General features: G+C 43.2%; 1 protein-coding gene across 1 annotated transcript; it reads left to right on the top strand.

The window, feature by feature from the left end:
• The first annotated feature begins 23456 nt into the window (after window positions 1-23456).
• dnah3 (dynein axonemal heavy chain 3) lies at window positions 23457-71515 on the top strand. The gene is made up of 61 exons (XM_042305212.1): window positions 23457-23666; window positions 24034-24135; window positions 24282-24608; window positions 24665-24690; window positions 24797-24965; window positions 25253-25445; window positions 25732-25927; window positions 26504-26629; window positions 29020-29215; window positions 30440-30619; window positions 31291-31427; window positions 31578-31683; window positions 34142-34320; window positions 34545-34729; window positions 35045-35168; window positions 35498-35651; window positions 35900-36044; window positions 36273-36484; window positions 36819-36910; window positions 37429-37543; window positions 41421-41537; window positions 41797-41976; window positions 42081-42217; window positions 42618-42819; window positions 42904-42996; window positions 43116-43226; window positions 44542-44656; window positions 44778-44976; window positions 45164-45272; window positions 46187-46477; window positions 46641-46732; window positions 46844-47063; window positions 48330-48464; window positions 48609-48720; window positions 48919-49160; window positions 49954-50054; window positions 50394-50499; window positions 50711-50840; window positions 51033-51269; window positions 51742-51845; window positions 52029-52323; window positions 52984-53163; window positions 53404-53527; window positions 55165-55321; window positions 55453-55596; window positions 55819-56178; window positions 58496-58802; window positions 58977-59142; window positions 59437-59653; window positions 60326-60508; window positions 60731-60929; window positions 61619-63760; window positions 64021-64246; window positions 64423-64667; window positions 64963-65079; window positions 65475-65632; window positions 66300-66467; window positions 67622-67764; window positions 68821-69025; window positions 69209-69346; window positions 69419-71515. The coding sequence occupies exons 1-61, from the start codon at window positions 23601-23603 to the stop codon at window positions 69770-69772; spliced, it is 12291 nt and encodes a 4096-aa protein (XP_042161146.1). The 5' UTR covers window positions 23457-23600; the 3' UTR covers window positions 69773-71515.
• Window positions 71516-72089: the final 574 nt, after the last annotated feature.

The following is a 72089-nucleotide window of genomic DNA, read 5'->3' as shown; positions in this document are numbered from 1 at the left end:
TTTTTAGTAGTAGATATGGCTAGCTACTAAACAGCAAGCTACAACTGTCACGACTTCCCCCAAAGTCGGTTCCTCTCCTTGTTCGGGCGGCGGTCGGCGTCACCGGTCTTCTAGCCATCGTCGATCCACTTTTCATTTTCCATTTGTTTTGTCTTGTGTTATGTTAGCACATGACTGGAGTTGGTAACCTAGTTAGCCTGGCACCTGATAACTTATGCGCCACGACTCACATTTGTAACTTCTTAGCAAACATCAGCAACTGTAAATCATTTTACTAGCTAGCTATGTAACATAATTGATGAGGGTTGAAATTGGTTGATTGACTATGGATGCATTTTAATCTCACAAAATAATAGGCATGACGCAATATAGGATTCCAAACAGATGTAAATAACAACTATTGCATATCCAGAAAGTTAGCTATCTAAGTTTACGAGCAAACAGTGAATAGAAACAATAATACACAAAGTACTGTTGTAATTCTCTAAAACTGAAGCTGACGAGCAAAACCGAGTCAAGACAGGGAGGAGGGAGGAAAAGAGGTCCAAGACCGAGTCAAGACCGAGACTAGAAGAATACCAGTCCAATTCAAGACCATGATTTGTATTTTCGGCAAATCCCCATATTTCAGAACAACATATACAGTTGAAGTCGGAAGTTTACATACACTTAGGTTGGAGTCATTAAAACTCGTTTTTCAACCACTCCACAAATTTCTTGATAACAAACGATACTTTTGGCAAGTCTGTTAGTACAAGTCGGGCATGACACAAGTAATTTTTCCAACCATTGTTTACAGAGAGATTATTTCATTTATAATTCACTGTATCACAATTCCAGTGGGTCAGAAGTTTACATACACTAAGTTGACTGTGCCTTTAAACAGCTGGCTTGGAAAATTCCAGAAAATAATGTCATGGCTTTAGAAGCTTCTGATAGGCTAATTGACATCATTTGAGTCAATTGGAGGGGTACCTGTGGATGTATTTCAAGGCCTACCTTCAAACTCAGTGCCTCTTTACTTGAAATCATGGGAAAATCAGCCAAGACCTCAGAAAGTGCAAATCAATCCCAGAACAGCAAAGGACCTTGTAAAGTTGCTGGAGGAAACAGGTACAAAGGCATCTATATCCACAGTAAAATGAGTTCTATATCGTCATAACCTGAAAGGCCGCTCAGCAAGGAAGAAGCCACTGCTCCACAACTGCGATAAAAAAGCCAGACTACAGTTTGCAACTGCGCATGGGACAAAGATCATACTTTTTGGAGAAATGTCCTCTGGTCTGATGAAACAAAAATGGAACTGTTTGGCCATAATGACCATCGTTATGTTTGGAGGAAAAAGGGGGATGCTTGCAAGCCGAAGAACACCATCCCAACCATGAAGCAAGGGGGTGGCAGCATCATGTTGTAGGGGTACTTTGCTGCAGGAGGGACTGGTGCGCTTCACAAAATAGATGGCATCATAAGGATGGAAAATTATGTGGATATATTGAAGTAACATCTGAAGACATCAGTCAGGAAGTTAAAGCTTGGTCGCAAATTAGTCTTCCAAATGTACAATGACCCTAAAACAGGGAATTTTTACTGGGATTAAATGTCAGGAATTGTGAAAAACTGAGTTTACATGTATTTGGCTAAGGTGTATGTAAACTTCCGACATCAACTTTGGATTCTTTAGACATTCTGAATAGTGACAAAATGCATGCTGGGGGAACTTAGAGCCATGATTATAATAATGATGAAAATTATATTGTTATTTTCAATGATGTTCTGATTTAAATCCCTTCATTTTGTGCTGTAAAGGAAAGTGTTAACACTAAAGAGAAAAAAAGATCCAATCAGGATTTTTCTTTGCTGGTCTCTGGGGAGATAGATCTAGCTAGCTAAAGGCATGCCATAGCAGAGCTAGTGTATGAGGGCAAATCTTTGGCGTGACTGTGGAATCAACCAATGACATTTTGACTTAATGAATGGGAACGTTTTGAAAAAAACGTATGGAAACTTCTGCCTTCTTGAAGGCCAACAGGTCACTGCGCAATTTTTTATTTAATGTTTTTATTTAACTAGAAATAATGAGCAGTCGTTTTCCCACGGTCTCGCAAGCTAGCTTTTGTTGTTGTCAAGTTTTCAGCGGCTGCAGCAGGTGTTATCAAAGAGGATGTTGTTGCTAATTTGTTAGCTTCTCCCTTTTCAAGAATAACAAGAAATTAAGTTTCAAATGATCATCTGGTGAGTAGAACTGTGTTTAAATATTTATTTATTGCAGCACGCTTGCTGTTGTTGCCATCTCTCTGAAAATAACTTGTGTATGGAACTGAAAGCATTTTAGCAACATGAGAGCTTATTGAAAACTGTTCATATACAGTGCCTTGCGAAAGTATTCGGCCCCCTTGAACTTTGCGACCTTTTGCCACATTTCAGGCTTCAAACATACAGATATAAAACTGTATTTTTTTGTGAAGAATCAACAACAAGTGGGACACAATCATGAAGTGGAACGACATTTATTGGATATTTCAAACTTTTTTAACAAATCAAAAACTGAAAAATTGGGCATGCAAAATTATTCAGCCCCTTTACTTTCAGTGGAGCAAACTCTCTCCAGAAGTTCAGTGAGGATCTCTGAATGATTCAATGTTGACCTAAATGACTAATGATGATAAATACAATCCACCTGTGTGTAATCAAGTCTCCGTATAAATGCACCTGCACTGTGATAGTCTCAGAGGTCCGTTAAAAGTGCAGAGAGCATCATGAAGAACAAGGAACACACCAGGCAGGTCCGAGATACTGTTGTGAAGAAGTTTAAAGCCGGATTTGGATACAAAAAGATTTCCCAAGCTTTAAACATCCCAAGGAGCACCCTGCAAGCGATAATATTGAAATGGAAGGAGTATCAGACCACTGCAAATCTACCAAGACCTGGCCGTCCCTCTAAACTTTCAGCTCATACAAGGATAAGACTGATCAGAGATGCAGCCAAGAGGCCCATGATCACTCTGGATGAACTGCAGAGATCTACAGCTGAGGTGGGAGACTCTGCCATAGGACAACAATCAGTCGTATATTGCACAAATCTGGCCTTTATGGAAGAGTGGCAAGAAGAAAGCCATTTCTTAAAGATATCCATAAAAAGTGTTGTTTAAAGTTTGCCACAAGCCACCTGGGAGACACACCAAACATGTGGAAGAAGGTGCTCTGGTCAGATGAAACCAAAATTGAACTTTTTGGCAACAATGCAAAACGTTATGTTTGGCGTAAAAGCAACACAGCTCATCACCCTGAACACACCATCCCCACTGTCAAACATGGTGGTGGCAGCATCATGGTTTGGGCCTGCTTTTCTTCAGCAGGGACAGGGAAGATGGTTAAAATTGATGGGAAGATGGATGGAGCCAAATACAGGACCATTCTGGAAGAAAACCTGATGGAGTCTGCAAAAGACCTGAGACTGGGACGGAGATTTGTCTTCCAACAAGACAATGATCCAAAACATAAAGCAAAATCTACAATGGAATGGTTCAAAAATAAACATATCCAGGTGTTAGAATGACCAAGTCAAAGTCCAGACCTGAATCCAATCGAGAATCTGTGGAAAGAACTGAAAACTGCTGTTCACAAATGCTCTCCATCCAACCTCACTGAGCTCGAGCTGTTTTGCAAGGAGAAATGGGAAAAAATTTCAGTCTTTCGATGTGCAAAACTGATAGAGACATACCCCAAGCGACTTACAGCTGTAATCGCAGCAAAAGGTGGCGCTACAAAGTATTAACTTAAGGGGGCTAAATAATTTTGCACGCCCAATTTTTCAGTTTTTGATTTGTTAAAAAAGTTTGAAATATCCAATAAATGTCATTCCACTTCATGATTGTGTCCCACTTGTTGATTCTTCACAAAAAAATACAGTTTTATATCTTTATGTTTGAAGCCTGAAATGTGGCAAAAGGTCGCAAAGTTCAAGGGGGCCGAATACTTTCGCAAGGCACTGTACACCCCCAGACAGAATAGAATCTTTAAAAAAAAAAATCTGACAAGCAACCACTTAGATATGGTCATTTTCATAAATTCTTAGAATGTTTGGGAATTCCGTATACTAAGGCATTTGTGAAAATTCTATAGAGATATAGATTGGGAAAGCGGCCGTGCGTTTGGGCAATTAATAGACACTGCAGTAGATACAAATTAATAAAAACATCTGTCTTGTCCAAAACCGGAGTCTACACAGACCAGTGTGCTATAGCCAATCAGAGCTACAGTAGACCTTTATACAAATAAGCCATTTTCCACACGGGCCTGCCATCATTCACTTTGAACAAGACTGTGTGGTACAGACAGTTGCAACAGTGCGAATTTAGATCATTAGAACGCATTTGCCAGAAGCCACAAAATACACCTGAATGGATTTTTGCAAATATGTAAACAACACGGGAGTCCTCTTATGTTTGGGAACTTTACAGTCCTATTGCTTAAACAACCATGTAAAGGTAGGCTCTCTCTCCCTCAGTTATGCACCTCAACAAGATCAACAACTAATGTTAGCCAGAGCAAGATGAACTACAATCTAAACCCTCTCAAATTTTTTCAGCTAGTTGGCTGTCAAAATTGCAATGATAAACGATGGGGAAATGTTGACTCCTCATCCTTCTGTAGCTTGCCTGCCAATGCATGCTTGTCCCAACCAAGCACCCAAGCTAACTGGCTAAAGTTGGCTAGACTTGCTAGCTAGCTACTTCCAGACACAAATCAGAGAACACCTCACTCTGGCCATTTTACTTGCCGTTCATCAGTTGTGCTGCGTGCGCTCTGGCACACTCAGACAAGAGTGCTCTGAAATCGGAGTAGATAACCAGAGTGAATTTGCGAACGCAAGAGATATGCTAACTGTATAACAGTCGTTCAAGTTCTTGCTAGCTAACCAAATGACACCTGTGTCACTAGCTGTGTATAGCCACCGAAAAACAATATGAGGGGAAAAAGTCAGTCACTCACCCACTTCTCCAATGGCATGACATGACATCCTCCTAGCAGCTAGCTAGCTAGCTATATAACTAACTTTAGGCTCCAAGTTTTTAGGTTGCTATATAAATAGATATGCTAGCCTATTAGCCAATAAAAAGGCATATCACAAAACTGGATAGCAACATTTGTCCAGTGAAGTCCACAAAGTATATTGCATGTACAGTAACAGACAGTTACATGACCTACAGCATGGTCAAGCAAGTTAATGTTTCCGACATTTTCCGACCACTTAACAACTGTTGATTTAGAACCACAGAAAGTTACCTCAAGTCGCAAAGAAAACAGAAGCTGCCTCCACTATTCCAGCACCTTTTCAACTTCAACACCTTCAAATCACCTCTGCTTGGTCTAATGCAGTGACCACTAAAAGATACTAAAAACAATTTCATCCAATCAACGTAAGCTAAATATGATGTGGCTGTCCCTGGTTCTGATTTCTCTTAGCGAGCATGTGTGTGTGTGCACGCATCCATGCAAGTAGAAAAACATGTTAACTCACCCTACTTTTAGAGAAACGCCAATGCCATCCTCCTCTCTTTCATGTTTCATGTTTCTTGTTGCCTTCTACATCTAGCTCCTGCACATATTGAACTTCCATCCTCTCAGGCCAGGAGCACAACAATTTATGAATTAATGGTTGGATCAGAATCACTGCTATAATCGTTGGCCAGTACGGAGAATTAAGTAAAACCACAAGTCCCAATCCCTATCTCCATCCATGGCTATAATTTAGGATGGGGACAATTTTAGTTAGCTAGCTAGCTAGCTAGCTAGCCACTGGATGACAACAACACAACGAGATGCAACAATTCAAATTGTTTCTGTCAATGACGTATGCTCTCAAAGCAATTTGATAGCAGACATGCCAAATCCAAGCTTGCATTCACAGTTGAGCTCGCTCAGTTTAGCTCAATGCCGATTGGCACATTTTTAATACTTTTTTTTGTCAAGGGAGGCCAAATGCTCGCAGGCTTCCTTTGCATTCAATGCTACAGGCGGGAACAATGTCATACTCATTTGGACCAGACAGTATCAGATCAGGCCTACACATAGAAAGACGGAGGAGCGCTGTTTCACACGATCGGATGCTTTCACCTGTGAGATACATTCAGCCTCTTGCGAATTGAAGGAAAATTATGAAACACAGAGAGACTAAATCTTAATTATTTTTGGGGACCTGGCTTCCTTTGGCATCCATGAATACATGCCACTGAAAGACCGAGACACTCACTATATGGTATTGAGTACTACAACACTGATCTATCTATACACAATTCCTGGAAGCTGAAAATGTCCCAGTTCTTCCATGGCCTGCATACTCACCAGACATGTCACCCATTGAGCCCGTTTGGGATGCTCTGGATTGATGTTTTAAGGTATCTGTGACCAACAGATACAGATGTGAAATCCATAGATTAAGGCCTTCTGAATTTATTTGAATTGACAGATTTCCTTAAAAGAACTGTAAGTCAGTAAAATCTTTGAAATTGTTGCATGTTGCGTTTATATTTTTGTTCAGTGTAAATATTCAATATTCATTCAAATGCTCTTGCTGCAGGATTATTTTCCTATTGTGACGAAATTGGTCAAATTAAGATCCGTCATCTGTAACTGAAATACACTGTGGTTAAAGGTAATTTGGATCAAATGGCAGTGATTATGATCATTATTATAATGAAAAAGAACAGCTTTGTCTCTTATGATGGAAATCAACCTCATTTGAATATTACTCATAGGCTTACTGTATACCAATTTGATGTTATCTTTATGATGACTCATTCACACATACATTCTAACTACCTCCATGATAAACAGTGCAAGACTGCTGATCTGTGATTACCTTTGTCAGCCAACTGTCTGTGTGTTAACTACAGAGGAAGGGAGATACTGTAGTTACATTACATGTGAAACACAGGAGGTTGGTGGCACTTTAACTGGGGAGAACAGGCTCGTGGTAATGACTTGAGCGGAGTCAGTAGAACGGTATCAAATACATGGTTTCCATGTGTTTGATGCCATTATATTTGTGCCTTTCCGGACATTCTTATGAGCCATTCTCCCTTCTGCAGCCTCCTGTGATGTGATATATAATATAATGAACAGGCTGTATTAATCTCCAGTCTCTCCTCTCCCTCTCCTCCAGACTCCACTGTCCACTCCTCTCCAATCCCGCTGTGTAATCTAGTTACCTCACTAATTATGCGCCAGAGACATTTTTAGCAACTAGGTCGTCGTTGCCATGCAGTCCCTATGACCCGTATAGGCTGACTGATTGTATGTCCAGCCTATAGCCATTAGTTCAGTTCATTTAAGTTCAACTTACTAGGTAGTGCAAAGTTTCCAGACAGTGTCTATACATTCATGTAATGAGGGTTTCCCTGCAGTTTGGTGGTGCACAGCACACCCATTCTTACATTATTCTACATCTTTCATTCATATAAATCCAACATTCATTCATTTCAAACATTCATATTCATGTACAATAAATCAAACTTTTAAAATAAATTCAAAAAGTTTCAATTTCTTATTCATCTGTGCTGTGTCTGTATTCATTTGTATGGTTCAGAGATGGAAAATTTTCAGGGAGCTAGCATTGGGATGACTATTCATCTAGAGTGTTCATTCTAACCAACTCCTCTTAGGGCTCTGCAATCACAGACACTCCAAACAAATGAATCATCCTCTGCTGGTTGAGTGCCTTGTCCCTGACCAGGGTGCCGAGTCTACCCACAGCAGAGGTCATGGCACCATACCAACCTGAATCCAAGCTAAGCCTCCTCCTCTTCCCCCCTTTCCCTTACCACCCTCCTATCTGACATTTTAAATAGAGTGCTCCACAGGTAGAGAGAAATCGGCTCCTCTTACCTCTTTCACCAATGTGATTTCTAACTTTATTTATTTATAGATAGAATGGTGACTGATGGTGATTGAGTAAAGCAGAATAATCAAAGAGGTTCTGTCTGAAATGCTAAAAAGGCTTGCAATGAAAAGACAGATTAGCATTCCCAATGAGTGGGCCGCAATGGAAAGTGAGGTGTCTTTTGTTAGTTAGAGCTTAGCTACTCATTACGCATTCTATCAAAAGCTTCCTCAACATCAGACCTTGCTGTGAACAACATGTGAGAGATGGGGGGGAGGAGGACATTGTCTATCCATCATATGACATATGACATGAGTGGGAAAGAAAAGCAAGATAACATTTTCACAGGCTCGTCCCGGATCTGTTTGTGCTGTCTTGCCAACTCCAGATCTGGGACCAGGACAGCATTATGATTTCTGAATCCTGACTTTGTCAAAGGAGATATTTAGGTGTGCCTTGGGTCTTTGTTCTGTTCGTCCCCGTTTGTGGTTTGACAAGCTGCTGCTGTGTGACATTCTAGCCCAGTGAAACCAAGGCTCGACAATGATCCTTTGATACAATGACAATGTATGGTGGTAACACACAATGACAATGTGCCAATGCTATTAATCTTTGCCTAAATTACATTTGAGTTTCAGTGAATCGGAAACAGGTATCGCCTTTGTCAACTTACATGTCACTGAGGCCATACAGATGGTGGAGGATGACCAGTCAAGTCTCCATTTTAAGATAGACTCTGCCAGTGTCCTTACTCTCCGAGGGGGACACCAGCTCCAGTTACTTCTCTGACCATGTGAGGCTGGTCGCCTGAGACAGGGCACTCACTGACACCATGCGACCACTCTGTGTCACATGTCACTTTCGCCACCCCGCAAGGTGGAAAGGTTAGGGTACCTTTTGAGATTACAAGTGTCTTATCAAACATTTGAAAGGTATAGCTAGTTTAAAATGACAAGTCTACATGAATTTGCATTACCAAACCCATTTCACCTCTTACTGAATAAGACCTTGGTCAATTGTTTTCATGGAGCATAGTCTTACAACACTGTTTGGAAACAGTCACTGATATCATGATTTATCAACTCTTCAAGTCAGCCATATCTTGTTCTGTACCAAAAAAAATATGATTAACCAGCAGCCTTTATATAAAATTGTATTTTAAGACCTCATCCACGTTCATAATCAGGTATATACAACACCTCTCATGTTGCAGTAAGCACTACTGAGTTTTTCTCTCTCTCAAATACAGAACTACAAAGAGGCTAGGTTGTGTTTCTTCTAATGGCCGCCGGTGGTCATGGTTCCCTTGCAGACCGCATGTTTCGGCTCAGTGTCCCCCTGGCTAGCTGGGTCTTTTTCCATTTTTGCCTGATGAGCCTAGCGCTGGCTTAGCCAATCAGCACGGCCTTCTCCTCACTTTCACCTTGGGTGCTAAGTTGATATGGCCCTCTGCCTACCCGTCTCCCTTCCTCGCTTTGTCACCGGCTGCCCCCTAGCCACCTCCCCACCTCTCTGCCCCCCCATGGGAGACAAAATAGGGCCCGGCCCAGGGAAGATGTAAACCAAGCTACCACAACACCAGCTCGCCCTAATTCATTATTCATTCCCCAACTTTAATGAGTTTTCCATCCACTACACACCACTATCATCTGCAATTAATGGAAAATACTGTACGTTTTGTGTCCAATTGCTTTAATTTAGTTGTGGCCCACACAATATGCTGTGTAACAGTATGAAGTTGAGGAAAGAGGAGGAAGTGTGTAATGGACCAGGAAGTACAACTTGAGGTGACATTTTTCAGCAGAGGGATGGCCATAGAAATGGGAAATGAAGAAACACAAACAGGCAAGGTAAAGGGGTCTTATCACCCCTTTATCACTTTGAGTCATGCATTGTCGTAAAAAAATGGAAGAAACTCAGAAATCATAAAGGCTTATCTTGGTATGGGAAAATATTATACTATTACTGTAACAGTTCACTGTAGTTCACTTAATTACTTAATAGTAATAATAGTTCTATATTGTGTCAAATAAGGGTGCTGTGGCCTGCAAGAATAGCAGAACTCTTTTTGGTGCAGTGTAAAAACAAATATGTTGATTCAACATACAATTGTTAGGACACCAGCAGCGATAGGATTGTTAGTTTGCTCAACACAATAGAATTGAAGTTGATTCAACATACAATTAATTATAAGGCAACCAGCTGCAATAAGTTTGTGAGTTTGCGCAACATTTGGGTATACAGTGCACTTTGAAAGTATTCAGACCCCTTTCCTTTTTCTACATTTTGTTTACGTTCAGCCTTATTCTAAAATTGATTAAATTGTCCCCCCCTCCCTCTAATCAAACACGCAATGCCCATAATGACAAAGCAAAAACTATTTTTTAGAAATGTTAGCAGATTTATAAAAAAAAAAAAACGTAAATATCACATTTAGTATTCAGAATCTATGTTGTAGCACCTTTGGCAGCGATTACAGCCTCGAGTCTTCTTGGGTATGACGCTACAAGCTTGGCACACCTGTATTTGGGGAGTTTCTCCCATTCTTCTCTGCAGATCCTCTCAAGCTCTGTCAGCTTGGATGGGGAGCGGTGCTGCACAGCTGTTTTCATATCTCTCCAGAGATGTTCGATTGCTCTGGAGCAGATTTTCATCAAGGATCTCTCTGTACTTTGAACTGTTTATCTTCCCCTCGATCATGACTAGTCTCCCAGTCCCTGCTGCTGAAAAACATCCCCACAGCATGATGCTGCCACCACCATGCTTCATCTTAGGGATGGTGCCAGGTTTTCTCCAGACGTGACGCTTGGTATTCTGGCCAAAGAGTTCAATCTAGGTTTCATCGGGCCAGAGACAGACCAGAGAAACTCCAAGTCACTGGCCCCTCTACCATAAAGGCCTGATTGGTAGAGTGCTGCAGAGATGGTTGTCCTTCTGGAAGGTTCTCCCATCTCCACAGAGTAACTCTGAAGCTCTGTCAGAGTGACCATCGGATTCTTGGTCACCTCCCTGACCAAGGCCCTTCTCCCCCCGATTGCTCAGTTTGGGTTCTTGGTCACCTCCCTGACCAAGGCCCTTCTCTCCCCGATTGTTCAGTTTTGCCGGCTCTAGGAAGAGTCTTCGTCGTTCCAAACTTCTTCCATTTAAGAATGATGCAGGTCACTGTGTTCTTGGGGACCTTCAATGCTTCAGAAGTTTTTACTAACAATTCTCTACGAACAATTCCTTCGACCTCATGGCTTGGTTTTTGCTCTGACATGCACTGTCAACTGTGGGACCTTATATAGACAGGTGTGTGCCTTTCCACATCATGTCCAATCAATTGAATTTACCACAGGGGGACTCCAATAAAGTTGTGGAAACATCTCAAGGATGATCAATCGAAACAGGATGCACCTGAGCTCAATTTCGAGTCTCATAGGAAAGGGTCTGAATACTTATGTAAATAAGGTAATTCTGTTTTTTTTAATAAAAAATACATTTGCAAAAATTTCTTAACCTGTTTTTGCTTTGTCAGTATGGGGTATAGTGTGTAGATTGATGAGGAACACAATTAATTTTATCAATTTTAGAATAAGGCAGAAACTAACAAAATGTGGAAAAAGTGTCTGAATACTTTCCGTATGCACTGTAGCTGAACCAACCAACATGAATTCTCAAATTGATTTGTATTTTCACTCAACATTGCATTTTGGGTTGAGTGAACAAACAATTCAACTTGAGAATGTTTTATCAGTCATTTGTATATTTTTCAGTGTAAAATGTAACTCTATGACAATAAATGACATATCATAAGGCCTTTCTTTAAGGGCCTAGTTACACAACTAATGCAATGGTCTGAGACTCCTGCTTTACAGGCACATCAAGCCTGCAAGTCACATTATGCTGGTTTGCAAAGTGATGTGGGTATTTCCATGGTTACAGAATTGTTATCACTTTAAAATGTATGCCAAACAAAATCCATTGATTTCAAAGTTTAACAAACCTTATAACTCTGCGCACAATCACTACTTTTAAAACATTTACAAATACACATTTACTTGAACAGTGCAGATTGAAAGAGTTGTATGGTTTTGTTAGTCTGAAAATTCAGAGTTCCTGCATAACTCCGTTCCACACTGAATGGCCCGTGTGTAATTCATGTTGGAATCCAGCCAAATATCCAACAACTGGAACTTTTAATCACTCAATTTGCACTGAGAATAACTGCTAGGATAGATAATTGATTATTTGAGCCAACCAAAATCATATAAACTGGAACAGCCATCTCAGTAACGTGTGTAAAAAGTCAAACTACTAAGAGATTGAATTAGTTTAGAAAAATGTATGTTATGTCTGTGTAGTGTAAGATTAATCAACCAATCAATATACATGCAACACAGATTAAAACGGACAATTCTGATAATCAACCTGCAATAGAGCATGCTGGGAAAAATGGTAATGGGCATGGTTTTGAGGGTTTGAGCAAACATTAATTGGTAATTTTACTCAAACTTTTTCAAATTCAGCTCACTTCGAGCAGTTTGTGAAATAAGCAAACTTTAACACATGAGCTCAAATTCTTGTTCTTTTGAAATCCACTCAACTCACAGAAAAATGCTGATCAAGCAATTGGTGAAGTTGTCTTTTTTACAGTGTTGTTACGGTTCTCTTGTGGTGAAGGAGAGTCGGACCAAAATGCAGCGTGTAGATTGCGATCCATGTTTAATAACGAACGTAAAACACGAATCAATAACAAACACTACAAAAACAATAAACAGCCTATACTTGTGTAACCTAACACATAGACAGGAACAAGGACACTAAGGACAATCACCCACGACAAACTCGAAGAATATGACTGCCTAAATATGGTTCCCAATCAGAGACAACGATAAACACCTGCCTCTGATTGAGAACCACTCCAGACAGCCATAGACTTTGCTAGATAACCCCACTAGCTACAATCCCAATACATACACACCAAAACCCCAAGACAAAACACACCATAATACAAAAACCCCATGCCACACCCTGGCCTGACCCAATACATGAAGAAAAACACAAAATACTTAGACCAGGGCGTGACAAGTGTGCTATATTTAACCCTTTTCAACAGTTCTGTAAAGAACCATAAAACAAGTTTATTTATCATCTATATAGCACCAAAAAAGGATTCTGCCATCGTTTCAACCCGTTTTTGGTACTACAAATAACAGTTTTTTAATGGTTCTTTAGATAACCTTTATGGTGCTATAAAGAACCCTTTTCTTAAGGTTCTATATAGAACCAGTTTCAAACTCAAAGGCTCCCCAAATAACCTTTTGAAGAAACATACAGGGTTCTTTATTCTGGTTAGTCATATTATATTGAGGGTGTTCAAGTTGTAAGTCTACTAAAGGCAACTACAGACGACTACGGACAGAAGTCGACAGGGGCGATGCATCTGCGACAGCTGAAAGTTGCACACTGTAGTAGTTTCCCAACAGCAAAGCTCAGGTCAATATAGCAGTGTGAACGTAGCTGGCCTTGTTTCAAAAATGTTTTCTTTATAATGTCTAAATAAATATGTATCTAATCCCCAAATCACATTCTGTCAATGGCATGCGTACTGGGAGGGGAGTCAGGTGCAGGAGTGCAGAGAGTGAACAGGCGCACACTTTATTTAGGCAGGAGAAACCAACAGACGGACGCCACTGTGTCGAAACCTCCAGCCAATGCAAAAGTGCCAACGCGCAAACAGTCACAATGTCACGCCCTGGCCTTAGTTATCTTTGTTTTCTTTATTATTTTGGTTAGGCCAGGGTGTGATATGGGTGATTTATGTGTTTTGTCTTGTCTAGGGGGTTTTGTAGATTTATGGGGTCGTGTTCAGTTTAGGTGTCTAGGTAAGTCTATGGTTGCCTAGATTGGTTCTCAATCAGAGGCAGGTGTTTATTGTTGTCTCTGATTGGGAACCATATTTAGGCAGCCTTATTCTTTGGGTATTTTGTGGGTGATTGTTTCCTGTCTTTGTGTTTTATGCACCAGTTAGGACTGTTACGGTTATTGTTTTGTAGTTTGTTCATGTTAGAGTTTTCTTATTAAAGATCCATGAACTATAACCACCCTGCGTTTTGGTCCGCCTCTCCTTCCCAGGAAGAAAGCCGTGACACACAATAATACAGTATAAACACAACAACATACCTCGTGAAATAAAACACGGAATAAACGCATACCAGAAAAGAGTGTCAACATAGACACGTAGCACAAAACAATCTCACACAAAGACATGAGGGGGAACAGAGGAATGAATGCATGTAGTGTGATTGGGGAATGAAAACCTGGTGTGCAGGGAACAAGACAAAACAAATGGATAAATGGAGCGGCGATGGCTCGAAAGCCGGTGGGGCCGACTTCGGCGGAAGTTGTGACACATACTCACAAACTAAAGCCATATGTGTGTACATTGTAAAATCAAATTGGTGAGAGAGATGGTCTCAAATATTACATTCATTTGTATATATCTTTTGTATACATGAATCACGTCAAAATTCACATCTTTGGTCAGATCAGAGGAAGAGGTGAAGCAAGAGAGTTCACTCACACCAAAACCTGTCCACGATAAGCAAACCGCCTGCCTTCCTGCCTTTGGGACAATGACTCCCATTGTAGTGTCTCCCACTAGCCAGAAACAACGGCAGCAACTTGAAGCTGACTTCATCAAAACCTGCATGACCTTTGATGACAGGTTTTTTGTCAAGTTCATGCAGTCGACATGTAAGCGCAAGTCAGACAAATTTTATCCCCGTAATGCAACACACTTTGAAAAGCAGTGACCATCTAGACAAAATTGATCCGCTCAAACGAGCCCATTGTTTTATGTTTAGTTGATATTCCATATATGTAATTACCAACTGGGAAAAACTGGTTGAATCTGGTTGAATCTAAATCCAATGACATCTGTGTCCCGTGGTTATTGTGCTAGTTGACAAGTTGAATCAAGTGTGCAACTTCTGGAATAGATCAAATACATGGAAAATCTGGGGGTCCACGAGGAGAGGTTTGAGAACCCATGATTTAGACAACAGTTCTTAATTGACACAAGGACTTACGATCAAGACACCGTTATCAAGACACCGTTACTGGCCGTAATCATGTGCAACAGATTATATAAACAGAAATGACACTCACTCATGGTTGCACAAAAAGAGCTGCTGGCCTTACATTTTCACTAATAAAGGATCAAGAAACCTTGACTGGCTCCTAGGCTTCTTTGAGTCATTATGGTTATTTTTTGTTAGGCAAGTCACTTAACAACAATTTCTTATTTACAATGATGTCCTACCCCAGCCAAACCCTAACAACACTGGGCCCCTATGGGACTCCCAACGACAGTTGGTTGTGATACAGACTGGAATCAAACCAGGGTCTGTAGTTATGCCTCTAGCTCTGAGATGCAGTGCCTTAGACCACAGCGCCACTTGGGAGCCCTACATAGAACCATCACTCTTGCCAAATAACTATTGATGAACCCTCTTTTCTAAGTGCTTAGAGCACCATATTGTCTTTAACCTTGAATTTACTCAAAAGTGGATTTTGCCCATAAATCTTATGACACCATGACAATCTACTCAGCGGTCTTATCATATCTGAAAATACTTCAGTGGATAATGAATGACCCTCTATAGCCCTCTTTTCCTTTTACACTAAGGGGCTGTATAAGCTTTCACTGCCGTGCCAGGCTAATAGATCGTGCGTCAATCACACAGAGAATATGCTTGTTTACATACAATGATCATGAAAAGGAGGCCACCTAAATATTTAATGGCTTCTTCGAGTTACCCATCGAACAGTCACCTTGTGACCCAGGCCTGGATTGTACATCAAGAGAGCCGTGGAGTCATTGTTAAACACCTCAGACTGTTTGTTGGTCTCGGACTCACATCATCAACATATACATATGTCTGTGATTTACACAGACTCCCATAATCTCTGGACACATCACTGTCCACATTCCTTTATCACACAGTTTGGTAGCACACCCTTGGCTCAAAATACAGTATCTATACTGTATGTGAGACTGTAAATGTTATTACATTACATATTATACATACATATACATATTACACAAAAAACTTGAGGCATGCAATGTAGTTGTTCAGGGATAACACTTTTGAACTATAGAAGTTTACTGCTCTGTCATGGACTTGTGCAAAGTCACTGTATGGATGTACACAGTCATGTATAATATCAGCAACTGTTTACTAAGAATGCCGCTCACAGTACGGCAATCTATCTTCTCCGAGTAAGGACCTGAGCCACACTTGACGGTGATAATGTCACAGGTTGCCGTCTCTGACCTGCAGCATCCCCTGCTATAGCACAGCCAAGTTATCGTTTCCTAGAGGAGACTACTACAGACGCTGTCACTCCCAAGGTCTATGCTGTTGCACCCACAGGGGCTACAATGGTCTGGGTCGTGTTCATTACGTACCAAATGGAAGAAAATGGAAGAAAACAAGAAGGGACTATTCAGATGATGACAGTTTAAAATACAAGTAAAACAAAGAAGAGAGTAGGAGGGAGAGGAGAGGTTCATATAAATGCTGGTTCAGAGGGAGGGTAATTAAATGCTTAGTCATAGAACAGTAGCTCTGGGTTTTTGTGTTTCATTTCCTATTGTATCACTCGAAAAAGAAGAAGAGAAGAAGAGAAGAGGAGAGCAGCATAAAAACTGGTCACACTTTATTTGGCTAATCCGGATGTTCGATCTGTAGATGCTCTACAGATGGTCATACTATCAACAAACTATCTTGATAAGCAACTGCTTGCTAAGGTTACGGTTAGGTTTAGGATAAGGGTTAGGGTAAGGGGATGGAAGATCCAAATGAAGTGTTACCTAAAAACATATACATATGATGGCCCATTCTCCTGAGTGGTGCAGCGGCCTAAGGCACTGAATCTCAATGCAAGAGGCGTCACTACAGTCCCTTGTTCGAATCCAGGCTGTATCACATCCAGCTGTGATTGGGAGTCCCATAGGGCGGAGGACAATTCGCCCGGTGTCGTCTGGGTTTGGCCAGGTAGGCCGTCTTTCTAAATAAGAATTAGTTCTTAACTGACTTGCCAAGTTAAATAAAGGTAAAAATATATATATTTTGACAGGACTATTCTTGTTAGCTCAAATTATTAAGTGTCACTATTTGAGAAGGTATGGTCACACACATTTCCAAAGTGGCAAAGGACCGGATGGATATTGTCATTTATCAGCGTAGTAACCTCCCTCCCCAACACACACACACACAAGCTGTCCGTGACACAAACTGCTCACACACCTCTTGTTGGCGGAGAGATCATTTTGCAGTTTTAAAACTAATTTCCTGCAATTCTACACATTTTGCCATGTCTTATGTGTGTTCATATGTTCAGTAGCGACCAGTCATTTAGGGCAGGTGGGGCAGGCATTAAAAACATTGCCTGTTTTGCATGTTATTTTGGCATTAATACGTGTTACATATCAGTTTGTAAACAATGTAAAGAAATATATAAAATCATTGAGTTAATAAAGCCGCAGACCATCTTGGTCTCTTTTTTGCTTCCTTGAGTAAGGCAGCTCCAAAATGCTGGTGTTTCAGCCTAGCTCAGTGCTTTCTGTCGTGGTGGGGCAGTCAGTGGAAAATATGGAGAGTAGGGGTTGGTAATGTTCTCTAGTTGGGCCGAGATTGGATCATTGTTCTGTCACTCATGGGGAGACCACGTCACCGCAAAATCTATGGCTAGAGCTCGAAAATTCAAGCCCCTTGGGTGCTGCCACAGAGTTACATTAGAAGTGCCCATTCAAGAAGGCTCAAGGTCATTGGCCACAGATAAAATTACATCAAATCACGTTATATCCACCGTAGCTTTGATTGGACATCATACTTTCAAAATCTTAGCTAGCAAGCTAGCAGTCATCATCATGAATCAAGTCAACAATCTACTGGCAAATCCTTTTCAATTCTTGTCATATGAAGAGAAATTATGAAGAGAAATTAGAGATAAAACGTATCGGTGTTCATCGGCCATTGGACATAAATATTACATGACAGGTTGGAAATCGCATATTCAACAATGAGTGGTTTGGAAGGAATCAGTGGCTAACTGCAAGCATTGCAAAGCAATCACTAGCCTGCTATTCAGTGGAGTGGGTGTGTGGTCCAAGTCTGGATTTAAGCGTCTCTTTTCCAAGTTTAAAATTATGAACATTCAACATTGGCCATGCTGTCAATCCAGCATGACTATGACCGCACTCAAAACAACTGGAACCTCAGAACTGGGAAATTTCAGACTTCAGTGAGTTCAAGAAAACTGGGAACTCGGAAAAATACGTTTTGAACGGTAATGCAACTCGGAATTGCAAGTCGGGAACTCAGGCCGCTTTCTAGAGCTCCGAACCTGAAGATCACTGACATCATCATAATTCGACTTTGTTTTTTTCAGAGTTCCCAGTTGTCTTGTTAGCACCATAAATCCAGAGAATGCCAGACTTTGATGATAAAGTTTGATGACAAAATTTGCCCACGAAGGACCGCCGCGCCGCCACCTTCCTGTTCAAGTAAGTACAGCATAAGGTGAGTCCAAAAATGTCTTCGATGTTGCTGCATAAATTATGTAATATCTCAGGGAGATATGTATACTCTAGTTAAGAAAGTAATACTAAGTGTATGTTGTGTTGTAAGCTGTTAGTAGCCCATGTTCCTCACCCTAATCATTTTGTCCCTTTTCCCCTCATAACTTAGCCTACTGTTCTGACTTGGTGATGTACATGTAGCCTATAGCCTGTTTTAGAGTAATGTCATCATCGAATATTGTAAGTGCTTTCGTTGTCTACTTATATGCCCCCTTTAATTATCCCATGGTTCTGACTTGGTGCACAGGGAGAATAATGTAAGAATAGCCCATGTTCTGAATTCTGTCGCTGTACATTTCAAAAGTGCTAAACAAATAGTTAATACGTTACGGGTTGCCTCTTATCCGCTCCACCCCCCCTTATGTCATAGTTTGTACATCTCATTTGCCAGTAGAAACCACATTTTTCTAAGCAAAGTCAACCATATTAACTATATATTTTTTTAAAGGCAGTAAATGAGGCTGAATGAACTGTTTCGCTGCCAGACAATGATCTGCTGATAGCCAGGTGGAGCAGTGGTAAGTTGTTAGGACTGTTGTTGGGACAGCTTTATGTAGGCCCTAACAGTTTGTGGGGACCGTTTGTCACCGTTCTAGTGCAATTCATGTATTGTTTAGTGTTGCGATGTCTAAATAAAATAAAAAAATGTTTTTGCCCCACCAAGATTTACATGCTAAAATCGCCACTGCATATGATATCTTTTTAAAATTTTATTTATTTATTTCACCTTTATTTAACCAGGTAGGCTAGTTGAGAACAAGTTCTCATTTGCAACTGCGCCCTGGCCAAGATAAAGCAAAGCAGTGTGACACAGACAACAAGACAGAGTTACACATGGAGTAAACAATAAACAAGCCAATAACACAAACAAATCAATGACACAGTAGAAAAAAGAAAGTCTATATACAGTGTGTGCAAAAGGCATGAGGAGGTAGGCAATAAATAGGCCATAGGAGCGAATAAATACAATTTAGCAGATTAACACTGGAGTGATTAATGAGCAGATGATGATGTGCAAGTAGAGATACTGGTGTGCAAAAGAGCAGAAAAGTAAATAAATAAAAACAGTATGGGGATGGGGTAGATAGATTGGGTGGGCTATTTACAGATGGACTTTGTACAGGTGCAGCGATCAGTTAGCTGCTCAGATAGTTGATGTTTAAAGTTGGTGAGGGAAATAAAAGTCTCCAACTTCAGCGATTTTTTTGCAATTCGTTCCAGTCACTGGCAGCAGAGAACTGAAAGGAAAGGCGCCTAAATGAGGTGTTGGCTTTGGGGATGATCAGTGAGATATACCTGCTGGAACGTGTGCTACGGGTGGGTGTTGTTATCGTGACCAGTGAACTGAGATAAGGCGGAGCTTTACCTAGCATAGACTTATAGATGACCTGGAGCCAGTGGGTCTGGCGATGAATATGTAGCGAGGGCCAGCCGACTAGAGCATACAGGTCGCAGTAGTGGGTGGTATAAGATGATTTGGTAACAAAACGGATGGCACTGTGATAGACTGCATCCAGTTTGCTGAGTAGAGTGTTGGAAGCTATTTTGTAGATGACATCGCCAAAGTCGAGGATCGGTAGGATAGTCAGTTTTACAAGGGTAAGTTTGGCGGCGTGAGTGAAGGAGGCTTTGTTGCAAAATAGAAAGCCGATTCTAGATTTGATTTTTGATTACAGATGTTTAATATTAGTCTGGAAGGATAGTTTACACTCTAGCAAGACACCTAGGTATTTTTAGTTGTCCACATATTCTAGGTCGGAACCGGGTGCGGGCAGCGAACAGTTGAAAAGCATGCATTTGGTTTTAGTAGCGTTTAAGAGCAGTTGGAGGCCACGGAAGGAGTGTTGTATGGCATTGAAGCTCGTTTGGAGGTTAGTTAGCACAGTGTCCAAGGAAGGGCCAGAATGGTATACAGAATGGTGTTGTCTGCGTAGAGATGGATAAGGGAATCGCCCGCAGCAAGAGCGACATCATTGATATATACAGAGAAAAGAGTCGGCCCGAGAATTTAACCCTGTGGTACCCCCACAGAGACTGCCAGAGGTCTGGACAACATGTCCTCCGATTTGACACACTGAACTCTGTCTACAAAGTAGTTAGTGAACCAGGCGAGGCAGTCATTAGAAAAACCAAGGCTATTGAGTGTGCCGATAAGAATACAGTGATTGACAGAGTCGAAAGCCTTGGCCAGGTCGATGAAGACGGCTGCACAGTGCACAGTCTTTTATCGATGGCGGTTATGATATCGTTTAGTACCTTGAGTGTGGCTGAGGTGCACCTGTGACTGGCTCGGAAGCCGGATTGCACAGTGGAGAAGGTATGGTGGGATTCGAAATGGTCAGTGATCTGTTTATTAACTTGGCTTTCGAAGACTTTAGATAGGCAGGGCAGGATGGATATAGGTCTGTAACAGTTTGGGGGATGACTGCGGCAGCTTTCCAATCTTTAGGGATCTCGGACGATACAAAAGAGCGGTTGAACAGGCTGGTAATAGGGGTTGCAACAATGGCGGCGGATAGTTTTAGAAAGAGAGGGTCCAGATTGGGGGGGGGCTGTTGGCCAGGGTTGGAGTAGCCAGGAGGAAGGCATGGCCAGGCGTTGAGAGATGCCAATTGAAATTTTCGATTATCATGGATTTATCAGGGGTGACCGTGTTACCTAGCCTCAGTGCAGTGGGCAGCTGGGAAGAGGTACTCTTGTTCTCCATGGACTTTACAGTGTCCCAAATGCTGAAGCATTACAACAAAGTAAGCATTAATTTAAAAGCCCAACTGAGTTCCTTAACTTGGGTGGGCTTTATTTGAATTTTTTTTTATTTTAAGACCCGCGGTAAGCACCATAGTGAGAGAGAAAAACTACAGCACATTACCAATGGGGTATTGATGGGGTTCTTCTAAGCAAACTGATTTCTGGTCTTAGTCAATCCTGTCTCTCGCGCTCTCTTCAAAAACACTGTTTCCTTATCTTTCATTGACTGCTCCCTCCCTCCCTCCTTTTTTTTTAGTATTCTTCCCCTCATTCATTCCCCCAGGGTTTCTCTGAAATCTCTTAAATAATAGACACCGAGTGAAGGGCTTTGGGGGCGTGTGATGGATCGCCCTCCTTCTCTTTCCAGGCCGCTCATATTCTTGTTGTGCTCCCTACTACTTATCCATCATCCCTGTAATGCCACATTGCTCTCAGGCGAGAGTGTCTAAACACCTATATTTACATCAGGCAAGCATGAAAAGACAGCTTTTTCCTTATGATTCGCTTTATGGTACATCACAATGAAAATGGGTCAGGGGCCTGCTCTGGGACTTTTATTTTGAAAATCTCCAATCCCCTGAGGTCTGTCTCGTCTATCATGTTTGTGCATAAAAGCAATTCCCTGACAGACAGACCTGGACGTGCCCATGTATGGCCAAATACTATAGTTGAACTTGAATGAACTCCCAAGCTATTACCTGTAACCTGTATGGCCTTCAACATAACTTTACATGTAAAAGTCACATTCTCAATGTAAAGCTGAGGTATGCTACACAGCACTTATTGGTCCCATTGGTCAGTCATAATAATGGAAAAATTATGGAGAAATAGTAGTCACTCTTGCTTATATGAATTAAGACTGTGCAAGACTAAAGGAATTATTATCACAATGAGTTTCAAATAAATAACCTGTATTCAACTACCAGTAATTTACACCAGACAAGCCTGAAGGAACACAACAAATCATGTAATGTCCATTTGTTACCAGTCCAGTCCTCTTCTCTTCTTGAATAGAGTGCCACTGGCAGTTATATTAGCTTTGTGTCAGACGAAGCTAATATAAATGTTACTCTATACAAGACAAAGACAGAATGTCAAGTTCACAAAACCTGCTTTAGTAACTTTTATCACAAAAAAAGCAGCAATGTTTTCAAAAGTCTAATCAGCTGTCTATCTCTGAGTGAATCTAATTTTGAACACAGTTGGAATGACCCTGTCTCGACAAGTTCGGGCAGCATTTGACGTAATCTTCTTGCACCATGTTGGGTGTTGAAGGTGATTTTTTGATTTTTATAAGAGATTTAGCCACAGGTATCCAGAATGCACAGCACGGGCTGTACCAGAGAGGGGTCAGGACAGCACAGAAAATAAAGGACTCATATTGCACTCACTATAATTTCATCACTATGGTAATTCATCAAAAGCAGCATAAGAAAACCCAAAACATAAGCAAAAGCAGGCATCATATGCCTACCTGGAATGTAGGATGAGAAGTCATTTTTAGTCTACTCTCTCGTGAATTGAGATGCAGGTCTTCAATGTCACTGTGCAACCATGAAACAACAATATTAATCTTCAAAAATCCCAAAGTTGGTTTTCTTTTAAATCTCAGAGAACAGTTGAATAAGCTTGTCCTCTGTTTGCCACATCAGCGCAACCAAACCCTCACTGACCTCACAACCACGAACTAGCTTGTTGTGACCCCTAGTGGCCATTAGAAACGTTTTGTAAATCGATGTTTTCACATACACTAGCGGTACTGATTGTAGGCGTGGGAATCCCCTTTGTCCATCTCCCTATCAACAAACATCCCATGTTGAAGCATAATATGATTGCGTTTATGGATGACTGCATGCACAAATAAATCTTCAAATCCCATATGTATGACTCAGCAAAGTGTATTCTGTCAAGTTTCTCAGTCAGAACTAAATCTCATGACAGGCAAAAGAACTGTCTTTCTAGTCCAGCTCAAGCACAATATTTGGTACTATTTGCTGGTCATTCTAGTAAAAACATTTGATTGAAACATATGCCCAAAAGTTTTCGTGCCTCACGTTGCTAGGTAACGACAGCTGTTACCATGGGAGAGAAGTCCCCGGATAGAGACATTGTAGCTGATTGTAGTTCTTTAACTACAGAATAGTGTCATCAACATTGATTTTCCCATTCTTATATTAGCCGGGTAGAATGGTGGACTACAGTAGCTACTTCGCCTACAACTCGTCATGACAATGGCTGTATGAGTTGGTGCCAGAGTTGGTATTTCAAGCGGTGTGGCAGTGGCACTTTGAAAACTTTGAGAGAGATGTCACAAACGAAGCTTTGTGATACATTTTAGGAATGGCATTTGCTAAGAAACGACTTTTTGCCCGAATGGAAATTCTGTCGCGAAAGCACCAGCGACAGGTAGGCTAATTATGACATACTGAAATGGAATGTTTCGGGTGTATTGGAATGTTTCAAATCATTCTGTGTGGATACAATTGCATCGCACATTGGTGTGCGCAGGTTTTGCAGTGGGTTCGTGTGTTTTAGACACATATTTCAAAAGGTTTAGTCTTAAAAACATGTTATATCCGCTGTATAACCACTGCCTCTAGCTTGACGTTATTTATTTAATTGACCATTTCCAAAATTAAAAATGGAACGCTTAAAAGAGGTAGGCTATGCTTTGTTTTGATAACTAAATTATGCATACAACATAAGTGTGTTTGTGAATGTAATGGCCAGAGAGCCTTGCTCAGCTGAGTGAGAGTTTCTATTTGAACTGCAGATGGAGGATGATTCTATATATAACATGAGTCATGCAAGAGGACTACCTGGTCTCCCACCTCAGCCCCAGGCCTCTAGTGAAGAACCATCAGAGCTTTACCAAGTAAGACCTTTATGTAAAGAAGCCAGTCCCTAAAGTGCTATTGATTGGTGGGAAATTATTATTAGTGTGTTCCTTTGTGTGCATACCTACTAGGACAATTCCATGTCATTCCTGCAAATTAACGCATTACTTTTAAATTGTTCCAGATTGTTCTCAGGCACAGCCATCACCCACCCATCCTCCAGAACACCTCTTGGACTCTGGCTGTCCCTTATAAGGAACAACGGCACCATCGCACCCCCAGTGAGTCCATTGGGAACAACTACAGCCCACAGGCTCGTCACCTGAAGATCAGAAACCTACAGAGGAGACCTGGAACCGTCAAAGACTCACTTGGGGATGTACCTGCACCTTGTATCCTTTTGACATTTTCATATGTGAATAATTCTTATTCTGATTCATCCCACTGTTGCTACTTTGCTGATCACCTGATCGGTGCTGAATTGAGTAGCATCAAAACAATAATATCCAAAGCAAGATAAAATGTTCTATCTTAATTCTCATTTTAGCATCTAGCCCAGCTGAGAAGAGGAAGAGACTCACCCCCAGGGGATGGTAAAATACCTATCAAATACATCAACATTAAGTGTTGACCACTGAAATCTGGACAAAGGGGTGTCATTGAAGTGGTCTTTGTAATGCTTTGTCATCTCAATCCCAGGGATTCAGCTCCTGACACCTTGATCTCACCTGGACTTAAGTTCAGCCCCAGAGAGCCTCTGCCCCCCATCAGCCGACCCCTGACTCCCAAACAGCAGCTGGACATCATGCGGCGCCAAGAGGAACAGATGTGGCCTTTTGAGACAGAACCTACAGAAAGAGACCTGGAGGTAAGCATCCAGAATAGAATAGATAAGGAAATAGAATAGATAGGGAAATATAATGGAATATGGAAGGAAATAGAATAGAGAAGGAAATATTATATATTATATAGAATTACATAGAATGTAACCGAATAGAATAGTGGGAATAGAATAGAGCAGGCAATTAGAATAGTATAGCCTCCAGTCCATTCAACCAATTTAGTCAGTCAATTGTTCCATTGCTTTCACTCTTTTGGCAGCTTGTTCATTTTGGATGTATACTTGATGTGAAGAAGTTTTGCTGATTTCTACAGAGGTACGCGTACTACATTAGTAACGGCGTCCACAGCCCAATGCTGGCCCACCAGCCCCCCCAGCAGATTAAGAAGATAATGAAGCTCCTGCCCCCTGGCATTCAGGACAGCAGCAGGAACATGGAGATACTGAAGGGGAATCTGCTAGATGAGGTCAACAAAGACTACGGCTTCAGTCTCAAGAAGAGCATAGGTCAGCAATACTACCAGTAGCAGGAGAATTTGTTACATGACTGCAATGTTTCTTACATGTACCGCAATACTACTTTCATTTATTAATACACTACTTGTAATGAGTGTGCTAATAATGTAGATAGTCATTTTAATTTTACTATCCAGCAACAACTGAAAAGAATATAGCCTACACATATTTGCAAACATTCCAATCAAAGCAATGTGGTTGTCTATCAAATCACCCTTCCCCCACTGAAAGTTCCCTTGCCTCCATGTTTTCTGTCTCCCCTCTTGGATCCAACCAGTTGACTACATCCTGAGGGACCCGTCGGAGAGGCAGCGTCTGTTCATCTCCAGCATCCCCAGGCCCTTCCCCAGGAGGGTGATCCGAGGGCCCGTCCCCTGGGCCTGCAATTACAGCCAGGCCCACACCTGGCAGAGCCAGCACCTCTTCACTCTCAACCCCATGATGTTCCACCTGCAGGACCTCTGGGTGAACAGGTAGCCTAGTAGCCTGAGCAAAGACGGACTTAAAATGAGCATCAACTGCAACCGTTTCCATTTTGTGCCAGGGTTTGTAGTTCCAGTAAACTAGGTAACAAAATGGTTTGCGTAGGTTTACATTCCCCAAATCACAGATCACATTTGGTAGTAGGTCTATATGTGGAGAATACACTGTTGCTCTGGCAACCAATCTGTTTACCAATCTGTTTAAAAAACTGTTTACAAAAAAAACCATAAGGAAGCAAAACTAAGCTCAGTACCATAAAACAAGCTAAACAATTGTTTAAATGCTCTAAGATCTAATCTCCTCCCTGTGGATCAGAAGATCGAGTTTCAGATACAGTTTCTTAATGGACTTGCCTGAACCTATGCATGGTGCTCTGTTGATCTCCTGTATTAACCTGCATTAGTTGATCAAACCAAGTGAATCACCATGAACCCCTACTGTTAATAACCATGTCTTAAATGTCTCAAATAAGAGTTGATCGGTGTGCGAAAGTAAAGTGGACACACAGTTCAGATAATACAAGTTAACCCTTATGTCTCTCTGTCTTTCTTTTCTCATCCTTTCAGTTTCTCCTCCTTGAGGTTTGTGAGACTAGGGGACCTTTTCTCTGCCAACTTCCCCCTGCTGCCCACCGAGTTTGAAGACCTGATTCAGAGACAGTGCCAAATCACCAGGGACGACCTGGCTAATAGGTTAGTAACCTACTGTCTTCAGTCAGTCAGTCAGGCAGGCAGTTAATCAAACAATCAGTGAAACAGTCAGTCAGCCAGCCAGACAGACGGCTAGACAGTCAGTCAAGTCAACCAATTGGACAGACAGTCAGAGCTTGTAAAACAGTCATTCACTCAGCCAGCCAGACAGATGGGTAGACAGTCAGTCAAGTCAACCAGATAGACAGACTGTTAGAGCCTGTAAGACAGTCATTCAGCCAGGTAGACAGACAGGCGGGTTGACATACAGGTCGGCAGATAGGCCAAGGTCTGCATGGCTAATCCTGGTGTTGTAGTGAGAGTCTCATGTCTTCTCCTTGTTCACTGTGTCATACCCCTGTCGTGTCTTTCTTCTCACTTAAGGATTCCATTGCAACCTGCTGTGTTTAGAGCAAGGGACCAGTAAACATGATTTGTGGCTGAAATATGAGCCTTTGAAATTTCACAGAAATGTGTTGATTTTTTTTCTGAGTTTGTGCCTGCTTGGATACCATTGTTCTCTGACAGTTCAGTCTCCCTTGCCAACCACAGTAGAGCCAAAGGAGATCATGTTCTGGTGTGGCGCTGTTGAAACGCCTAAACATTGCACCAGTTGCTAGGTTTCGTCCTTTTTCTGGAGGCGGAAACTACGTCATAGAGTAACATACATACAGGGGACACATATATGTGTCACAACAATACTACACACATACAGGGGACCAGCAAGCAAGCACCTACTGTTTCAGACCACTGTATCAGACCACTGTCGGCGGCAGAATGCTGGTGGCAACTTTCCTATCAACCACTGGTGGCAAAATGGTGTCACACCGCTGCCAGCAAGCCTCCTTTCAATCACTGGGGGCATATACAGTGAACAAAAATATAAAATCAAAATGTAAAGTGTTGGTCCTATGTTTCATAAGCTGAAATAAAAGATCCCTGCCATATTCTGTATGCACAGAAAGCAAATTTCTCTCAAATGTTGTGCACAAATTTGTTTACATCCCTGTTATTGAGCACTTCTCCTTTGCCAAGATAATCCAGCCACCTGACAGGTGTGGCATATCAAAAAGCTGATGAAACAGCATGGTCATTACATAGGTGCACCTTGTGCTGGGGATAATAAAAGGCTACTGTAAAATGTGCAGTTTTGTCACACTACACAATGCCACAGATATTTCAAGTTTTGAGGGAGCGTGCAATTGGCATGCTGACTGCAGGAATGTCCACCAGAGCTGTTGCCAGAGAATTTAATGTTAATCTCTCTACCATAAATCGCCTCCGATGTCGTTTTAGAGAATTTGGCAGTACGTCCAACCGGCCTCACAATCGCAGACCATGTGTAACCACACCAAACCAGGACCTCCACATCCGGCTTCTGAGACCACAACCGAAAAAATCACACAAACTGTCAGAAGCCGTCTCAGGGAAGCTCATCTGCGTACTCGTTGTCCTCACCAGGGTCTTGACCTGACTGCAGTTCGGCATCGTAACCCACTTCAGTGGGAAGATGCTCACCTTTGATGGCCACTGGTATTCTGGAGAAGTGCGCTCTTCACAGATGAATCCGGTTTCAACTGTATCGGGCAGATGGCAGACAGTGTGTATGGCAGACAGTGTGTATGGCGTTGTGTGCGCGAGTGGTTTGCTCATGTCAACGTTGTGAACAGAGTGCCACACGGTGGCGGTGGGGTTATGGTATGGGCAGGGATAAGCTGTGGACAATGAACACAACTGCATTTTATTTATTGCATTTTATTGATGGCAATTTGAATGCACAGAGATTCCTTGATAAGATCCAGAGGCCCATTGTCGTGCCATTCACCTCATGTTTCAACATGATTATGCATGGCCCCATGTCCCAAGGATTTGTACACAATTCCTGGAAGCTGAAAATGACCCAGTTCTTCCATGGCCTGCATACTCACCAGACATGTCACCCATTGAGCATGTTTGGGATGCTCTGGATTGACGTGTACGACAGCGTGTTCCAGTTCCAAATATCCAGCAACTTTGCACAGCCATTGAAGAGGAATGGGACAACATTCCACAGGCCACAATCAACAGCCTGATCAACTCTATGCGAAGGACATGTGTTGCGCTGGATGAGGCAAATGGTGGTCACACTAGATACTGATTGGTGTTCTGATCTACGCCCCTACCTTTTTTTTAAAGGTATCTGTGACCAATAGATGCGTATCTGTATTCCCATTCATGTGAAATCCATAGATTGGGGCTTAATACATTTATTTCAATTGACTGATTTCCTTATATGAACTTTAACTCAGTAAAATCTTTGAAATGGTTGCATATTGTGTATATATTATTGTTCGGTGTACATACAACAATCCCTCATGTGGACTATACGAGACCCCGTTGTCTGTGTCTTGCAGGTGGCTGCCGCGCTGTGTGTCCCTATTTGTCACCTACAAGAACCTTTGGCTGCCCCTGGTGCCCCAGAGTGACCACGTGGCCCCAGTCAGTGCCCAGGAGTTCTTCTCCTGCGTGGCCGCCCTCATGTCCCTACAGCTCCGGAGCCTGATCATTGCCTCCCTGCAGGACCTGCTCCAGTTCTTCACCCTGCACCAGGTCTGTCTAACCACTCAACTCTGTCAGGGTTCAACCACGGTTCAACTATCTATACAAGTGGTGTCAAACATATGGCCCCGTAAGCCCATTCAATCCTGCCTGTTGTCCCCAGATTTTTTTTTCTTGTGGGACGATCTCAATCGACATTCAAATTACTTAAAACCAAATCGAAACTGTGTCAAAATAATAATGGACCTACAGTTTAAGTCGGAAGTTTACATACACTTAGGTTGGAGTCATTAAAAGTTGTTTTTCAACCACTCCACAATTTGTTTTGTTAATAAACTATAGTTTTGGCAAGTTGGTTAGGACATCTACTTTGTGTATGACACAAGTCATTTTTCCAACAATAGTTTACAGACAGATTATTTCACTTATAATTCACTGTATCACAATTCCAGTAGGTCAGAAGTTTACATACACTAAGTTGATTGTGCCTTTAAACGGCTTGGAAAATTCCAGAAAATTCCAGTGGGGCAAAAAAGTATTTAGTCAGCCATCAATTGTGCAAGGTCTCCCACTTAAAAAGATGAGAGAGGCCTGTAATTTTCATCATAGGTACACTTCAACTATGACAGACAAAATGAGAGAGAAAAAATCCAGAAAATCATATTGTAGGATTTTTTAATGTATTTATTTGCAAATTATGGTGGAAAATAAGTATTTGGTCACCTACAAAAGTTTATCTCAATACTTTGTTATATCCCCTTTGTTGGCAATGACAGAGGTCAAACGTTTTCTGTAAGTCTTCACAAAGTTTTCACCTACTGTTGCTGGTATTTTGGCCCATTCCTCCATGCAGATCTCCTCTAGAGCAGTGACGTTTTGGCTTGATTACACACAGGTGGATTGTATTTATCATCATTAGTCATTTAGGTCAACATTGGATCATTCAGAGATCCTCACTGAACTTCTGGAGAGAGTTTGCTGCACTGAAAGTAAAGGGGCTGAATAATTTTGCACGCCCAATTTTTCAGTTTTTGATTTGTTAAAAAAGTTTGAAATATCCAGTAAATGTCATTCCACTTCATGATTGTGTCCCACTTGTTGTTGATACTTCACAAAAAAATACAGTTTTATATCTTTATGTTTGAAGCCTGAAATGTGGCAAAAGGTCGCAAAGTTCAAGGGGGCCGAATACTTTCGCAAGGCACTGTATTTCAATTAGTTCATTATAAAGAAGACCAATGTTATTTGTTCTGTTCTCTATGATTTGTTGGACAGGACGGGAATGACTTTGGTGAAGTGTTTGACGAGATGCGCTTCGTGCAGCCGCAGGTGCTGCTGGTCAAGCTGAGGGTGGAGGAGCCTCGCATTGTCTTCCTGCCCAGCCTTCAGGAATGCTGGGAGCTCATCCACCGGGGCTTCATGGAGATCATCAAGAGCGCCCAGAAACTCCCACGGGTATAAAAAAAAAGAACTCTCAGCCTGCTGTCCTTTCAGTTCTTCATGATTAATGTTCAGTTGTTTATCTAATCTGTTCAATCTATTTCTGTAATTAAAACATTTCCAATATTAACAGTTTAAAGTGGCAGTGCCGTCCTGTTTTATGATATTTCCACCCTATGAGGTTGAAATAAAACTCTGAAATTGTGAATAATATGACAATGCCCTTTTAGTGTAAGAGATTTTGAAAATATATCCTGGAATTACAGCCTGTTTAGATGGGATGGAGTTTTTGACCCACATCATGACATCACAATCTGATCAGATTATTCTGACCAATGACCATTCATCTTTTATTTGCATATGTATCCTCATACTTTGAAGTGGTAAGCGGGGTAGGCTCAGAGTCTAAATGATCCTAACCGCACAGACCGATAATTTCAATGGCAAAAGGAGGCTCAGGGAAATAAATGACTAAACAAATATTTTGAGTTATTTTCATGGAAAAAAACTCACAGTGATTCATTAAACATATACAGTGATGATTTAAAAAATGTAATAAAAAAAGCCTGCATGTGGGCTTTAAAATCGTTTACTCACATTTGTACCCATTGAATGTGACTAATTTGTTCTGGTGCTCAGCATGGAAAGGATTGTGACTGACAGTTTATCTTGTCTTCTCTGTACAGGTGGAGTGTAACCTGTTCCCAGAAATCCAGGGAAAGGGCCTTTATCTGCACTCCGTCAGACCTGATGAGCTGCTGGTCACAGACCTGATCAACAGAGCCAAGAACATCTTCCAGAAGAACACTGTGGGACCAAAGAAGTATGGGGACATAACTAAACCTATACTACCTAAATTTGAGTCAACTATCTGATATTCTACTTTCTTCCAATACTTTTATGTTAACCTGTTTGGTGGATGAAGGTTCATTTAAGAAAATTACTCATTGCAATATTTCAATATGATCTCCAGGTACCTGAACGTGTATAAGAAGTACAGCAACCTACTAGACAACACTGCAAAGCAGGACATAGTGGCGTTCCTCAAAGAAAAACATTCCCTGCAAGGTTTTACTAAGGTATATTTGCCTCTCTGCCGTCCTTCCTTCAAACACTACTAGTAGACCTACAGTACCAGTCAAAAGTTTGGACACACCTACTTATTCAAGGGTTTTTCTGAATTTTTTACTGTTTTCTACATTGTACAATAATAGTGAAGACATTAAAACTATGAAATAACACATGTGGAATCATGTAGTAACCATAAAAGTGTTAAACAAATCAAAATACATTTTATATTTGGGATTCTTCAAAGTAGCCACCCTTTGCCTTGATTACAGTTTTGCACACTCTTAGCATTCTCTCAACCAGCTTCACCTGGAATGCTTTTCCAACAGTCTTGAAGGAGTTCCCACATATATATGCTGAGCACCTGTCGGCTGCTTTTCCATCTCAATTGGGTTGAGGTCTGGCCATCTGATGCAGCACTCCATCACTCTCCTTCTTGGTCAAATAACCCTTACACACCCTAGAGGTGTGTTGTGTCTTTGTCCTGTTGGAAAACAAATGATAGTCCCACTAAGCGCAAACCAGATGGGATGGCGTATCGCTGTTGAATGCTGTGGTAGCCATGCTGGTTAAGTGTGCCTTGAATTGTAAATAAATCACAGACAGTGTTACCAGTAAAGCACCCTCACAGCATCACACCTCCTCCATGCTTCACGGTGGGAACCACACACGTGGAAATCATCCGTTCACTTGAACTCTGTGAAACATTTATTTGTGTCACGCCTGCCAAGCTGCCTTCATTACGCACACCTGTCACCATCATTACGCGCTGCAGCGCTCATTGGACTCACCTGGATTCCTTCACTTTGTTGATTGCCCCATCTATATCTGTCTGTTCCTCCGGTGGGTCCCTGTCAGCATTATTGTCATTGATGTCGTTATTTTTCCCCTGTCCAGACACTTTTCCTGTTCTGTTTCATGTCCGTTGTTTATTAATGTTCATTCTCTGTACTTGCTTCTCATCTCCAGCGTCGATCCTCACAGAATGCTGACACCACTAAAGGAAGCATCAGGGAGTTTTTGTTTTTTGTTTTGGTTGGTGACGTCGGGTCCTGGTGCCGTCGCCGATGGAACCGGTAGTGCCTCAGCTAGCTCGTTGGGCTTCAACGCCTTAGCTGGCTCGAGAGGTCTTCTTGCCTCGGTCGGCACGTCATGCTTCAGCCGGCCCATCAGGCTCCCGCGCCTTAGCCGGTTCGTCAGGCTCCCACGCCTCAGCGGAATCGTCAGGCTTTCACGCATCAGCTGGATCGTTGGGTTCCCACGCCTCTGCTGGCTCGTCGGTCTTCTACGCCTCAGCCAGCTAGTCCAGCGCCCATGCCTCGGCCGGCCCGTTAGGCTCACCCAGGTGGGACGCCGCGTGGCACCCCTAGAGGGGGGGTACTCTCATGCCTGCTCCCGCTCATCCTCTCTGGCTCTCGAGGGCGCCAAGCTGCCTTCATTATGCACACCTGTCACCATCATTACGCACAGCAGCGCTCATTGGACTCACCTGGATTCCTTAACTTTGTTGATTGCCCCGTCTATATCTGTCTGTTCCTCCGTTGGGTCCCTGTGTCAGCATTATTGTCATTGATGTCATTATTTTTCCCCTGTCCAGACTCTTTTCCTGTTCTGTTTCATGTCCGTTGTTTATTAAATGTTTACTCCCTGTACTTGCTTTTCGCCTCCAGCGTCGATCCTCACAATTTGGGCTGCAATTTCTGAGGCTGGTGACTAATGAACTTATCCTCTGCAGCAGAGCTAACTCTGGATCTTCCTTTCCTGTATCAGTCCTCATGAGAGCCAGTTTCATCATAGTGCTTGATGGTTTTTTACAACTGCACTTGAAGAAACTTTCAAAGTTCTTCAAATTTTCCAGATTGACTGACCTTCATGTCTTAAAGTAATGATGGTCTGTTTCTCTTTGCTTATTTAAGCTGTTCTTCCCATAATTGTGGACTTGATCTTTTACCAAATAGGGCTATATTCTGTATACCACCCCTACCTTGTCACAACACAAATGATTGGCTCAAACGCATTAAGAATAAAATAAATTCCACAAATTAACTTTTAACAAGGCACACCTGTTAATTGACGTACATTCCAGATGACTGCCTCATGAAGCTGGTTGAGAGAATGCCAAAAGTGTGCAAAGCTGTCATCAAGGCAAAGGGTGGCTACTTTGAAGAGTGTCAAATATAAAATATATTTTGATTTGTTTCACACTTTTTTTGGTTACTACATGATTCCATATGGGTTATTTCATAGTTCTGATGTCATTACTATTATTGTACAATGTAGAAAATAGTAAAAATAAAGAAACCCTGGAATGAGTAGGTGTGTCCAAACTTTTGACTGGTACTGTATAACGTAAAAAATATTCAACCATTTAACATGAATTGCATTGTCAAGCTGAAAATAGAGGCTATTATTCGAATGGCGAACTTGGAGATCGGATGAGAACACTTACTTCTACCCACCCCTTCTCAGAAAATCGAGGGTGTGCAGCAGTTGTGGAAGGAGATTGCCTCAATGCACATCACGGTGCCCCTGTCCATGTTTTGCCTGGACGTGCTGAGCCTGAACAAGGACCTGTGTGACCGCGCTGAGAGGCTGAAGGACAGGCTCATCGTCTTCGAGGTGGACGAGAACCGAGAGCTCAACAAGAGGTGAGAGAGGGAAGAACTCCTTATGTTTTAGATAGAACTGCACTACCCATAAGACCACACTTTACACAAAAATGACTGGATGGTAAATCCACTCAATTATGTAATGCTCCTACTATTGTGTACTAATGTTACTGCTACCTTTGAAGTGTTTGACTTATAACAAAGAGTTACATCTCCCATACTGTTAGAAGAAAATAATCGGAAATCTAATTTTATTTTTCTAGCATCTGTCACCGCTATGACGAGATTGCTGCAACCATCACAGGGGCCCCAGGCAACACGGAGGAGCTGGTGGCCCTGAACCAGTACCTAAAGCACACCAGCGAGGTGACCGTCCACAAGCTGAAAGATGAGATCAACGAGGCCGCCAACCGCCTCAGCTTCCTCTTGGACTACGCCACCCTGCCTCGTGCGTAATGGAGGACCTCTGTCGATAGTTGTTTACGGTTGGGGATTTGGGCATAGAATTGAGATGCACTGAGCAGATATGCTGTTTGGTCATGTAGAGTAGAACACCCGTCGTTCTAGGAAACACATTTCTGCATTGGGATTTAAATGGGGAAATCTTATGGATTGTGAAGGTGTTATCCATAAGATTTCAAGTTCATTTAATTGAAATCTTATGGATAACGCCTTTGAAGTGTTACTGCTTATTGTGTTGGAGGTTTTGCATGTTTAGTTCTATACCTACCATGATATCTCTGTGCTCTCTCTCTCTCTCTAGACGATGATGTGAAGTTGAACAGTAGTGTGTTCCACTGGCCAGAACAGATCCTGGCTGTGTTTGAGATCAGTAAGAGCCGTCTGGCCACCAGGAGAGAACATGCCGAGGACCACCTCCTCAAGAGGTAGCTACACACCAGTACACATTGACAGTCCTGACCCTAATAAGGCTAATCCTCATCCCGAACCATCATGTCAACTTTACAACCGGAACCTCCAATACTAAACCTTGCATGGAGACGACATCTCTTCTATTCTCTTTTCTTTCTTTTCTCTCTCTCTCTCTGTCTCTCTCTCTCTCTCTGCCTTCTTTCTCTTCACACTCTTCAAACTTCACCGTAATGCCCTAATACGCTTCATGAAATACACACTAAACCAAAACAGCAATACTAGACCAAAACCACAGACGTCTTTTGTCTCATGCTGAGTCTCCTCTCCTGCCTCTCCTCCTCAGGACAGCAGAGTTTGACCAGATGTTGCAGTGTGTGGGGAAGGAGGTGGAGGCCTTCAAGAAGAAAGAGCTGATGAGCCTGGAGGAGATGAAAAACAACGTGGAGAAGCTCAACGAGCTCACCTCCTGTCTGGACGCCGCCGTCACCGAACTGGACGTGAGTGAAAGGAGAATCGGAAAATGGTTCAAACTGAATCTGTTTTTTTTTCTGTTTATGAATTGTTTCACTTCATTAACTCAGTTTGGACCTGCCGTCACTGAAACTGCTTGTAATGAGGAGCGATATGCAAAACTAATTTGTCAGCCATCGGATCACCTTGTAAGTTTTGTTGCTGTGCTTGCTGCTTTTGCTACTGAATGACTTTCATGTGGTATTGGTTTGTCGCCTTCTCCTCTCACCTCCAGGACATCAACAAAGAGGAGACTCTGCTGGAGAAGGAGCAGAGCCAGTTCCCCATGCTGCAGACCCTGATGGGCAACAAGCAGCCCTATGACCAGCTGTGGACCAATGCCCTCAACTTCCAGAACAAATCAGAGATCTGGATGAACGGTACAGAACTACACACAGGCCATGTTGTAAAACATTTATCAAGATGTATCATAGTTTTATGATAAATGTCAACTGGTATTATAACTTTAATGGTTCCACGCATAAGATTTTTAATAGAAAGAACTGCCGTAATAACTGTATATTTTGTTTCTACACATTGTGGTCCGAAATGATTGTTTGTTTGCTTACTTGTTTGTGTACTTTCTCATCTTGCGCCTCACTTCCCAGGTCCCTTCCTCCACCTGAATGCTGAGAAGATCTCAGAAGAGCTGGTCACTATGTGGAGGACCATGTACAAGCTGACCAAGTCCTTCTCCGACCTGTCAGGGCCGCGCCGCGTGGCCGACAGCTTCAAGATCAAGATCGACAAATTCAAGCAGCACCTGCCCATCCTCACCACCATCTGTAATCCTGGCATCAAGGACCGTCACTGGGAGAGAGTCAGTACCCTAACCCTCCCTCTCTGGAGCTCTGAAGCAGAGCACCAACACTGAACCAGGAGACAGAATATAATGTGTTTTTAAGGATTTATGTATGATAACACATTACAAAACATTGTCAGCTTGTCCTAAAATTGGAGTTAGTCTGAAAATGGGTCATATTTTGTTATTTAAAAAAACAAAACGTTATTATCATTAACAGTCAGTAGCCAAAGTACAACTCTTATCAGTACCAGACAGTTCAACCTCAGATAAGATGATCAGTGAGTCCTGCATACCTGTGATCCATGAAGCTGAGATGAATAATTGATGCTTCTCTGTGTCCTGTTTTCAGATCAGCACCATCGTGGGCTTCGATGTCAAGCCAGATGTGGACACCTCACTGTTTAACATGGTGGAGCTGGGCCTGTCCAAGTTCTCCGACAAGTAAGAACCCATCATTCCTACACTACACTCTGCCTTAGCATTGCGATAGATAGGAGGGAACTGAAATCCAAATAATTGTTGGTGAGAAACAGGGAATGTATTGGTGATTTATTACCATAATGACATTCAATGTGGTATAGTGTTTTACCAGTAGCACCTTACGCGTTAATACTGTGGCAAGGAAACAAAACACAAAGCGGATTTGACCTCTTTAGGAAACCAGCCCTAATATTGGAAACAAACATCATTTATGTTGTCATCCAGAGTCACCTTTAATTTATTTTCCAAGCTATAGCACACAATATTTTACATAGAGCAGGTTTATGAAGGACCAAAGAGTATGGTCTGCTTCGTGTTTTCATTTTTGCTATGGAAAGAATATTGCGATACTGGTATTGTCCCAGCCCGAGTGATAATACCGTTTTCAGTGGGTTTCTGCTCTTTTCCATAAATGTGTTAGGTTGTGATTTGCTGTACAATGTGAAGCTGTCTCTGACTTTTCCTTCCTCAACTCTCAGGCTTGAGGAGATAGGGGCATCTGCCAGTAAGGAGTACTCTCTGGAGAAGGCCATGGAGAAAATGAAGACTGAATGGGCTGAGCTCTGCTTTGCCTTCACTGCCTACAGAGACACGGTAAGCAGCAGCAGGCACGCAAATGCGCACACACACACACACATACACACACATACAGTATTAACTAATTACAGAATTTGTCATCTGGACTTATAAATTATTAAAAAGTAACCAAGTATGCCAATATTAGATACTATTACACCCTAGACAGGATCAACTTTCTTAAAGGCCCAATGCAGCCATTTTTATCTCAATATCAAATAATTTCTGGGTAACAATTAAGTACATTATTGTGATTGTTTTCACATAGCTTCTTAGCAAGAACAATTTCTCAAGCAAGGACTGTCTGGGACTGGTGTGAGGGGTAAACTGAAAATGAGCTGTTATAGGCAGAGGTTTGGAACACTCTTATTGGTCTATTAAATAATTTACCACCTGGTGATGTCATCAGGTAGGCCAAAATTCCCACCAAAACAAACAGCTCTTACACTAAATGGCCATTATCATAATTTTCACAATTGTTCAGTATTATTCCAACCTCATAGTGTGGAAATATACAGTACCAGTCAAAAGGGGGTTTCTTTATTCATTTTTTGATTTTACATTGTAGAATAATAGTGAAGACATCAAAACTATGAAATAACACATATGGAATCATGTAGTAACCAAAAAAGTGTTAAACAAATCAAAATGTATTCTTCAATGTAGCCACCCTTTGCCTTGATGACAGCTTTGCACACTCTTGGCATTCTCTCAACTAGCTTCATAGTCTTGAAAGAGTTCTCATATATGCTGAGGACGTGTTTGCTACTTTTCCTTCACTCTGCAATCCAACTCATCCCAAACCATCTCAATTGGATTGAGGTTGGGTGATTGTGGAGGCCAGGTCATCTGATGCAGCACTCTATCACTCTCCTTCTTCGTCAAATAGCCCTTACACAGACTGTATGTGTGTTGGGTCATTGTCCTGTTGAAAAAAAAATTATATTACCACTAAGGGCAAGCCAGACGGGATGGCGTATCGCGGCAGAATGCTGTGGTAGCCATGCTGGTTAAGTGTGCCTTGAATTCTAAATAAATCACTGACGGTGTCACCAGCAAATCACCCCCACACCATCACACCTCCTCCTCCATGCTTCACGGTGGGAGCCACACATGCAGAGATCATCCATTCACCTCTGCGTCTCACAGAGACTAATGCTCGTGTTTCTTGGCCCAAGCAAGTCAAATCAATTTGTATTTGTCACACGCTCCGAATACAACAGGTGTAGACTTTACAGTGAAATGCTCACTTACAAGCCCTTAACCAGCAATGCAGTTTTAAGAAGAAAAAAAGTGTTAAACTATTTACTAAAATAAACTGGTGCAGCCGTCTAAGGCACTGCATCACAGTGCTAGAGGCATCACTACAGACCCTGGTTCAATTCCAGGCTGTATCATAACCGGCAGTGATTGGGAGTCCTATAGGGCCCAGCGTCGTCCGGGTTAGGGTTTGGCCAGAGTAGGCCGTCATTTTAAATAAGAATTTGTTCTTAACTGACAAGCCTAGTTAAATAAAGGTTCAATTTAAAAATATATATATATCAAAAAAAATAAATAATAATAATAATAATTAAGGAGCCACAATAAAATAACAGTAACGAGGCTATATTTCCGGGGGTACCGGTACAGAGTCAGTGTGTGGGGGCACCTGTTAATTGAGGTAATATGTAGGTAGAGGTAAAGTGACTATGCATGGATAATAGACAGAGAGTAGCAGCAGCGTAAATATGGGGGTGGGAGGGGGACAATGCAAATAGTCCGGGTAGCCATTTGATTAGCTGTTTGGGAGTCTTATGGCTTGGGGGTAGGAGCTGTTAAGAAGCCTTTTGGACCTAGACTTGGTACCGCTTGTCATGCGGTAGCAGAGAGACCAGTGTATGACTAGGGTGGCTGAAGTATTTGGCAGGTTTTTGGGCCTTCCTCTGACACTGCCTGGTATAGAGGTCCTGGATGGCAGGAAGCTTGGCCCCAGTGATGTACTGGGCCGTGCGCACTGCTTAGTGCCTTGCGGTCAGAGGCCGGGCAGTTGCCATACAGTGATGCAAACAGTCAGGATGCTCTCGATGGTGCAGCTGTAGAACCTTTTGAGGATCTGAGGACCCATGCCAAATATTTTCAGTCTCTGGAGGGGGAATAGGTTTTGTTGTGCCCTCTTCACGATTGTCTTGGTGTGTTTGGACCATGATATAGTAGTAGTTTGTTGGTGATGTGGACACCAAGGAAGTGGTTTCTTTGCAGCAATTCGACCATGAAGGCCTGATTCACGCAGTCTCCTCTGAACAGTTGTCTGTTACTAACAGTGTCTGTTACTTTAACTCTGTGAAGCATTTGTTTGGGCTGCCATTTCTGAGGCTGGTAACTCTAATGAAGTTATCCTCTGCAGCAGAGGTGGTCCTTGCCTTCCTTTCCTGTGGTGGTCCTTGCCAGTTTCATCATAGCTTTTGATAGTTTTTGCGACTGCGCTTGAAGAAAGTTTTGAAAGTTCTTCAAATTTTCCTGGATTGACTGACAATGTCTAAAAGTAATGATGGACTGTTTTTTCTCTTTGCTTATTTGAGCTGTTCTTGCCATAAAATGGACTTGGTATTTTACCAAATAGGGCTATCTTCTCTGTAACACCTCTACCATGTCAAAGTTACGTTGTAGTAGGCTGCTTTGTTCTGGAAGTGCTTGTTAGAATGGATCCTTCAGACGTTCCAATGGTTGCTTGAAGGGATCTTTCTCGTGTCTTTTGTCAAAGTTCTAGACTACATTACATTACCCAGCTGCAGACTGAGACTGTTTGGTATAGTCTTTGCCTTCTTCACTCGTCGAGTTTCAGAGGGTCTTAACCATTTCGTAACATTCACCTCACGCTGTCGGTCACGCAGGTCTGTATTTAAATTGCAACCATTTCAACGTATTCAGCTCGCGCTGCACATATACTGGTCTGTTGTAAATTTCGTTAGCAGTCCTTTTATGCACTCGGCTTGGCGGGCGGTTCCATCACGTTGCCACAATGTCTGTGCTCACATGGGCGTGGTCACTGACTCGGCAAAAGCTTACATGAAAAACAATTCTCATCTAGAAGGCCAAAATCACATTTAATCTTTTCACAACTAGTTTCATATTTAATCATCTACGTTTTACAACATTTAGATGCAAAACTACATTGTGAAAGCTCTTAAAGATAGTTATCTTGCTATACCATCCGTAATGACATCACAAAATGCTAAATTATATGACATGATTATTGTTTCGATCCCCACCAACCATTCCCCACATGGTTTATGTTAGAAATATTGTTTCAATATCCAATCTTTTGATGTTAAAGTACTGCAAAGTCTCTATTCTAACACTCAGACATTCCATTCTCAATACTGCAAAGGCAAGAGAGAGAAAGTTAAAATCATAAAACGCCCCCCCTTCCTCTCTGGTGGGAGAGGGGGTGGGGGGGCTCTCTTTGATCCTCACTCAGAAGGAAAAGTCATGACAAGGTGTTTGAGAGAATACCAAGAGTGTGCAAACCTGTCATCAAGGCAAAGGCTGGCTACTTTGAAGAATCTCAAATATTGAACACTTTTTTGGTTACTACATGATTCCATATATGTTATTTCATAGTTTTGATGTCTTCACTATTATTCTACAATATAGAAAAATTACAAATTAAGAAAAACCCTTGAATGAGTAGCTATGTCCAAACTTTTGACTGATACTGTATATAAAACACAGCGAAATCATGTTTTTTACAGCACTGGGCCTTTAATAGGCCAGAATGGTTCAGTTTGATGTGTGCTGTGTGATGTTGGGTGTGGAAAGAAGCCATCTCTTATTCCGTGTGTGTGTGTGTGTGTGTGTGTGTGTGTGTGTGTGTGTGTGTGTGTGTGTGTGTGTGTGTGTGTGTGTGTGTGTGCAGGGTACGAGTATTGTATCTGCAGTGGACGACATCCAAGTGCTCCTAGACGACCACGTCATCAAGACCCAGACCATGCGAGGGTCACCCTTCATCAAGCCCATAGAGGCTGACTGTAAGGTAGGATCATCACACTGCCACCTGTCATCTCTGGTCTACTGGATTGGGTGACATCCCAGTTGAGATCATTCATGGCCATGAAATTGATACTCGCCAATGTTCTCCTGTAATGTACGTTCGTATTGTACATTCATTCTAAGGGTTTTTAAATCTTTCTGTTTTTCTCACTCTCTCTTTCTTCTTTCTCTTACCTCTCACTTTCTTTATCCTTTTCACTTCAATCTCAAATCTCTATTTTCCCTTCTCCCCCTGTTCTCAGCAATGGGAGGAGAAGTTGCTGATGATGCAGGACATCTTGGACTCCATGTTGAAGTGTCAAGCTACCTGGCTCTACCTGGAGCCCATTTTCAGCTCTGAGGACATCATCGCCCAGATGCCTGAGGAGGGACGCAAGTTTGCCATCGTGGACCGATACTGGAAAGATATCATCGCTGAGGCGGTGAGACACACACACCCCCCCCGAAATGACTGTGTGTGTGTGCGTGCCTATATGTGTGTGGGGATTTCCTTATCTTGACCAATACCCTGTATGTGTGTGTTCAGATGAAGGACACGCGTGTGCTGGTGGCTACAGACCAGGCCAACATGCTTGGCCGTCTCGAGGAGGCCAATGTATTTCTGGAGGATATCCAGAGAGGCCTCAACACCTACCTGGAGAAAAAGAGACTATTCTTCCCCAGGTAACTCTAACAACTATTAACATTCTCTTTGAAATTGCCTGTCACTTTGACATACAGTGGTACTTATACTGTCAAAGTATGTTAATGCTCACATGAAATTTGTGTATTTTAGCATTTACGTCAATCTTGTGGGTATTCATGTCTATGGGAGACTTGTGAGTTAAGATTGTGTAGCCCATTTAGCCCTTGAAGAGTCAGGCCCTTGGAGAACTGTCAGAACTGTCAACTGATTTAGTATTTAACTGGTACATCTCAATTCAATCACAGTGAATGGCTTATGCTCCAATCAAAATGCAATGAGTCGGAGGATGTGTCTGAAAGAGCACCTTATTCCCTTTATAGTGCAATACATAGGGACTAGGCTGCCATCTCGGACTCACTGACTGAATCTAATCCACAGATTCTTCTTCCTGTCCAACGATGAGTTGCTGGAGATCCTGTCAGAGACAAAGGACCCGAGGCGTGTCCAGCCCCACCTGAAGAAGTGCTTCGAGGGCATCGCCAAGCTGGAGTTCACAGAGGACTTGGAGATCACTGGCATGATCAGTTCTGAGAAGGAGTTAGTGCCGTTTAGCACCAAGCTCTACCCCGCCAAAGCTAAGGTACTATTGCAGGACACACACACAAGCATTCAGGCACACACACACACACACACTGATGTGACTGTGTGGTGTGATCCCATACAGGGCATGGTGGAGAAGTGGCTACAGCAGGTGGAAAGCATGATGATGACCAGCGTTAGAGATGTCATCCACAAAGGAGTGGACCAGTATGTCGAGGTACAGTAAAGACATAAATACAATTTAGAAAATAAAAAAAATGTAAATTGAAATGTTTATTGACAATTACACTTCAAATGTATTCATTTTTTATTTTTTTACACATGATTATTTTGCAGGTCCCCAGGAAAAAGTGGGTGTTGCAGTGGCCTGGTCAGGTTGTTATTTGTGCCTCGTCCATTTTCTGGACCAGTGAGGTCTCTGAGGCCATCGAGACCAATACCCTGCACGTGAGTCACTTAATACATAGCATTACCAAAGACAGTACAGTATGAAGATAGGCAGAAACTGCATCTCCTATGGAAACCCCTGATCACTCTTGTAGGCAAGTCAAGGCGACGTTGGCTAGCTAAGCTCATGCACAGAAACACGTCATCGGGTCTAACAGTCGTCTTGCGTCGAACTGCGCATGTGCAGGCTGTCAAATCAAAGGCACACCTTCGATGTAAAGTTTTTTTGTGACAAAAATGAAAAACGTGTCAGTTTGTGACTTTCATGAGGTTGGAGTAATAACATGTTCAACTGCTTAAGACATTGGCTCCAATCTAGGTTGTGCCTTTAGATTTTGAGAAAATTAAGTACATTTTTTACTTTTTAAAATTAGATTTAACCTTTATTTAACACGGCAAGTCAGTTAAGAACAAATTCTTACTTCTCTCATTGACTTCTCTAACCACAAACTCCTGCTTGGACTGCCTTCCTGGAAGTCTTGCGATGTTGCGCCTCTGTGTTTAGAAATTCAGTGCTATTATTCACCTAATGTAGCCCCGCCTACTTGACCCAGTTGCTGATCAAATGCCCTTGTCTTTCAAATTCCCTCTATTTAATTAACAGCTTTCCACACTCTTGGCATTTTCTTAACCAGCTTCATGAGGAATGCTTTTCCAACGGTCTTGAAGGAGTTCCCACAAATGCTGAGCACTTGTTGGCTGCTTTTCCTTCACTCTGCTGTCCAACTCATCCCAAAACATCTCAATTGGGTTGAGTTCGGGGGATTGTGGAGGACAGGTCATCTGATGCAGCACTTGGTCATTGTCCTGTTGAAAAACAAATTATAGTTCCACTAAGCGCAAACCAGATGGGATGGCATATCGCTTCAGAATGCTGTGGTAGCCATGCTGGTTAACTGTACCTTGAAATGTAAATAAATCACTGACAATGTCACCAGCAAAGCACCACCACACCTCATCCATGCTTCACGGTGGGAACCACACATGCGGAGATCATCCGTTCACCTACTCTGCGTCTCACAAAGACACAGCAGTTGGAACCAAAAATCTAACATTTGGACTCATCAGACCAAAGACTGCCAAGAGTGTGCAAAGCTGTCATCAAGGCAAAGGGTGGCTACTTTGAAGAATCTCAAATATATTTGTTTAACACTTTTTTGGTTACTACATGATTCCATATGTGTTTTTTCATAGTTGTGATGTCTTCACTATTATTCTACAATGTAGAAAATAGTAAAAAAATAAAGAATAACCCTTGAATGAGTAGGTGTGTCCAAACTATTCACTGGTACTGTATATGTTGATCCATTCTAAGGCCTATGTGGATAAGAGCAATGCCCAAATAGCTGACATTGTGGAGCTGGTGCGTGGAAAGCTGAATGGAGGGGCCAGAATGACCTTAGGAGCTCTCACAGTCATTGATGTCCACGGTATTTCTCACTTTTTCCTTAATATTAGTTCTTCTTCTGAGTTCACCCCAGAAGAAGTCGGTGCCAGATCTCTCTCACACACACTTCTTCTCACTCACACACTCTCTCCTCTCTCTCCCAGCTCGGGACGTGGTAGCTAAACTGGCTGAGGACCGTATCTCCTCCCTGAATGACTTCTCCTGGATCAGTCAGCTGAGGTACTTCTGGGAGGACGGAGACGTGCGCCTGCGTATGATCACCACCACTGTCAAGTACGGCTACGAGTACCTGGGCAACTCCGGCCGTCTGGTCATCACCCCACTCACTGACCGCTGCTATAGGTCAGTCATCAACTGTAACCTCGACTTGGTTGACTTACCACTAACATAGTAATGACCATGGTTATAATGCAAGGATACATACATGGGTACAGTTGCTGTACATAACTTTATTCCATAAGGATACTGAAAGTTACTGAAAGAGAACAGTCATGTCATATTGGAGGTTGCATGTTACATGTTCCCATAGGACACTGATGGGTGCCCTAAAGCTGAACCTGGGAGGAGCCCCCGAGGGCCCTGCAGGGACAGGCAAGACTGAGACCACCAAGGATCTGGCCAAAGCTCTGGCTAAGCAGGTACATGATCATTTTGTATTTTTTTACCTTTATTCAACTAGGCAAGTCAGTTCAGAACATTATTTTTTTAAATTTGTTTTTATTATAGGAACACAAAGAAAGTAAAGTTTTTAAAAAAGAACAACAAAAAAGATCACTTTTTCCCCAGTATTCCTGACCTCTCTCCTCTTGTGTTCTTAAAGCAAAGGTCATACGCTCCATGTGGTGTATTTCTTCTACAATGTCTATCCATTGTGTCACTGTGGGAGGGTCTTTTTGTAGCCATTTCCTAGTGATAGCCTTTTTACTGGCTGCCAGTAGGACCTTCAAGAGGTACTTTTCTCTATTGTGTAAGTTATCAGGTATTTCACCCAAGTACAAAGAAATGAATGTTTGTTCTATGTCAAATCCCATTATTTTTTCAATGTTAGATCTTATTTCTCCCCAGTAAGTTTAGATTGCGGGGCAAGTCCAAAAGATATGAGAGTGATCCAACCTCAATAGACTGCATTCTCTCCAACAAGGGTGTAGTGAGCCAGTCTGTTTTGATTTCAGTTTCGGTGTTATGAAGAAACATATAACATTCTTCCAACAGAACTCTCTCCATGACCTTGAGTTGGTGGAGCTTTGTTGAGTCTCTAATAGGTTAAGAACATTCTTATATACACCGGCCAAACCTGGATGATGCTGGGCCAATTGTGCGCCACCCAACCACGGCCGGTTGTGATACAGCCTGGATTCATACCAGGGTGTCTGTAGTGACGCCTCAAGCACTGAGATGCAGTGCCTTAAACCACTGCGCCACTAGAGAACCCTACTAATGCATTACTGTCTTAACTTTTCACCCAAAGTTTGTTCAGTCTTCAGGTATCATATTTAATTGCATTCATTCACTACAATTTGATTTGTTATGTCTTGTTCTTTGCTTCTCTCAGTGTGTGGTGTTCAACTGCTCTGACGGCCTGGACTACAAGGCCATGAGTAAGTTTTTCAAAGGACTGGCACAATCCGGGGCTTGGGCCTGCTTCGACGAGTTCAACCGAATCGAAGTGGAGGTGCTGTCTGTGGTGGCCCAGCAGGTGCTGAGTATCCAGCAGGCCATCGCCAGGGACCTGAAGACCTTCATGTTTGAGGGGACCGAGTTGTCCCTCAATCCCACCTGCTCTGTCTTCATCACCATGAACCCTGGCTATGCAGGCAGGGCCGAGCTCCCAGACAACCTCAAGGTACAGTACACCTACCACTGACTATAGGATCAACAGTCGTTATTTGAAACTTAAAAGGGATAGGTCACAATTTACATTGTATAGTTCAACTAGTTTTGCATTAGGTTTATTGCAAGAAAAACAATGAGATTGGGAGTGTGGCGCTGTCAATCTTCTCTTGCAGGTTCTTTTCCGTACGGTGGCTATGATGGTGCCTGACTATGGTCTCATTGGTGAGATCTCACTTTACTCTGTGGGCTTTATCGAGTCTCGCAGGTATGAATCATACCGATATATAACTCATCTGTTGTGGTTGTCTTGTCATACATAGTTCTCTAACTTCTCACGTTGACTCAAAAAAACAAACTTTCTTGGTGTTCCTATCAGTCTTGCCGGGAAGATTGTGGCAACCTACCGCCTGTGTTCAGAGCAGCTGTCCTCGCAGCATCACTACGACTATGGTATGCGCGCCGTGAAATCAGTCCTGACTGCCGCGGGGAACCTAAAACTGAAGTACCCGAAGGAGAACGAGAGTGTTCTGCTGCTCAGAGCACTGATGGACGTCAACATGGCCAAGTTTCTGGCCCAGGATGTGCCTCTGTTTCAAGTAATGTTGCTTATGTTTCGGCATTATTCAGCTTTGTCACACTGATTTGGTAAACACCTGATTTTGTATATCTTATCAGGCTGTTTTTTTTGACATGAGTTCTCTATCTAGGTAACCAATGTCATCATTGTCACACAGCAAATTCTCCAGTGTTAAATCAACACTAAGAGTTCAATTTAAACACAGTTCCAGTGTCCATACGGGTCCACACTTTTCAGTGTTAAATTACCACTTTGCATTTCCTAGTGTGCCTTTCGAGTGATGAGTTACCACCCATGACTGATTTGTTAGTGAGAGAGAAATGGTGGTTACATTCATTCATGTTCAGTCCTGTGGCCTTTACCAGATGAGATCCTAAGCAAATATGTTACCATTAAAATGTAAGTATTACAATACATATTTCATAAGGCCTTATTTTGAGGGCCTAGTTTTACCTTAATACAGTTGCCTCAAACTCATTGTTTACGGGCCACATCAAGTCACATTATGCTGGCTAGCAACGTGATGTGTAATTCCTATTAGAATCCAGCCAGAGTGGGGATCTCAAATATTTGTATTCACCTACAACCTGCATTTAGAATGACTGCCAGATTTGGGAAGAATAAGATATGAGATTACCTAAAGCATCTTAACTGGAACAACCATTTCAGTAACTGGTGCAACAAGTCCAAGTAACAGATTGGATTAGTGTAGAAAAATGTATGTTATTTATATTTGAGTAGCATACGGCAGGTAGCCTAGTGGTTAGAGCGTTGGGCTAGTAACCAAAAGGTTGCTAGATCGAATCCTCAAGCTGACAAGCTAAAAATCTGTCGTTCTGCTCCTGAACAAGGCAGTTAACCCAATGTTCCTAGGCTGTCATTGTAAATAAGAATTTGTTCTTAACTGACTCTAAAAATACACCTGCAATAAGAGCATGCTGGGAAATCTGATAATGATGGGTGTGGTTTTAGTTTAACTCTTGTTATTAAAACCAACACTGGGGTTCATTTACTCCAATAAGTGTTAATTTAACATTTACAGTGCTAATTTCACTCTGGAATTAACAGTATAAATGTTACACTGAAAAACCAACACTAGGTAACACTATGCACCTATGCACCAATGTCATCATTACAAACTGAGTAATTTTATGTTTCTCCAGAGAGGCAAATTCTGTCAAAGCTTTCTGAGCTTTTCCACCTTAGTGCACATTTAAACATTTAAACTGTCCTATCTCTATCTCTGTCTTTCACACATGACTGTATGCTTGAATTGTATCCATAGGGTATCATATCGGATCTCTTCCCTGGGGTGGTCCTTCCCAAACCAGACTACGATCTTCTCATGCAGGCCCTGAATGACAACATCACCAAGCTCCAGCTCCAGCCCGTGCCCTGGTTCATCGGCAAAATCATCCAGGTAATCCAAAAACAAAATGGCAGCATTTCTCTGTCCTTCTCAGTGACACTGATGCCTCAACTTCACCTATTATTCGAAAACATTGTGGTTAAATAAGGGTCAGTGCTGTAAGAATTCCTCCCGTTGGTTCTTTCGCGTTGATAGGTGTATGATATGATGCTGGTGCGTCACGGTTTCATGATCGTGGGAGACCCTCTGGGTGGGAAGACCTCTGCCTATAAAGTCCTGGCTGGGGCCCTGGGTGATCTGTTTGAAGGTCAGTCCTACCAGACAGCAACTTCATGACATCGAAAGTCCACATTATCAAGCCATAAGCAGCATCAGTTTTGGCAACTACAAATAAATTGCACCAACTACATATAAATTACACCAACTACAAAATCTGATACACACTTTATATTCTATTTTTTATGGTCACCATGTTTCCATCCTCTGACATCCTCTTTACCCCCAGCTGGTCTGATGGAGGAGTTTGCGGTCGACTACCGGATCATCAACCCCAAGGCCATCACCATGGGCCAGCTGTACGGTTGCTTCGACCCGGTCAGCCACGAGTGGTCAGACGGGGTGCTGGCCGTCTCCTTCAGGGAGCAGGCCGTCTCCACCTCGGACGACCGCCAGTGGATCCTCTTCGACGGGCCCATCGACGCGGTGTGGATCGAGAACATGAACACCGTGCTGGACGACAACAAGAAGGTAAGGAGTTAGCTTCATTAACTAGGTTTCCATTCAATTGGCAACAGATTTTCATGCAAATATTCTAAAATCTACAAAAAAGATTTTCCCACCAGAGATGTTTTTCCATCAAATTGACTTATTGGGGATAAAAGGCCAAGCATTGATCATCATGTCACCAGAATAAGACCCTCAATATTTATTGGAAAGGAGCATCAAGATCATCGCTGTGCACTTTCACTTGTGAAGTTCATCCTCCTAACTTATTTCATCTGTAGCCTAATAAACTGTATGCTTTCCCGAGTCATAGTGTGATCCCAAGTTTACTTCTGTATGATGGTTATTATATCAATATTTGCGCATAAAAGCGTTTCCACCGCCATTTCTCGCATTATTCATTTTACCGACACAAAAAGATCCCACCTTGTCTAGCGTATTTTGTTTTGTCGACATTTGGAAAGTTTACCGACAAAGTCGCTGTTTCTATATATTCTATATATGTATTTTACTCTCATAAAAAAGTTGGATGGTTGGTTGGATGGATGGAAATCTGGTTATAGAGAGACATAACATATAAGCTTTATAATATGAAGTTATAGAGGCGTACACGCGTATAACAAGTAACTAAGCATTATACCTGTCTGCTTTGAGTAAATTGAGTTTTCTTTTTTTACTTCTTCCAGTGACTACAAGTCACCTTTTACCATGATTTGCCCTATTTGGACAGTAGTACATTGTCCATTGCTTAAATAACTAGTGCCCTGTTTGTCTAGTGCCAAACACTAAGGTAGGTTTTGTACTTTGTTCTCTGTAGCTGTGTCTGATGAGTGGTGAGATCATCCAGATGAGCGCTAAGATGAGTCTGATCTTTGAGACGGCCGACCTGGAGCAGGCCTCCCCAGCTACGGTCAGCAGGTAAGTGGGGGTGTTTTTTTTTTGAGAAGTAGTGTCCTCAAATTCTATATGTTGTGGCTTACTGTATTTTGTGACTGGAGGAAAGGAGCAAACCGTTCTGGTTGGGTGTTGAGTCAACCAGTGGCAGTATAGCAAGTTGGTTGCTGGTTGTTGATACTTTGATGAAGAAATCATTGTTCTGCTTTTAGGGGTGGATCTTAACTTCCACTTAACTTGAATGTTCACTTAGCTTTCCATTGACATTAATGGATGACTAAGTGAAAATTTGACTTAGGTGGAAGTTAGGATTTGCCACTTAATGAATTGTACATGGCTGGCTGACTGTCCTTGTATCTTCAGATGTGGTATGATCTACATGGAGCCTCACCAGTTAGGCTGGGCCCCTCTCAGAGACTCCTACATGGACACCTTGCCCGAGAGCCTGAGCACTGAACATAGAGACCTGGTGAGAACAGACACATAAAAAAAACACTTTTTTTTTTGTTTTACTTAAGGAAGGTCCATTATCCCCATACAGCATAATCAATGATTTGTACCACGCTTTGTCCACTGGGTTATAAGACACATTTCGGTTGAATGCATTCAGTTGTGCAACTGACAAGGTATCCCCTTTCCATTGTATTATGTGTGACACACCATCTCGTGTCTTTCTGCAGATTGTAGACATGTTCAACTGGCTGGTCCAGCCCTGTCTGGACTTCATCTCCAGAGAGTGTCGTTTCCTGGTGTCGACATCCCCCATCCACCTGGCTTACAGCCTGATGAGGCTCTACACCTGTCTCCTAGGTCAGCCAACACACAGCTGTTTCAGGATACAATGTCCAAACTATGAAGTCCAAACATAAACTGTGTTATATCTGTCTGGAGACGGTTTACAAGACCTTTCTTATTGATTGATGACCTTGAATTCATGTACTGTATGTATGCGCGTGAATGCGTTCCTTTGTGTGTGTTGCTGCGCATGTACTGCTTCACCAGACGACATTGCATCATCGGGGGCCGATGGCACGGAGCCCATGTCCAGTCAGCAGGTGACCATGTGGCTGCAGGGCCTGTTCCTATTCGCTGTGGTGTGGAGCGTGGGCGGGACCATCAACGGGGACAGCCGCAATAAGTTTGACGCCTTCTACAGGAACCTGATCATGGGCATGGATGACAACCACCCCCGGCCCAAAAGTGTCAAACTGACCAAGAACAACGTTTTCCCTGAGAGAGGTGACATGACCCTATCAATGAGTTGTGCTGTGACTGACAACCATACCTGACAACATTCCCAAAGCGTTGCAGCTTAAGACATAACCTTTTAGCCGTGCTTTTACCCAGGGTGCTTTTAGTTCTCTTAGGCATATGATCTACTTGATTTAATTCATCCCTTTCTAAGTATCTTATTTTATCGCCTTTTATTTATTGCTGCGTTAGTCTCTCATATCCACGGTTATCTTACTATTGTTTTACTATTTCAATTTATCTCTTCATTTTATCGATGTCTATCTTGATTTTACATTTGCACAGAAACGTTTTTTGTTTTATCTTCTTCACGTTGTATTCTTTTATTTGTTAAGCACCTTGAAATGCATTTGTTGTAAGAAATGTGCTATATAATAAAGTTTGATTTAATTATTGTATTGAGCAAGTGAAAGAATCAAAGGTACAATTAGTCATATTTCTAATTTTTTCCCCTCTGTAGGCACCATCTATGACTACTACTTCCACAAGCAGGGCACAGGGCAGTGGAATACATGGACTGATTCCATCACCAAAGAGGAGTCCACTATTGCCGCTGGAGCCAATGTCAGTTGTTTACCTTAGAGGAGCTATAACTGGGTGGCTATGTTCTGTAAAATCTCTCTTCTCCTTGTCAGTTTACTAGTGATTGGAGGGGTTCAAATGGGAGTAACCAGGTTGTCATGCTCTTTTTCTAAAATTCCCCTTCTCTCTCTCTCTCTCTCTCTCTCTCTCTATTCCCGCTATTAGGTGTCAGACCTGATCATCCCCACCATGGAGACAGCCCGTCAGCTGTTCTTCCTGCAGACCTACCTGGCCCACGAGGTGCCCATGCTGTTCGTGGGGCCCACCGGCACGGGCAAGTCAGTCATCAACAACAGCTTTCTGCTCAAGCTTCCTAAGGAGCGCTACACACCCAACTGCATCAACTTCTCAGCGCGCACCTCAGCCAACCAGACCCAGGACATCATCATGGGCAAGCTGGACCGACGGAGGAAGGGCGTGTTCGGGCCACCCATGGGAAAGAAGTGTGTTGTCTACGTGGGTAAGGAATGAGTAGGGCACTCAGTGGAGCACATTACTGTGCCCATGCTACTCAATGCTTAACACAGGTGCGTCTGACATGGCACCCTAATCCGTATAAAGACTCAATAGAGCATTTGAAGCCAAAAAAGTTGGTTAAGATGGCATCTCATGGATACATAACATGTGCAGTTTGAGCTACTCCAGGAAGTGACATTGCAGGCTAGCTTAGTGTTGCGGCCTCTCATTGAGTATTTCAACCGACCAAGGTACTGCAGGCTGCAATTAGCAACTAAATTATCCTTAGAACTTATTCTGTGTGGTTCAAGGACATACATCTGGTGTAATAGAAGCAATTGTTGGTACCATGATTGTCTTAGAATCGTTCATTTATTTACACAAAGATTATCCACAAAGATTGTCATTTTCCCATTCACTATAATGGGGGATCCTGTTTTCTACAAACAATGCCTGCAGTACCACGGTCAGCTTTGAACTTTGTGGCTTTAATGAGAGGGGGCAGTCGTTCTCCCCTGCTCAAAACGCATTGTTGAAGAAGGTCAGAAGGGAGGAACCTTGAATTTTCTTCTCCAATACATTTTAAAAAGTGGGTGAGGAGAGAGGATGTGAGTAATCAAGGAAATACAATTGAGATTCACCCTAGTGACCTTTGATCTATCAGATGACCTCAACATGCCTGCCAAGGAGATCTATGGCGCCCAGCCACCCATCGAGCTGCTGAGGCAGTGGATCGACCACTACCACTGGTACGACAAGAAGGACACCTCCAGGATTGACATTGTGGACATTCTGTTTGTATCCGCTATGGGACCCCCTGGTGGGGGGAGGAATGACATTACAGGTACTCTTTCTTTGCCCTTCAGTACTGGGTGATGTTCATTAAGGCACATCAATTTGCATTTCTTATTGAAAAAGTTGTGGTATTAGCTCTCCATTTAAAAAAAAATTCTCTGAACAAGACCCTTTGCTTCAGTGATTTGGTATGCATAAATTGTTTTACCTTTCAAGTAGGTAGGTTTTCTCAATGTGCATATCATTTTGTTGTAAAAGTTTACCAGTTAGTTTCTCTTTTAAATCATAGGCCGCTTCACTCGTCATTTGAATATTGTTTCTATCGACTCCTTTGACCATGAGACGCTGAGCAAGATATTCACCTCCATTACCGACTGGCATTTTGGCAAGGGATTTGATGCTGCTTTCTATAGGTGAGATGTCTTAAAGGTATTCAAACCTAGAATTGAGAGGCTATGCAGTTCTAAGGCCCATTTATGTTTTAGAGTGATGAACTTGGTGATGAACAGAGACATGAATTAATATCTGTTAAAGGAATGAAATGGAAAATGATATCTGTTCAATTCAAATGGCCCCTAAAAGGCTTGTAACCAACAATTTATGTAACCAACAATCTCTGTTGTTGAGGAAAGGACAGAGAGAGCCTATATGTGCGACCAATGGATCAGCTCACTCAATGGAATACATTCTGACCTCTGACTTACAGTGCATTCGGAAAGTATTCAGACCGCTTTACTGTTTCTACATTTTGTTACGTTACAGTCTTATTCTAAAATGGATTAAATAAAATGAATTACTCATCAATCTACACACAATACCCCATAATGACAAAGCGAAAACAGGTTTGTAGATTTAAAAAAACAGAAATAACTTATTTACATAAGTATTCAGACCCTTTGCTATGAAACTTCAAATTGAGACCAGGTGCATCCTGTTTCCATTGATCATCCTTGAGATGTTTCCACAACTTTATTGGAGTCCCCCTGTGGTAAATTCAATTGATTGGACATGATTTAGAAAGGCACACACCTGTCTATATAAGGTCCCACAGTTTACAGTGCATGTCAGAGCAAAAACCAAGCCATTAGGTCGAATGAATTGTCCGTAGAGCGCCGAGATAGGATTGTGTCGAGGGACAGATCAGGGGAAGGGTACCAAAACATTTCTGCAGCTTTGAAGGTCCCCAAGAACCCAGTGGCCTCCATCATTCTTAAATGGAAGAAGTTTGGAACCACCAAGACTCTTCCTAGAACTGGCCGCCCGTCTAAACTGAGCAATCGAGGCAGAAAGGCCTTGGTCAGTCAGGCCTTGGTCAGGGAGGTGACCAAGGACCTGATGGTCACTCTGATAGAGCTCCAGATTTCCTCTGTAGAGATGGGAGGATCTTCCAGAAGGACAAACCCCTCTGCAGCACTCCACCAATCAGGCCTTTATGGTAGAGTGGCCAGACGGAAGCCACTTCTCAGTAAAAGGCACGACAGCCCACTTGGAGTTTACCAGAAGGCACCTAAAGGACTCTAAGAACATGAGAAACAAGATTCTCTGGTCTGATGAAACCAAGATTGAACTCTTTGGCCCGAATGCCAAGCGTCACGTCGGGGGGAAACCTGGCACCATCCCTACGGTGAAGCATGGTGGTGGCAGCATCATGCCGTGGGGATGTTTTTCAGTGGCAGGGACTGGAAGACCAGTCAGGATCGAGGAAAGATGAACAGAGCAAAGTACAGAGAGATCCTTGATGTAAACCTGCTCCAGAGCGCTTAGGACCTCAGATTGGGGCGAAGGTTCACCTTCTAACAGGACAACGACCCTAAGCACACAGCCAAGACAACGCAGGAGTGGCTTCGGAACAAGTCTCTGAATGTCCTTGAGTGGCCCAGCCTTAGCCAGAGGTTTTGCTTTGTCATTATGGGGTATTGTGTGTAGATTGATGAGGGGGAAAAAAGCAATTTAATACATTTTATAATAAGGCTATAACATTACAAAATGTGGAAAATGTCAAGGGGTCTGAATACTTTACGAATGCACTGTATGTTGTCTGTGTGTCCAGACTGGGGAAGATCATGGTGCAGGCCACCATGGCTGTCTATCAGGATGCCATGGAGAGTTTCCTGCCCACTCCCTCCAAGTCCCACTACATCTTCAACCTCAGGGACTTTGCCAGGGTGATCCGCGGGGTGCTGCTCAGTCCACCCACGCACCTCCAGGCAAGGCCAGACGACAACAGCTCATAGTTAACGTTTATACAACTTCTATATAAATTGTTTACTAAATAATTTACCTTATAAAAATACAAATATATATATCATTTATGTATGATCTGTTTCTGTGTGAGCAGGAGGGAGACAAGCTGATCCGCCTGTGGATCCATGAGGTCTACCGTGTGTTCTACGACCGCCTCATCGATAACGAGGACAGAGAGACATTCTTCAACATTGTCAAGGAGAGAACCTCCGGCTACTTCAAGCAGACCATGGATAAGGTAAGTTCCACATGACCCTTTTTATACATTCACAGTTCTTCATTGTTGGATGATCATTGCCTTTCGAAGATTTACCATGTATCTTCTGTCAGGCTTCTGCATTAGTGTATGTGAGATTTATTTGAAGGGACTGAATTGAACTTAGTCTAATGGTTATTAGTTCAAGGGCAATGCACATGTTATTTACTCTAAATCCATTCTACTGCCCCCTGTTGTATGTAGCTGCTGACCCACCTGACGCCTAGCGGCAAGGTTGTGGACGAGACAATCCGCAGCCTGTTCTTTGGAGACTACGCCAAGCCCGACTCGGATGCCAAGGCCTACGACGAGATCACTGACCTGCACGCTCTGACCAACGTCATGGACTACTACCTGGACGAGTTCAACAACATCAGCAAGGCACCCATGTCCCTCGTTATGTTCAAGTTTGCCATCGAGCACATCTCACGTATCTGCCGTGTGCTCAAGCAGGACAACGGGCATCTTCTCCTGGTGGGCATCGGGGGCTCAGGACGGCAGAGCGCCACCAAGTTGGGCACCTTCATCAACGATTACGACCTCTTCCAGATTGAGCTAACCAAGGTAACTGGATCAAGAAAACTATGAAGGTTAATGTGCTTAGTGAAAAATAGCGCCACAATAGCTGGTCTCCGATAGAGGTACCGGTTTAAATATACAGGTAAGAGGACTGATAATGACCAGCAGGAGACAGGGATACAATCCACACTATTGTCACCCCAAACAGACACATGACTTTACAGAGCAGGTGGTAGTGGTAGTGATAGTGGTGTAGTGGTTAATGGTCAACAACGCTCTAAACACCAGTCATTGAGTCCAGATGAAGGATTTTCCATTTGGAAAGGGTTCAGATGTGAGTTGAGCTGGAGGACAGGAGTTTATAGAGGTTGTCTCAACCTGCCCTCCTGGATACAACTAAAGAGTTCAATGGCAGACTTGGGTCTCCAACCCCTGACTAGGCACTTTGGCTAACTGGGTCAGCTGACTCTGTTCCCTGGCAACCTGGTCCCTAGCACATAGGTTTGAAGGGTCTTCTGCAACAGGACAAAATAAGAAGTCACAAAGTCCCAGGGCCAGAGAGAGGGTTCTGAGAAGTACTCATGGGAAACTGTAACGGTTTTCTACAGCCGCCCCAAAATGTCGCCACCCTTTCAGTGGAATGGATGGAGCGGCCAGTGAGGGACAAGGTGCTCATAGGGTCTGTGAGGCTGGGCTGTCTAGAAGGAGTCAGGGTGGTCCATGCTGGTGCTGCTGGAGGTGTCCAGGCTGGTGGAGGAGATCATCCCAACGAGGTGGGCCAGGCATCTTCAGGGCGAGAGTGCTGGTTGGGTGGTCGCTCTCCCAAGGGGGCAGGATGTGTATTCAGTTCCGGACCCAGAGGAAGGCCTAGATCTGGTCCGGGCGGTAGATCCAGGGTTGCCGCCGGATTAGGCGGTGTCCTGAGGGTGGTATGAAACCTCAGACCCAGTGCTGGTTGTGGGTTTGGCAGTGGCGTTTTCTGCCCACATGGGCCGATGAGAGCCATAGTGGGAGGACTGCCGCTGGGTTAGACGATGGTGTTGGTTCTGGGACAAGAATAGATGGCAGACCCAGGACTGGAGCTGAGTCGGCCGGTGGGTCCAGGACAGGGCCGGGTAGCGGACCCAGTGCTGGTGCTGGGTCTGGCGATGCGCCCAGTTCAGGGCTTGACTGGTTCTCGAGAACGGCAGTGGATACTGAGACCAGATAGTGTGTCAGGTCAGCCGACTGCAGGTCCAGAGGACATGGTGCTGGAGGCTCTAGTGCTGGATGGGACGTCGACTGGGACTCTGTCTGACGAGTCGGCTTGGGCGTCAGGCTCAGGCCAAGCAGGTCTGCAAGGGCAGCAGGCTGTGTAGGGACCAGCAATGGAGTTGAGTCTGGTGATGGTTGGTCCAGACACTAGCAGGAGTGTGTCCTCAGGTTTCGGTTGTGGTAATGACTCAGGCACCGGTGGCTGCAGATCCGACTGGCAGTATGCAGGTAGAGGCAAAGTAGGCTTGAGTGCTGGTGGTTGCTGGTCGGGCTGCAGCTCTGGCAACGTCTCGACTTCCTTGAGCTCTGTTGGTCTCACGGCAGGCTGCAACACTGGCAGCGGCTTGTCTTGCTCAGATGCTGCTCGTATTGGCCCCGGCTGGGGTGTGGAGTGGAGCTCGGCCGGCTTCTGGGACAACTCGGGCCTCAGTAGCCGTCACGGGACAGGCTCGGGCACTCATAGTCTCTGGTCTGGCTGAACCTCTGTCATTGGGTTGGCTGACTGGAGCGCATTGGATGGGACTGAATGGGGTTCTGGTTGAGGACTGGCGACGGGAGCTGTGGAGACCGGGTTGTTGCCAGTCTGGGCGTGTGAAGGGAGGCCCGTTGTGGCATCGTGTTTGGTGGCAACTCCAGGCTAGACCACTGATTGGCTGCCAGGGTCAGCTGACTCTGTTCCCTGGCAACCTGGTCCCTAACACATAGATGTGAAGTGTCTATTGTCCTGCATCAGGACAATAGACACAGACTGAGGTTGGGGGTTGGTAGCTTACCTCAGCTGTAAGAAGTCACAAAGTTTGTCTCTAAATCCCAGGGCCAGAGGGAGGGTTTGAAAGAAGGTTCTGAGAAGTACTCATGGGTAACTGTAAGGGTTTTCTTCGACTTTCGAGGTCATGCTAATTAGGCTACGTATCTTGTGTAGTCTTGATGATGGTTTCCATTTGTATATTGTATGTATTATATGTATTCCCATTTGGATTGTATGTTAAGCGCCTTTAGTGACCAAAGTACAGTCAGTCCTGCCCATTCTTTTACCCGTCTGATAAAGTCCATGAAAGTCTGGAAATAAGTCCATAAGTCCAAATCATGAATTCATTTATTCACCAAGAACTACGGAGTGTCAGAGTGGCGCGACGACCTAAAGCGGTTGATGCTGAAGGCGGGCCTGCAGGGCAAGAACATGGTGTTCCTGTTCAATGACAGCCAGATCAAGGATGAGGCCTTTGTGGAGGACATCAACATGCTGCTCAACACAGGCGACGTGCCCAACATCTTCCCAGCCGACGAGCGCGCCGACATCATCGACAAGGTACAGGGCATCGCACGCATGGAGGGCAAGAAGATTGACGCAACGCCACTCTCCATGTACAACTTCTTCATCGAGCGTGTCAAGGCAAACCTTCACATTGTGCTCGGTGGGTACCTTCAACATTTCATACATTTAGTATTATTACCAGGTTACCCCCCATACTTAATCTCCTTACTGGTAATTGTGATGATTTCAATCCCACATCCATTGTGGCTTTTAGAGTTACCTTGCTTTAAGAGTCTTCATGTCCAAATAGTGATGGTGTTTGTCTTTGGAATAGCAATGAGCCCGATTGGGGACGCCTTCCGAAACCGGTTGAGGATGTTCCCCTCCCTCATCAACTGTTGCACCATCGACTGGTTCCAGGCCTGGCCTAAAGACGCTCTGGAGATGGTGGCCAACAAGTTCCTGGAGGACGTGGAGCTGGAGGACAACGTCAGGCTACAGTAAGAAACTGATACACTCATAACATCCAGCTAGAGTGTCTCTCTCTGTAGATTTAGCTACAAGCTATTAAATAGCTATTAGCTGCTAGGCTGCTAGTAATCTATGGTAGGCTACTGGACTAGCTAATAGTCAACAGACTAGGTACTTAATATTCAATTTCTCTTCAGCTTTCTCCAAATTGATGACCACACACTTGATGGAAATGTATATGAGCTTGACCCTTCTTGTCAATTTATTGTGACATCCATTTCATGGATTTGTTTTACCAAGTCAGTGATTTGTGTGTCTCTCAGTGTGGTGGAGATGTGTAAAACCTTCCAGGAGAGCGTGGGAGGTTTGTCCGAGAGGTACTTCTCTCAACTCAGGAGACACAACTATGTGACGCCCACATCCTACCTGGAGCTCATTCTCACATACAAGGTCCTGCTCAACTCCAAGAGGAGTGAGGTGGACACTCAGAGAAACCGCTACATTGTGGGTCTGGAGAAACTGTACTTTGCTGCATCTCAGGTAGGATAGTTTAGTCAACTAAGTCTACTTACATAAGGCCCATTTCTATTTGCTGAGTTACAATGCTTTGGTACAGAGTTAACAGATAACTATGGCCTATTTTGACATGTGATTGGCAGAACAATCCCCATTGTGGGAATTATGAGGCCTCGGTGTCCCTTCTTAAAGATGCACTGTGCAGAAATTGGTCCACCATTTCATTGTTGCTAAAATGTGAATTTCTGTTTATGTGACAAAACAAGTATAGAGTAGAGAATCATTATAGTATAGAGTAGAGAATCATTGTACCATCTAAACACTGTGAAATGTATTTTCCATAACAAAAAATTCCATAACAAAAATCTTCAGCTGTTTGGAGCTGGTGTACAAAACCGAAAGTAAAATATGTTTAAACAAAACTTAGGAATGGAAGCATAGAAATAACACACATAGAACAGATATCGCTTCTTAGACTTGCTTTTAATGAGAATTGCAGATCTATAACTCACATTTCTATGTGAATAAGTTACATATTGCAACTTTAACCCTTTAACATACAATAAAGCCTAATTAATCAATACAAAGAGCAAAAACTCACATTGTAAAGTCCCTAAATTGACAAAAATTATGTTAAAAGCCTTAAACACTCTGGCCCTTCCATCTGAATGACTCCACTCCATGTTGGCTCCACAGGTATCAATAATGCAGGAGGAGCTGACCGCCCTGCAGCCAGAGCTGATCCAGACATCAGCTGAGACAGATAAGATGATGGTCAACATTGAGAAGGAGACAGTAGTGGTGGATGCTAAGAAAGAGCTGGTGTTGGCAGACGAGAAGGTTGCCAACGACGCGGCTGCAGCAGCCAAAGCTATAAAGGTATGTCTACACTGTCACTTTACAACACCTTGTATCATTCAGATCGACTCACACTAGAATTATAAAGACGATATACTGTAAATTACATATTTGGCGCTGCACATTCAAATTACAATTAGCTTGGTATCTGTAATATTAGAACCGCCAGCAAGGATGAAAATGTTGACATATGACAGTAGTTTCTATATTAAAAGTGAGTGACTGCCTGCTGTTTGTGTTCAGGATGAGTGTGAGGGTGACCTGGCGGAGGCCATGCCTGCCCTTGAGGCTGCCCTGTCAGCTCTGGACACCCTGAAACCCTCAGACATCACAGTGGTGAAGTCCATGTCAAACCCTCCAGGTCTGGTCAAACTGGTCATGGAGTCCATCTGCATCATGAAAGGCATCAAGCCAGAGAGGAAGCCCGATCCTGGTGGCTCAGGTAAGCACTCATTGCATTGTAAAGGAGACACTAATATTGTTTTATCAAATTGTAATGTACTCAGCGCCAGCTGTGCCACCAGAGACCCTGGGTTCGCGCCCAGGCTCTGTCGCAACCGGCCGTGACCGGGAGGTCCATGGGGCGACGCACAATTGGCCTAGCGTCGTCCGGGTTAGGGAGGGCTTGGCCGGTAGGGATATCCTTGTCTCATCGCGCAGCAGCGACTCCTGTGGCGGGCCGGGCGCAGTGCACGCTAACCAAGGTTGCCAGGTGCACTGTGTTTCCTCCGACACATTGGTGCGGCTGGCTTCCGGGTTGGATGTGCGCTGTGTTAAGAAGCAGTGCTGCTTGGTTGGGTTGTGTAACAGAGGACGCATGACTTTCAACCTTCGTCTCTACCGAGCCCGTACGGGAGTTGTAGCGATGAGACAAGATAGTAGCTACTAAAAACAATTGGGCACCACGAAATTGGGGAGAAAAAGGGGTAAAATTAAAAAAATTAAAAATATATATTTTTTTTTAATGTACTGTATGGGCCCTAGTTTAAATGTTTATCATCAAACTGATAATTTATGTAATATTAAATTACACAGATGAAAGCATGAAAGCAGATACTTTTCTGTAAATATGTTTGAAAGAACATGGGCTTAATTATGTATTTTTTCTATGTTTGATTATTTGTGTTACAGGTAAGATGATTGAGGACTTCTGGGGCCCCTCCAAAAAGCTCCTGGGAGACATGAAGTTCCTGGAGAACCTCAAAGCCTATGACAAAGACAATATCGCTGCCGCCAACATCAAGAAGATCCGCGACAAATTCATCGACAACCCCGAGTTCCAGCCCTCCATCATCAAGAACGTCTCCTCTGCCTGTGAGGGCCTTTGTAAGTGGGTGCGGGCCATGGAGGTGTACGAGCGTGTGTCCAAAGTGGTGGCCCCCAAGATAGAGAAGCTGAAGGAGGCTGAGGACGAGCTTGGGGTGCAGATGCAGATGCTGTCAGTGAAGAGAGCTGAGCTGAAGGAGGTGGTGGACAAGCTCCAGGACCTGAACGACACGTTTGAGGCCATGTGCAACAAAAAGAAAGACCTGGAAGAAAACATTGAGCTGTGCTCCCAGAAGTTGATCAGGGCAGAGCAGCTGATTGGAGGGCTGGGTGGGGAGAAGGACAGGTGGACGGAGGCTGCCCGGCTGCTGGGGATCAGGTACACCAACCTGACAGGCGACGTGCTCCTCTCCTCCGGCACTGTGTCCTACCTGGGGGCCTTCACCGTGGACTACCGTGTGGAGTGCCAGCGGGAGTGGCATCTGCTCTGCCAGGCCAAGAAGGTGCCATGCTCCGAGGACTTCACCCTCAGCAACACCCTTGGCAACCAGGTGTCCATCCGGGCATGGCAGATTGCCGGCCTGCCCGTCGACTCCTTCTCCACTGACAACGGCATTATCGTGTCCAACTCACGCCGCTGGCCCCTCATGATCGACCCGCAGGGCCAGGCCAACAAGTGGATCAAGAACATGGAGAAGGCCAACAAGCTGGCCGTCATCAAGCTGTCAGACGGCAACTATGTGAGAACACTGGAGAACTCCATCTCGTTCGGCACCCCTGTTTTGCTGGAGAACGTTGGAGAAGAACTTGATGCAGTACTGGAACCGGTACTGCTGAAACAGACCTTCAGACAACAAGGTGTAGAGTACATGAAACTAGGAGAGAACATTGTGGAGTACTCCAAAGACTTCCTCTTCTACATGACCACCAGCCTGAGAAGCCCTCACTACCTCCCTGAGGTGGCGGTTAAAGTCTGCCTGCTCAACTTCATGATCACCCCACTGGGTTTGGAGGACCAGCTTCTGGGCATTATGGCCGCCAAGGAGAAACCAGAACTAGAAGAGAAGAAGAACCAGCTGATCCTGGAGAGTGCCGCCAACAACAAGCAGCTGAAGGAGATTGAGGATAAAATCCTCAAAATCCTGTCTTCCTCAGAGGGTAACATCCTAGAAGACGAAACAGCCATCAAGGTCCTGTCTTCCTCCAAGGTGCTGTCCGAGGAGATCTCTGAGAAGCAGAAGATTGCTAGTGTCACAGAGAAGGAGATTGACGACACTCGCATGGGCTACCGGCCTGTGGCCGAGCACTCGTCCATCCTGTTCTTCTGCATCTCGGAGCTGGCCAACATAGAGCCCATGTACCAGTACTCGCTCACCTGGTTCATCAACCTCTACCTGCAGTCCATCGCCCAGAGCTTGAAGAGCGACGACCTGGCCACCCGCATCGAGAACATTGTGGAGCATTTCACCATCAGCATCTATAACAACGTGTGCCGATCGCTCTTCGAGAAGGACAAGCTGCTCTTCTCCTTGCTCCTCACTGTGGGCATCATGCAAGGCAAGGGCCAGGTGGACGACACCATCTGGCGCTTCCTCCTCACCGGTGGCATTACTCTGGACAACCCCGACCCCAACCCCGCTCCTGAGTGGCTCTCCGACAAGTCCTGGTCAGAAATCGTAAGAGCATCCAAGCTGCCAAACTTAGAAGGTCTCTTCGAGCACGTCCGAGACAACATTCCCAAGTGGAAGAAGATCTACGATTCAGGGAAGCCTCACGAGGAGCAGCTGCCTGACAGCTGGAGGATGCTGGTGGGGATGCATCGCATGGTGGTGCTGCGCTGCTTCAGGCCGGATAAGCTGGTTCCGGCGGTGCAAGAGTTCATTGTGGACAACATGGGGCGCAGCTACATTGAGCCCCCGACCTTCGACCTGGCCGGGAGTTACAACGACTCCAACTGCTGCTCTCCTCTCATCTTTGTGCTCTCTCCAGGATCTGATCCCACTGCGGGTAATTCATTAGAGATACCTGTGACTTTTGAGCTGTATTCTGTGCTTTAACTATTTATTTGGGTTTTTTGTGTCCTGCTCACTTAACTTATTGAATTATGATGCATCAAGAAATTATTCAGAAATAATAAGAAACTAAACTAGTCTTTAACCAACTTTACATACATCTGTTATACATCTGCATTAAAGAGGTCACATCTGATTGGATTTTTGAGTGCTCAAAGGTTCATACCAGTACTTAAATGTTCCTTTGGTCTCCAGGTCTGCTAAAGTTTGCTGATGACCTTGAAATGGGGGGCAGTAAAACCCAGACCATCTCCCTGGGCCAGGGCCAGGGGCCCATCGCAGCCCTGATGATCAATGCTGCCATCAAGGATGGCACCTGGGTGGTGCTACAGAACTGTCATCTGTGCACCAGCTGGATGCCCGCCCTGGAGAGGATCTGTGAGGAGGGCATCACCCCCGAAAACACCAACCCCACCTTTAGGTTAGCCGTTGCAGGGCAGGGGGAGTTTTTATCTATTATAGCCATTGGCCAGGCAGTTGATTTGTAATACCCTGGTTGTAATACTCTGGTTGCTTATGATCCTATACATTTGTATTGCCTACAAATAAAACCAAGAGCAACAAAGAAAACTAACGCTATCATTGTTAACTCCACAGGTTGTGGTTGACCAGTTACCCGTCTGACAAGTTCCCAGTCAGCATCCTGCAGAACGGGGTGAAGATGACCAACGAGCCGCCCAAGGGGATGAGGGCCAACCTGTTCCGCTCCTACGTCAGCGACCCCATCTCTGACCCCGCCTTCTTCAACAGCTCCAAGAAACAGGAGGCGTGGCAGAAGCTGCTGTTTGGTCTCTGCTTTTTTCATGCTCTGGTGCAGGAGAGGAGGACCTTCGGACCTCTAGGTGAGACTAACACTCTTCTATGATTCTCTTGTCTTTCTTTTTACCCCTTTTTTCTTAAAACAAAATGTTCTCCCCTTCTCAGTCCCTTCCAGTCACTGAAATTGTATTTTGGTGTTTTCCCTCATCCAATACCTTTCTTGTTCCTTCTCTCTCTCTCTCTGGGGAAACACATTTTCCTCCAGTATACGTCATGACGAACGAATAATGTCACCGCATTGAATATCCTCTCTTATAACTTGAGTTAAAGGGTCAAATCTTGTCATTGTTTTTTTTTTTTTTTGCATTTCACCCCAAGGTTGGAATATCCCGTATGAGTTCAATGAGTCTGACCTGAGGATCAGTATGACGCAGATCCAGATGTTCCTGGATGAGTACGAGGAGATTCCTCTGGAGGCCCTCTCCTACCTAACTGGTGAGGCTCTCACAGACACAGCTGTGTGGATGAGTATGAGGAGATTCCTCTGGAGGCCCTCTCCTACCTAACTAGTGAGGCTCTCACAGACACAGCTGTGTGGATGAGTATGAGGAGATTCCTCTGGAGGCCCTCTCCTACCTAACTGGTGAGGCTCTCACAGACACAGCTGTGTGGATGAGTATGAGGAGATTCCTCTGGAGGCCCTCTCCTACCTAACTGGTGAGGCTCTCACAGACACAGCTGTGTGGATTGGTATAGAGGGAGAGAGAGACTGTATCGCATAGCAATAAAAGAGGTTCATTCTCTGTTTGTATCAGAGCATAGGAGGGTTTACTAATCTGAACTAGTGGAAGACAGACACATTTCCCTCTCTCCCTTTCTCTCACTTTCAGGTGAGTGTAACTACGGTGGCAGGGTGACGGACGACAAGGACAGGCGTCTGCTGGTGTCTCTCCTGTCCATCTTCTACAGCAGGGAGCTGATAGAGCAGGAGGGCTACCACGTATGTGAGGGAGACATGTACTATATCCCCCCTCACGGACCGTACCAGGTACTACTGTCACCTCCATCATATCTTTATCATACAAGATGGCGGACTGTCATATCCATAGACAATGATATTTTTATAGAGTTGCCCTTAAGGTTCAGATATTTGTTGTCGCCTTAATGATTCAGGGGTCAGGAAGTGCATTGGGGGTAGAGTGATCTGATCCTAGATCTGTGGTTAGGGGCAGTCTCCTGGTATCTGCTTAGATTTTGTCACACCCTCTGTCTGGAGCCTCTGGACCACATTGCCAGGTCAAGCATAAATTGGCATTTAGACTGCTAAATAATTTGTGAAATAGTTCAACAAATAGCTACCTGAACTATCCGCATTGACCCTTTTTGCTCTTCACATACGATGCTGCTACTGTTTACTGTCACTTTATTCCTAGTTATATGTACATATTATTTCAAATACTTCGTACCCCTGCACATCGACTCGGTACTGGTACCCCTTGTATATAGCCACGTTATAGTTACTCATTGTGTATCTATTACTTTTATTATTAAGTGTTTTACTTTTCTATTATTTCTCTATCTTCTTTCTCTCTGCATTGTTGGGAAGGGCCTGTAAATGAGCATTTCACTGTTAGTCCGCACCTGTTGTTTACGAAGCATGTGACAAGTAAAATTTTATTGGATTTGAACGAATTTGTACTGTTTGTCTTTTCAAGACCTATGTTGATTACATCCGCAACCTACCCATCGCGGCGGAACCTGGCGTGTTTGGACTCCACAGCAATGCTGACATCACCAAGGACAACCAGGAGACCAATCAGCTGCTGGATGGAGTGCTGCTGACACTTCCCAGGCAGACTGGAGGCGGGGCTAAATCCCCTCAGGTTAGTTGGACAGTGGACACTAGGGTTGAATGGCGGGAACCCGGTTACTGAGATTTACCGGGATTTACTGTCCAAAACCACTCCCTTTTCCCAGGATAAATAACTGAGAAACCGGTAAATTATAAATTATTTACATGAACAGCATGGCGTGAAATGGAACTGTTAAATTATATGCAAAGTCTAAATCTGGCTTCTCTATGGCCTCTGCATGATGAATCACCAACGCTCAGGGTGGGGACAGACAGCCCATCTCAGTATGGAGCACAGTTCACAATACATGTAGACTTATCATGTCATCATGGTCATTTTCCTGTGACAGGTAAACCTGCATTTGCTGCAGCAAAGCCTGTAATACAGAAATATAAAGACCGAATGCGCATCTAATTTACCAATCTCCACCTGGGTTTCGGGGGTCACCTTATTTCTTAATTGTAAAGATGAGTTTTTTAAAAATTGAAGCTGCAGAGTTTTAAAACAGCATAACACTTGAATATCGTGGCTTTAAATCAATACAAGTGCGAGCAATCTCACGCAGTCTTTCTCTGCCTCCATCAACTCCATTCAAATCGCATCCAAAATAGATCATCCTGTTCTAGGTTGATATATAGCCCTATATATAGATGTCCTAGCCTACCTCTTTCAGGTAATACATTCAATGCAGTATTAGCCTTATATTCAGCTAATTAATGATGGGTTATGCATAATAAGCTTCTAACTTATGTCTCTTGCGCAATACGCACGCACCTGTGCTCTGCTGGCCTCTCTCCTTAAAAAAATAAAGTGGATTTAATGTATCTCATCAGTCTCAGGTAGCATCAGGGCTGGTTTATTTTTTCAATCAAAGCTCTAATCAAATCCAGAGAGAGGCTTATTTATATGCTTTATAACGCTTTTTAACGACACTTCCATTTTTTTACTACCTAGGAGAAAATTGATTTATTCTCCGGATGGAACATGTGTAAAATACAGGGAAAATATTCACCGCTACTGGACACTTCTCTGTGTGATCAAAACCTGTACATTCTCACAGACCGGCACTTTATGTGGATAAGAAGTTGTGATGCCTCAGAACAAGCCCTGATATGTCAGCTCTGTACAAAAGCTTCAATTGTTTTGAATTTATTATGGTAGTTAGATCTCTTTGATTACTACAGGAAGTGGTTGATGAGCTTGCGGAAGACATCCTGTCCAAGCTGCCAGCAGACTTTGACATCCAGATGGTGATTAACAAATACCCAGTGATGTATGAGGAGTCCATGAACACTGTGCTGAGACAGGAACTGATCCGCTTCAACAGGTAAATATCATGATCTGGAATAAAGAAACAGGGGGTCAGACAGTGTAGCGTTTCAAACGGACACAATGAATGCACTCATAAAATACTTAGTCTACATTTGGCCATGGTGATTGGAGTCTTATGGTCAATTGATTAAAAGCAAAGTAAAATGTTTTGTGTCCCACATAGGGTTGCAAAGGGAGGGTATATTACTGGTATTGTTCAATGATTTTATAGACTTTATCACGTTTACAACTAGTGGCCTTTTTGGATACTTCAGATTATCACAGGTGTCTGTAATTATCTCTGGCCCTCTGTGTGGCCTTATCTGTCTCACTATTGTTTGTGGAGATATGCTCTGATGAAGGTCGACTGACCGAAAGCTCAGCCTCTATTAAAATAAATGGGCATCTGACTGGAAGTGTGCAGAGACTTTTTTCCCCCTGTTTTTCCAGTTTTGCATTTTGCCTCCAGCACTTTCACTAATCGGTTTTGGATGTGCAGTATTTTCTGCCTATTATCTACAAGGAATTTTCATCACATGTAATATCTATAAAATAAGATTTTAAAATAGAATGACAAAGCTGTTAAACATTATCCTAAATATATCCCATCAAATCAGTCAATAACATTGGTGTTTAATAAAAGGGTTTCAGTATGAAATATCCTTTACATTTTTATACACGTTTACTTATTTTATTATGTCAATTAGTCTTTGTTGTAAATATTGTGGCGCCAAACTGGTGGCAGTTGTGAAAAAAAGTCTATTGTTGGTAGAGTTTCATTGTTGATTAGATGCTTTTTTCATTAATTAAGCTATTTTCTCTTGAACCATATGGTTTATCCACTACAAGTTATTTAAGTATAAATTACCAACTTTGCCATAGATTTGGTAAATTACCGGTAGTTTTACAACACTAGTCCCACATTTAATGACCACTATAAGCAGTTGATTTGTACTCTGTGTACAGACTGTCATTACTACACAATCATTACAGGCCTTTTTGGCTATGGGGAATTTGGGATTAGCAATTATGTGTTCATAACATGCTGATAATGATGCTTTGACCCACTCAGGTTAACTCAGGTGGTACGCATCAGTCTGATAAACATTGGAAAGGCACTCAAGGGTCAGGTGGTGATGTCTTCTGAGCTGGAGAACGTCTTCAACAGTATGGTGGTGGGCAAGGTGCCGACCATGTGGTCGGCCAAGTCCTACCCGTCTCTGAAGCCTCTGGGCAGCTACGTGTCCGACCTCCTCGCCAGGTTAAAGTTTCTACAGGTCAGTTATGATCGCCAAGAGAGTGAGGGTACTGAGCTGCTCAACCCCCAACAATACACATTCAAATGTGTTTGTATGTTCAATTAAAGTTATTTGGAGGACAGGGATTTTGTTTCCTGTGAAACTGATACTTCTGATAGACACAAATACTGATGCATGGGAGTTGGGCTGTGTGTTTGACAGGACTGGATCAACAATGGGCCACCACCAGTCTTTTGGCTCTCTGGGTTCTACTTTACTCAGTCCTTCCTCACGGGAGTATCTCAGAATTTTGCCCGAAAGTATACCATCCCCATCGACTTCATCGGCTTTGAATTTGAGGTAAGGGAGTACAATGTAAACCTCATCTTTGTGTCCAGTGAATGCATGGCATGACTTCCCTGTCTCTATCAGGTGACCAAGCAAGAGACCCACATGGAGTACAAGCCAGATGATGGGGCCTACGTGAAGGGGTTCTTCCTGGAAGGGGCACGCTGGGACCGGGAGAAGATGGTCATAGGAGAGTCCCTCCCCAAGATCCTCTTCGACCCCCTGCCCATCATCTGGCTCAGGCCAGGGGAGATGTCAAAGTTCCTGCATGAGAACATCTATGTGTGTCCCGTGTACAAGACCAGTGCCCGGCGCGGAACCCTGTCCACCACGGGCCACTCCACCAACTACGTAATGCCTATCGAGCTTCCCTCCGACCGGCCACAGAAACATTGGATCAACCGCGGGGTGGCCTGTCTGTGCCAGCTGGATGACTAGGCATAGCTCTGCAGACATCTTACAGGATGTTAGATATGAGAGACAGACAACCAACTCACTCCTTTTAAATCGCTATTAAAAGGCAGATTTGTTTGCTGGATATTTTCAACTCGATTTCTTGATATTTTTAAAGATTGCACAGGCTGTCATATAGCCTGTGTACCAGTCTCTTTAGCTAACATTCCACTCCTTGACACTCCTTGTCATTGCCAAAGAGACTGGCCTCTCAATGTTCAATATGCAGCCAGATTTACAGCACAGTTGCTGGTTGGTTGTTGGAAACTACATTAATATTTTCCATGACAATGTTATGGATGGGGCAAATTTGGCACAATATAGAATTTGAATTTTAAGAACAGCAACAAACAAAACTGTTACGACCTGCTGAGGTAATTCCCTGGTGAGAACCAGTGTCAATGCAAGATCATGTTGTTCAAATTGGCTAGAGACGACTCCATAATGAGAGTGAAATGATGATACGTCAAATATTAGTCAATCGAGCAACGTTTGCTTCAGTTGCATCCCATTAATGAGAGGAAAGAAACGCAAAACTGGCACCTGTCGTCATTGCTCGCACATATGCTGATCATCATGAAATTGCTTACTTTTTAACAATTTGTTGTGCTTGTTGCAACCTGGTCTCAGAGCATTTTGTATTATTCTGTATGTAAATCCGAGACACTCTATTTAGTATATGTTACATTTTGTATGGTAGGCATTCATTTGTGGTTGTCCATTACCCATTTCATATGATATGTTACGAATTACAATTCATATTATGTTATGAATTTGCTAAATGTACAATACGTTACGAATTTTCAAAACGTTTAATACGTTACGAATTCTAGCTAGGTGGCTAATGTTAGCTAGGGTTAGGGTTAAGTTTAGGGGTAAGGTAGAAGGGTTACTTAACATGCTAAGTAGTTACAAAGTTGCAAGTAGTTGCTAATTAGCTAAAATTCTGAAGTCGTCCGTGATGAAATTCGAACTCGCAACCTTTGGGTTGCTAGACGTTTGCGCTATATACCCACCCATCCACACTGACCAAACACCCTCCTTTCATTTTTGTCTTAACCATCTGTCTTATGAAACCGTACCAAACATAACATACTTAATAAATGGAGTGTCTCGGATTTATATGCAGAATAATAAGAAATGCTCTGAGACCAGGTTGCCATTTCAGTTCTATTATTTGTCCCTCCTCTCATATTAACAAGAGATTGAGTCAAGATGGGATACTTTAGGAAACTTTCTGAATGGACATAGTGAGAATTAGCGAACACACACACCCTAAAAGGACTCATCAATCAAACCCACCAGCGCACCTCAGACACAAACACATCTCATTTCTCCTTTCCTAAAATGTTTTATTAAAAACCTAGGCCATCTGAAAGTAGGACTATGCTACATTATAGCATAATGTTAAAATAATGTTGCCTTTCAAATTAATTGACAATGAAAGTTTGAAAGGGGAGAGAGAGACAGCTATAGTATAACTTGGTTGATTATTGGTTATGTAATTATTGTCCAAGCATTGGCTTATTCCAAAGGAAGATTTCCACAGAATTCCATCAATAAGGGATGATAGCTTTCACCTGGTCAGTCATGGATGTCATAATGTTTTGTACATCCAGTCGTTTGGGCAATTATTTTGAGCAATTAAAAAGAAAATACACTACCGTTCAAAAGTTTGGGGTCACTTAGAAATGTCCTTGTTTTTGAAAGAAAAGCAAAAATTAAAATAACATCAAATTGATCAGAAATACAGTGTAGACATTGTTAATGTTGTAAATTACTATTGTAGCTGGAAGTGGGTATTTTTTTAATGGAATATCTACATAGGCCTACAGAGGCCCATTATCAGCAACCATCACTCCTGTGTTCCAATGACACGTTGTGTTAGCTAATCCAAGTTTATCATTTTAAAAGGCTAATTGATCATTAGAAAACCCTTTTGCAATTATGTTAACACAGCTGAAAACTTGGCAGGTGTTTTTAAACGTGGTCTGCCACTGCAAGGACGATCAGCTGTCCATCCTGCCTCCCTGTAGCGCTGTCTTAGGCGTCTCACAGTACTGACATTGCAATTTATTGCGCTGACCACATCTGCAGTCCTCATGCCTCCTTGCAGCATGCCTAAGGCATGTTCCCGCAGATGAGCATGGAACCTGGGCATCTTTCTTTTGGTGTTTTTCCAGTCAGTAGAAAGGCCTCCTCCATCTGTAAGCTGTTAGTGTCTTAATGACCGTTCCAGAGGTGCGTGTTCATTAATTGTTTATGGTTCATTGAACAAGCATGAGAAACAGTGTTTAAACCC

This window comes from Oncorhynchus tshawytscha, linkage group LG24 (assembly GCF_018296145.1).
Source record: "Oncorhynchus tshawytscha isolate Ot180627B linkage group LG24, Otsh_v2.0, whole genome shotgun sequence".
Classification (NCBI taxonomy): domain Eukaryota; kingdom Metazoa; phylum Chordata; class Actinopteri; order Salmoniformes; family Salmonidae; genus Oncorhynchus; species Oncorhynchus tshawytscha.
The sequence above is the reverse complement of the archived record's forward strand: the minus strand, read 5'-3'. Positions and strand labels throughout refer to the sequence as shown.

Bases quoted from the DNA above. Each gene is read 5' to 3' on its own strand.
- dnah3 (XM_042305212.1), top strand. From the start codon at position 23,601: ATGGCATTTGCTAAGAAACGACTTTTTGCCCGAATGGAAATTCTGTCG. The intron at 25,928-26,503 runs GTAGCCTAGTAG...TCATCCTTTCAG, and splicing joins CAGGACCTCTGGGTGAACAG to TTTCTCCTCCTTGAGGTTTG. The intron at 43,227-44,541 runs GTGAGTCACTTA...ATCCATTCTAAG, and splicing joins TCGAGACCAATACCCTGCAC to GCCTATGTGGATAAGAGCAA.